At 40.8% G+C, this 72,089-nt stretch overlaps 1 protein-coding gene across 5 annotated transcripts; it reads right to left on the bottom strand.

Annotated features, from left to right (window-relative positions):
• Positions 1 to 9,570: 9,570 nt before the first annotated feature.
• KCNJ15 (potassium voltage-gated channel subfamily J member 15) lies at positions 9,571 to 45,901 on the bottom strand. Of its 5 annotated transcripts, none has more exons than XM_026858724.1 (3): positions 45,812 to 45,901; positions 45,269 to 45,721; positions 9,571 to 11,720 (listed from the first exon to the last, which is right to left on the bottom strand). In XM_026858724.1, the coding sequence occupies exon 3, from the start codon at positions 11,702 to 11,704 to the stop codon at positions 10,574 to 10,576; it is 1,131 nt and encodes a 376-aa protein (XP_026714525.1). In that variant the 5' UTR covers positions 11,705 to 11,720; positions 45,269 to 45,721; positions 45,812 to 45,901; the 3' UTR covers positions 9,571 to 10,573. The 5 variants fall into 5 exon arrangements, with proteins under 5 accessions (XP_026714525.1, XP_026714498.1, XP_026714515.1 ...); XM_026858697.1 differs by lacking the exons at positions 45,269 to 45,721; positions 45,812 to 45,901 and adding exons at positions 33,272 to 33,586; positions 35,438 to 35,531; XM_026858714.1 differs by lacking the exons at positions 45,269 to 45,721; positions 45,812 to 45,901 and adding an exon at positions 33,648 to 33,752.
• Positions 45,902 to 72,089: the final 26,188 nt, after the last annotated feature.

Below are 72,089 nucleotides of genomic sequence, written 5' to 3' on the forward strand. Positions count from 1 at the left end.
GATGATCATGTTTAGGAAAAGTAATTGGCCTACCTTTTTATTGTCTTTATCAAAGTTTTCCACCCCTCACTACCTTGTTCCTTCCTCCACCACAGATCCCTTAGATGTGCCAAATGCCAGATTAACTATTCATGGGGCTGCTGTCTGCCTGAAGGGGAAGAAATCTCCAAACTGAAGAAGGAGGCAGGTGCAATAACCATCTTTAATAGGGTTTTTCCTCCTCATCGGTCACTGGTGGTGCTTACAAGGACAAACGAACAAACAAGAATAATAAGGTGCAAAATACATTTGCTTCCCTGTAAGTGCCATTTTTCTGCACCACCACAAAATTCCTCCTTGCCCAGACTGATGTTAACATCAGGCCTGTAAGTGCTCTTGGGGTCCTGATTACATTCACTCCTTCCCTTTGCCAACAAGTAATGTATATATTTTTTCATATATATTTTATGTGTTCATAAAAATCTATGCCCCACTTGACATCTGTTACCTGGAGTGAGACTATTCATTCAACTGGCCAAAAAGGGATGGAAATCTGTGGAGCATTTAATTTTGCCACAATCCACATATGATGGTCATTTGTCAGGTTGATAATATGAACAAACCCAATAAAACAAGCAATCAGCCTATGGACTTAAATAAAACAAAAGAAAGGGGAAGAAATACTAGGCCCTCCTGCATAATGCTCTCCTATTTATTATTTTTGTCTGAGTGGTCTTGTGATCATAAACATTGCCATTATGGTTTACATTACTTTCCTGCATGTATCACTGAGCAAGAGGCTTATCACCAAGACCTTCTAGTAAAGAGAAGATAAAAACCAATGCTTTGAAGGTCTCCTCTGAATTCAAATGCCTGAACTGAAAACGGACAGTGTTGAGCCAACTCAGAATTACTGCTACATTTGCTAGAGCTAGTAATGTCCAGAGTTATTTCCACTCTGCTCATTTACAAGTCATGCGATTTCATTTCTCCTCTATCAGCACTCTGGTAAATGAAAACCAGAATTATAATCATACAATCAATTTTATTACATTGCCACTGTGTAAAAAAGAAGGTTTCAAATATTAAGCAGCATTTTAGATAAGGAGAGTGAATAAACTGTGACTGCTTCAGCAACAACAAAGAGGGAGCATTTAAATAAATGATTGTGGAAAAGAACTATTTCGTATAGTCAAAATGTAATTGGGTACATAACATGGCTGATCTTCTGATGGCTGTGAAAATTTAATTACCTTCCGAACCACTGAATGAATTATGCAGCCTCTGATCGCTGCAGAACAAAGTTTATAGGCCAGATTCACTGCTGGCACAAGCAGTTACATTGGCTTCCATGGAGTTGTCATCATTTGTTCCAGTGGTGAGCTTGGCTTGCCATCCCTGCAGCATGGATTGAGAGTCCTTTGAAGTCAATGGAAAGGCTCTTTGACTTCAAGGGACTTTGGATCATGCCTGGTGTACCATGTGTTTTGCCAGCAAGTGAATTAGTTATACTGCAGATCACCGTGTACATATATTTGGTGTTGTGACACGTACTGACCTGGGAGTGGGACTAGAAATGCATCCCTAGCAGCAAATACTCTATTTCTGTAACGCAAGCCTGCATTTGGAGCTGGTCTCTTCACATTTAGAATATTTCCACTTAGTGCCCAGCCCCTCAGTTTGTTTGCAGTATAATTCCTTCTAGTGTGTTATTCCATCACCCCCTCAAATCGCTCAGTAACTGCCTGAAAACTGAAGCTATTTTAGATGAAGCTTCATCGGAAAAGATGTGGTTCTAAGCTAACATATTCTTGCCCTGCACCAGTTGTCTGTTCTCTAAACCTAGCTGTGAACATAATTTTCCCAAGAAAGCTTTCTGGCAGAAGTTAGGTAGGAGAAGGATGACGGGGAGCAAGCTCATCCATTTAACCACCGGTTAATAGTGTTAAATTGCAGAGCTTGCTCTTGTCAAATACTGTCCAACTTGGGTAGAGAAAGTACATGTGAACAATGCAGTGACTCCAGTCATCACTTAACTAAAGAAATGCAGAGAAAGTACAATGAAACATGAAGCTTTTCATAAGCTCTGCTTCCCAATGACTTGGTGGGGTGCATCTCTGGACAAGTTCAGGATGCATCACCTGTGTTGTTCTCAGACAGACCTGTATCCTGTCCATCCTGGGCCTGTGGATGGAGCCACCGATCACATCAGTGGCAATCCACCTTTCCTGCTGACAGTCTGAGGGAGTAAATGGATTTTTACTTGTCCATCCCAGCACAACAATGTTTGTGGGAGAAGGAAGCCAAGGAGAGAGGGAGACTGAGCAGACATATAAAAAAATAACCAAAGGCTGTCCTATCAGGCAGGAATGGCAGCATGGGCTGACCAAGGGAATTCAGGAGGACAACAAAAATTGTGCCCGTAACAGTGGTGTTTATCTCAATGGACAAACATCAGTTTGAACTATCTCCTGGATGGTAGCAGGATGAGCTAGAAAATCTGACACATACCACTTCTCAAGTAGCATCAAATGTATTAAAAAAGTTTACATGCTTGATGTGACCTAATTGCAACCTCACTGAACTAAAACTCAGGTCTCCAGCTTTGACATTTGGTATTGACACCTCCAGCTTTGACCTGCTGGGTTACCCTTGCTGTTTTGCTATTCTGTGCCACAGCTTCCCAGTTACGAAGAGGAATGACAGTAAATCACAATGACTGCATTAATAAAGCACTAAAGAACCTCCTCCTCTAAAGAAGAGCAAAAGCAAAATAGCCAAAGTTACTATTACTTAGCAGCAGTATTCAGGTATGAGATGGATACTTGGCAAATGGGATGGTGATATCAGATTGCAGGTTTAAAATAGACACTTTTAGAATATGCAAGTCCGCAGATGAACTTGTGAAATACCAGTTCAGTCACTGACAATGGATTAGCAATGAATTCTAAGTTCAAATTCCAGCTAAAATGCCAAATTTATCGTTGTAAAATATAATGTTTAAACAAACCTGTATCTGACACCAACTGATCACCACAATACAGAATTAGAGCTGGCCACAATTCTTCGGGGCTAGCATGAAACTACTGGAAGTTTAAAGCTTTTTCATGTTTTGTCACAATCTTGTTAATGGGCTTATTATGGGGGTTGTAAAATTTCATTATAGCGCATTTATTTCTTGAACAAAATGAGGCTCATTTTTCCAGTGGAAATAGCCTGGTCTTGTTGATGCTTCTCTCTACGCCAGAGAAAAGGTTCAGCTGGCTTCTTGGAACAGCTTTATGGCCTCTTTGCAACGCTAGGCTGCTGCAGAAAGGGGAACCATGGAGCCAAGAATTTGGCCTCTGGATTTCAGTGACATTAACACCCAGAAAGAATTCCTGGGAAGGACCACTTCCACGAACAAAACTGGAGCCATTCCTCGCAGTCTGGGACTTGTCTGCACTTGCAAATAAATGCATCTGGAATAAGATAAGCCATAAATTTAAAGTAGGAGAGTGGTAAAATGTAGTAACACATGTGGCAATGTGCTTATTTCTTTTTTATTTCTGATGGAATCGGTCATGAAAGTCAGTGAAGTTGATGCAGGGAAAGACACCCGCATTCCAGTCTCACAGTGTCCACGTGTACTATGACTCCAGACTGAGTTACTTGGGAGTTGTTAAGTGATTGTGCTGGAATAATTCCATGTGCAGACAAGCTCTCATTTTTCTGTAGCACTCAGGAATGGCAGAAGTCTATCAGGGAATAAATTCATCTTGTTTATTTCCTCCCAGTACTAAAAATTTGCCCAGGTTTGTGAGGTTAGTAGAAATAAAATCCCCAGGATAAAGCAATCAGTGTTTTATTAATGGACATTTCACAGCTGAGTAAACTTTTTTCAACGCATCAGCTGGAAGACTCAAAACACAAGTTTTCAAAACGTTAAGTTTTGAGTGTCTGTTCTAGCTTTCAAGCACTTTGTTTGAAGGATAAAAGATCAGCTATCATATTCACCCTGATATAAGCCAAAAAAAAATGGGTTTAGGGCAATTTTCTAGGAAAAAAAACCCAACTTGCCTTATACTAGGTGCAATTTATCTGAAGAGGAAAGCAAGTCTCCATTCTGAAGTGCTACACATTTAGAGAAGGTATTTATCTGTTCCTCTTTTTCTTTCCTGTCTTTTGATAAACGTTTTCCTTATTTTTTTACCAGCCATAAATTGTCATAATAGGCACCCAAGTCTGCAGCTTTTAGACATGCTTCATGTACATACAGAACTTTTAGAGATGGCATTTTTTATTCACTGATATTTCAGGTCATTTGGTGTACAGAACAGAACCTCTCAAACTGAATTCATGGAAGAAAGCAGAGGAGAGAGGGAGGGAGGAAGAAACTTGGGTATCTCTTTGGAATTACTCCTAACCTCCATTCTGGCCTTCCCCAGACACTTGATAGTATGCACTGAGATTGAGGTGAATGATTCTGTCACATGAATATGAGTTGGACATGCTTTGGGAAATGAACATTGCCTAAACCTTTGTTTCTCACAGAAAAGCAGCTATACATCTGCAGCTTTACAATGAAAACTATCTTGACTTATAACAAGCATCTTTCATAGGCCACTATGGTATATACTGTTCTTTCCAAACTTTGTCTACCATCAGGGCAGCATTTATGATACTTTTTTTTTTTTTTTTTTCTTTTTTTTTTTTTTTTTTCTGAAAATAACAATCTAGTTTTTTCCAATAACTAGCAAGATTGGCCATTTAGCATGAATCACCTAATTCATTCCAGATCTTGGACTTTGATATTTATTTTGAGAAATTTCTTATTTTGGAGCACAGTGAAGGGTACATTTCACAGACCATTCTACTGATTTCATTGGGTAAAGAATTAATAACAATTCCCTAACTTGACAATTGTTTTTTAACTGTAGCTGTTAAGTGAAATCTTAGTCTGTTTATGATTCAATATGTATCTTTGTTGCAAAGGAAAGATAAATTAATTAGGATCCTAGTTAGCATTAGATAATTAGATGCTTAATATGAGCAGCGGAAGGGAAAAGATGTTGAAATAGGTCTGTGGGAGGTGAACAATTTGTACTGTAAAAGCTGTTAATGAGTGCTGGAGCCATCTGACCTCTGCTAAGTCTTTTTCTCAGACTCCTCAGCCCTTTTTAATGTATAGCAACTCAGACTCACTGCATTTTAGTTTGAGGCTGGTGTGTTCCCGAGAGAGAGTATATATACAGTGAGGGTGGCTGAAGACAGCTTTATGCTGCTGCCCCCATCAGACACTTCTGCTCTGCATGAAAGTCAGCAGAACAGAACACACATCTTGCACCTCCACAGTGCAGGATCTTAGCACCAGCTTACTTCCCTGAGGTGGTTTTGGTTTCATCAGAGCCTGCACATGACTGAATCTTAGCTGGAGTCTCAGTAGTGACAGGCAGTGCTCTATTCTGCTGCTGGTCCTGAGAATGCTGATCCTGGGCAAAGGAGAGGGGCAGGCATGTAGAGAAGTACAGTCTTTGACCACTCTGAAAGATTCATGGCCTGTCAGAGTCATAAATCACATGTTCTTAAACACTTTCCTCCTCTCAGTACCACTAATGTCAGTCATCATGTCATATTCTGTCTGGATAAACATTTATTGGGTATAATAAAGAAGGAATGAGTTTGACAGTCATGCAGTATGGTGGGCTGTACAGTGACCACTGCAGAATTTATTGTTAAGAGGAGATGCCAAAAGCATATGTGTGTTGCGCTACTTTTGGAATTACATTGTTTTGCTGCATGTAATATGTGCTAATGCAGGACAGGGCAGCTCTGAACAGTCTCTACTAAGGGAATATATGACATCCTGGAAATGTTCCAAAAGCTCTTTCAAGCCATTTAGGTACAAGATGTTCAACCAGTACCTATTGCATTAAAAGGGTTCCGGTAATCTAATATTTGCAGAGAGTATCGGCTGAAGGCTGAGCAGGCAAGTCAGGATAACATTCCTTTATTCATGTAATCCCAACACATGAGTGTGACCAGGACACGACTGCTTTGCAGCCAAACAGTAGCAATGAATAAGCAAGAGCTAGAGCATACACTATGCTTTTTTAAGCTTCTCTCCATCACTGATTTGATAGAGTGAGACTCATCAGAGAGTCTTACCTGTTCTCTTTCAAGATCAGACTGTCATCAGACTAACACTGAGCAAACACATTCAGAAGTCATCAGGAACATTTGTTCAAATACAGAACTTGCATTCACTTTTCCCAGTCCTTTGAGTCATCTCAGCAAATCTGAGAGGTGGTTGTTTGTTTTATTTTGGGGTTTTTGGGTTTGTTTGTTTTTTGTTTTTTTTTTTTTTTAACCTGGCATCCTATGGAAGTGGCAAATGTCCAGTCATACAGCCAAGTATGTGTGTGCATGTTTGGTTTGGGTTTTTTTTCTCTCCATTTTTCCATTCTGCATCCCCTCCCCAGTATCTTTTGGACCTAATGAATATTTGCTCTAGTACATCTCTTCAGAAAATTAGAGAACCACATTTTTCTGGAGACCACTATGTTCCCCTGTCAAATTCTTGGCTTTCCACAAATATTGTCATCAGTTTGGAAGATGAAGTGTGACATTTGTGAAGGATGGTGGATCTGACTGTGGCACAGTCAGCTTGCAATGTCTGGGGGTTCATTTCTTCCTAAGTCATTGCAAGGAAGAAACAGAAGTGAAATTATGCTTCTTCAATCACCTACTTCCAAAGAAAAAATAAATCAAAAAAAGAGGGAAAAAAAAAAAGAACAATAAAGTATTGAAGCATAAGCCAAAGCAAACAGTTCAGAAACACTCCATGGACTTAAATGAGTTCTCATTCAGCTGTGTACTGTACAAATCCAAATGATTACAAAAACTCTAAAAATGTTCTGGTCACTCATTAATAAAATAAATAGGAATATGTCATGTTTCTCAATAAACTTTTAAAAGTAAATTTTGATCTACCATGACTGTTTTCTTCTGAATGATCTAGTGACCTGAATGGAGGATTTACTTGAAGGACATACTCATGCACTTAGTGCACACAGGGATGTGAGGCTCCACTGCTTTCTTTTGTCCCTGAAATTTTAGATTCAGATTTCATTTAAATTTATTCATAAAGTTAGTACATTTTAGAGACCAGTATAACCATCAAACTCATTGGTTCCCAAAGTGGTATCTTCCATGTATGGGGCAGGGAGAGGAGTGAGAAGATGCTGCTGCTGGCTGTGTAGGGACCTGACCTGATAGAGCTGTGGATGCTCTGCCCTGACACCCTGGGGACCAGAAGACAAGAAGGCTCTCACACTCTCAGTCACCATGTGGGCAGGACAGTACTAACTCATGAGTAAGGCAGCTTTGGGATGGTCATGAAGTTTTGCTTTCTGCTCCATCCTGTCAGTATTCAGCTGAGGTGAATCACCACAGTTACATTGACACAACCAGAAGAACTTACCACAATCAGAGAGGTTGTGGTTTGCTGGTGATTCATATCAGATCCATATGTCATGACATTTTTCCACTACAGTTCAGTACTTTGCAGCTAAGCATGCTGCTCCAAGGCCACTTCTGGTCTTCTTAACTTGTAGATAGAGCAATGTAAGTTATGCTTGCACGAAAGCAAGAAGGAAAAGTACAGATCATTGCGGAGAAAGACTGCGTTCTGAAACTGGAATGAATAGCAGAGAATTATATACTATACTAATTTATGCATATAGTACTACTGTACAATCTCTCACTACCTGATGAAGGTTTGCTTTGACTTTGACAAAGATTTCTAGTGTTCTGTTTCTCTCTTCTCTTCTCTTCTCTTCTCTTCTCTTCTCTTCTCTTCTCTTCTCTTCTCTTCTCTTCTCTTCTCTCTCTTCTCTTCTCTTCTCTTCTCTTCTCTTCTCTTCTCTTCTCTTCTCTTCTCTTCTCTTCTCTTCTTTCTTGACTTGTATGACTGAAAGTTCAGAGAAAATAATTTCTGTGATGCTTTTTTTCTTCCCAAGATTTTGGCTTATGGTGTTTTTAATTTAGGATAACCTAATGACTGGAATGCTGTAGTGAAAATAGTGACTGAATCTTGGGATTAGTGTACATGGGGATTTAAGTCTCTACCTGCTTCCTTAGCTCCCAAAGTGAAGATCCTAAAAAATTACTGCTCAGCAGCTGTCAAAGCCTGGAGAAGCCTTGTCTCTAGGCTCCTAAAGGGTTGTGACAAAAGTCCCACATAAGTACATTGCTGCAGCTGGGTACTCACAGGATTTTCTAGATCTGACACTCAAGAAATACGTAGGCCCACTGGGACTTGGCATGTGTATACCCTACAGGGCTTAATGCACTAGGATTTATTGGATACAACAAGAAAGTGTAATAACAAACAAGTTTATTCAAATCAATGGAACGCTCACCTGAGAGATACAAATTGGCATGTCTCTATTTCCAGGGATGGGAAGAGGATGGTGAGAAGGGCATCAGTTCATCATCAGATATTTCTGGAGAAGAACCAGCTCACTTGCTTTTGGTGAAGCTGTTTTACAGTTAATACACAGCTGAGACTATGACTTTAGGAATGATCTGAGCACTTACACAGATAAGAAAGAATTGGAGTGTATGTTTGATTATGAAAACATGGAGGCTAAGGCTTGGCAGAAGAGCTAAGAGGCCTGCACTCTTTCACCTCAGCATCCCAAAGCAATCTACGAGGTGACTGCAAAAATTTATGAATCACATTTCCTTGCAATGAAACAAGTGTCCAGAGAAAGTGAAGGAAAATTGAAAATTAACAAACAATAATTTATACATTAACATCATCTATATGCGGTTGCAGATGAAAACTTGTGTGACAACACAGCATAATACACCAAGAAATTCTTTCCAAAAATGCTAGGTGATTACCATGGTTTGAGAAAACTTGGTCACATTGTAGTGGGTAGGGAACCTTCTTGGATTAAGTTAAATCGCTCTCTTCAGACAGGTACTTGGATCTCTGACTTCTCACACAGGAGAGCTAACCATCTACTTAAGTGAGCAGTTTTAAGACTCTCATGCTCCCCCTTACCACTACCACCTCCTGAAGTATGTGCTCCCTTCTTCTTGGTGCCATGGCCGTCTCTGTGCTCAACTTGCTTCATGCCTCTTTAGGCACCAAGCCAGATTCATTTATTGTATAGAATACTGTATGGCACACTGAAGGAATGCATTCCACTAGGCCACACAGTGCCAGGAAACTAAGCACATTAACAGTAAGCTTGATGATGCCAAAAGTCCTTTCATCACTGCAAGGCTTGGTGGCTCTCAGGCCAAGACCTGGCCCACAGACCCAAAACTCATACTTAATACAGTTCTTCCTTGCCAAAGCTTTAGAGAAGCAAAATCTCTAGAACTCAGAAAGCTACCAAAGTGATATGAGTCAGAAATAATTTCTAAGTCCCATAAAAAAAGCTGAACTACATATAATAGGCATGCTACATGTACACCACTGCTACCTGGTTTGCATCCTGTAATCTGACCACTTTAGTGACCTGTTGAGTCCCTGGGTTGGATGCAACTGCTTATGCCAAGCACTCAGCTCTTTCAACATCTCTGAGGTACCACACCCTCTCCCCGTGCCACAAAGAGATCAGGAGCTGCTCAAATGAAATTCCTTTATTAATGGAATGGTTTTAATAGAACAAAAATGAAATGGATGAAAGGAATGCTTGTCCTTAACGGTTGCCAGAAAAAGTAAATATTGTCTACAGACATTATACAGCTTTCTTTTAACCAAAATTAAATATGGTCCATAGCAAAGCAAGCAATCTGTAGAAATGTACTGTTATGCTGCTATTACAAACTATTTACATTCGATAAAAAAAAAAAAAGGTGTCTCAAAGCCAGCTTTAACTTAGTCAATTACTGTTATGATTCTTTGTATGTTGCCCTCATCTCCCCTTTTTACTATGATATATAAATCAGGCGTTAACAAGGTTAAAAAAGTGAGTGATCACAAAACAAGCTCTGAGTAGCAGACACAGAGAGCGAGCTCCCTTCCTCACCACCCAGCACGACTACTCTGTCACCCTCCTTCAAGATTTAAGAAAGAGTTTATCACCTTCCTGCAGGCTCTCCCACACCCAACCATTTGTCTCTCCAATCAACTTACTTTAAGTGCCAGGAATCTCTGTGAAGGAAATACCTGGTACAAGAATATACATTATAAATATATGCATTTAAAGGAGAATATGTTCTTCTAGCAGTACTGTGTTCTGTCTCTGCGAATACATGTTCACAGTAAAACCATGTCAATTAAATATTTGAAGGAATCAGCACAGTGTATCCAGTTTCACTTTCCAAACGGAAAGTGGTGTGTCTGCTTTTAGTGGTGGTATAAGGCAGAGACTTAATACAAATCCAACTTTGCTAAGTCAAGATCATGAACAAAGAAATCCTGCCTAATTACAAAATACTTGATTAACAGCTCAGCCAAAGGAACAGGTTTACTATACACCAAAGCTTTTTGCTGAAAACGACTTCACTGCTGGTTTCATAGAAGACATACATCACAGAGAGCATGTTTTTTGAGTTTGCAAAAAGGATTAATCAGGATAGTTTGTCCATTCAATCAAACATTGCTCTGCTGTAATAACATCGTTCTCAGTTCCCTCTCTCTTTGATCCTCCTGCCTGTATTTCTCCTCTAGTTTTTGTTTTTCAGAGTCCATACTATAAAAAGTGGAATCTGTGCTTCTCCTAATCTTCTCAAACTGACTGAAATCTGCAACGTACTTTCCATTTGGAGAGAGAGAAACCACAGGCACAAACTCATAGCCCCAGTGAATCTCCTCAGGGATGTAGGAAGTCCTGCTTTGGCAGACAGCGCTGGTAGACTCCACCGTGGCGTTCAGAAGCACCACAAGCTCAAAGTCCTTTTCCTTGAGATTCTGAGGTGTCAGATCTCTCAAAGGGCTGCTTTCATCCAAAATATGGTAGAAGGTTAAAGGCAAAATGAGAAATGGACTCTCTGAAGATGAGTCAACATTGAACTTGACACTGGCTTGATTCAGCAGGATCCGTTCCCCTTCTTTGGTTTCATATGTCTGAAGAAGCTTCCCAGACAGCTGACACTGTATCAGAAGGCTCTTCCTCATATTTGCTACTCTGATCACCAGGCAAAGTTCTCCATTGTGCTTGGTAATGACAGCACAGTGGCTGAATTTAATAGTCTCAGCCCGTTTTTTAGGTCTTGCAATTTTAGCCAGAAAGGTCCCTGTGATGAAGATTTCAATCAAGGTGGTGATGACCAGCTGGGCCACAAGTAAGAAAATGGCATGAGGACACTCCTCTGTAATGAAACGAAATCCATAGCCAATGGTCGTCTGCGACTCCAGGGAGAAGAGGAATGCCCCAGTCAGAGAGTCTACATTCTTGACACACGGCTCACGCTTTGGGGTGAATTTGTTTATTTCTAAATCACCATGAAGGAATGCAATGGCATAGTAGATAACTCCAAAGAGGAACCAGGTCATAACAAAAGTAGCAGCAAATAAGGTGAGTTTGTACCTCCACTTCATGTCTATAACTGTAGTCCACAAATCCTGAAGGTAGAGTAGGTAAATGCCATCAACTTTGTCTATGCGCACGTTGCTGTGACCGCTTTTGGACATCACACGGGGTTTGTGTGCCTTGAGCATGGCAGTGTCGATGCCTCCATTAACCAGCGGGATGCGGGACATATTAATCTTTGTGGTTTCCATTCTCACTGCTTCAGTCCTAAGGAGAGAATAAAAGAAGATTGTTACTTCATGAAATCAAAGCCTATAACTGATTCTGAAAGCACTTGAAAATGTTGATGGAGAGAAGGCACAAACATAATCTAAACACAACAGCAGTGAATAAAGACAGTTGGAATATAAAGTTATCATCATACAATTTGACATTACAAATAATTTGGTATACTTTTTCCCAGTTTAAAAAAAAAAAGAAAAAATTAAAAAATCATTCTTTGATTCTGGTGGCCACCAAATATGGAGAAGTAGGTATCTTTATGATAGCCTGCAAAAGAAATTTGACAAAACTGAAATTTTATATTAGTACTTTATTTCTGTAAAATGCATTAAATTTTTTTCTTACGTTTCTCTAGAGAAGAGGCTCTTTTTGATTACTGAGCAGGTTTTCTTTAATGCCCTGAAGAGAGACATCTGATCAAAATTAAAGTCGCGTCAATGCTTGGTTTAGAACGCAGATCCAGCACACCACCTCTGTCTCTTCCTGCGACAGAGGCAAAATGAGCCAGACCAGCTTTCACTGTGAACAATTAACTTCCACAAGTGATTTACTCAATCGGATCTGGCTCTTTGTTACAAACCTACAACTAACCTAGAGGGAAACAAAGCAGACCTGAACACATCAAAGTCGAGTTTTGGAAAGGAATATTTACACCTGAAAACACTTCGAAGCTGTTTGCACTGTACAGCACTATGATTTTAAGCTGGCTAAGGAAAAAAAAAAAAGGAAGCAATTCACAAAGTCAGCATTCTAGCCGTGGGCCCTGACCTGCGCGAACCCAGCAATCATTGGACCACCCGACTCCTGAAGTTTGTTTACTGTGCATCAGTCCGGATGGAGAGTAAGTGTGCGGACACTCAGGACTGAACAAAGCCCACAGAGTGAAGCAGAATGGTGCCTGTGCCAGTTTGATGAGGCTTGCAGGACCAGACAGTGATTACGTAGAGCAAGGACAGTGCATGTTATAGTCGTTTCCAACAACAAAACTTCCTGCTGATAAAAACAACAAAGAAAAAAAACAACCCATGCATCCTTTGTGCTTTGGCAGGTCATACAAAAAGCATTGTTTTGTTCCATTGTTTTCCTCAAAAAGAGCCTTAAGTAAGGGATTCGTTTTCGTGAACCACTGAAGAAAAAAAAAAAAAAAAAAAAAAAAGAACGTCTTCCTTATAGCTACTTAAAAGAATTTTGCAGGAAGTACATTTGTGGTACACACATGTGCCAGTCCAGGACATCAGCATAATTGCTCACTGAAGTACCTTTCCTGTTATGTCAATCAAGGAGAATTTTTGTTTATGGCCATACTCATCACACTGTTGCAGGTTTTCTGGGAAAGGGTAATTAAACTTAACTCACATTAACACCTGTAGGTCATTCCAATTTTGGTTAAATCACCAACATTTCTCTTCCATAGCTTAGGAGCCATTGCCATATATATATATATATATATATAAAAGAAAGGAATGCATCAATGATCTCAGTAGGAGATTCCTTATGTGACAGTCAAATCAACACAGTGCGCAGCATGTCCGGATAATAAACAGGAAAAAACCTTCAAGTGATCTGAAAAAGAACAACGGGAGGAAATGGGGGGGCGTAGGAGGGGTAAGGGTGGGAAGGAGTGTACATGCAACTGCTCTTTAGACAAACTCAAAATCAAGCACTGCTGTCAGTGCGTGGTAAATATATGCAACCTCTAATGTGAAACCTTTTAGGAAAATGCATACTGCTTAGTGAAAAGCCTCCATTCCCCACACCAAGCCTCACACTGGATAAGTCATGGATATAAAATATGTGCAAAAATCCGTCCCCAGATATGTACACATCTTCCTTCTCCATAGCCATTGCTTCCAGGCACAAGCATTACATTGTCAGAACAGATTTCACTGCTACAAATTGCTAGGCAAAGAGATAGCTGGCCTCTCCAATCCAGTTCCAGGGACATATCCCCATCCCATCCCCCTGCACAGCCTACCTGGATGCCTACTCCTGGGAGCAGCTCCTCCTTCTCCGGAGGCCACAAGGATGGAGACAGCCAAGTCTCCACCTTCCCTCCTCAGTGCTCCAGCTGGTGAGCTTAAGCTGGTGGGGCAGGGACGGGGCTTGTAGGCTTGGCAAAGAGCAGACTTGCCTGTCTTGTGCACAAATAGTGGGCCTATGTGTAATAAATCTGGCATGGTTGGGATACACTGGGCACGCTGTGCACAGCAGCTCTGCCCCACATACACTGTGGCTCTGATACTGCCTTCATATACCCAGCTTGGTATGCACACACCACACCATTCACCTGCAGCACCAGCTGGGTCCACAGGTTCAACCTGCACAAGGGCCTGGTAAGAGTTCTTGCCCTGCCTCTGCTCTGCCCTGAAATACATTGTTCCCTGTGCAGGAGCCCTGAATGGAGAAAATCCTGAGACTGCAGCCTGCCACATTTCCAGACCCAGTGGAGGACATGTAACATCAGACGTACTAAAATGCCATAGCAGAAGAGTTATCCCCACCAGATGGGAGACAGGGAGGCAGTTCCAAGGCACAATGTCTTCCCTGGGCTACACCAACAGATGGACAGCTGCAAAATTTGCCATTTCAGGCTTAATCTGAAAAGTAAAGCTGTGCTGCTGCCCTTGGCAATGTCTGGCACGCTCCAGACTGTGTTTCAACTCACAACCAAAGCCGTTTCTCACTGTGCCTTTCTACTGTCCCCATGTGTAGAGTTGATCTTGCACATGTGAGGTCAGCATGGCAGAGCTGTTAGTTTTGGAGTCTGCCATAGATGAAAGAGGCTGTATCAGAGCTCCCCTGTCATCTTTTGTGTCCTCCCTTGATTTTTATTTCTGTATGTGACAAAGTTACTCAGCTTTACAGTGATTTCCTGAAATGGATCCCAGCCAATTTCTGGTGCTTTTTTTGGTGGTAGGGTATTTTTTGTGTTGATTTGCTTCCTATTTTTTTCTCTTACATCACTTTTTCCTGTGATCCTGAATTCCTCTAGTGCTTTTTTCCTCCCCAGGGAAATTAATCTTGGTTTCCTTTCCCTGCAGAAATACTTCCCTTTTTCTCTGACACACTGATACGGGAAGAGAGGATCTGTCACGCCGTCTTGGAGCAGCACTGCCTCTGCTCCCCTCCCTTATCACTGGCAGCAGCCAGCAGCAGTCATCTGGGGAAAGAAACTCTGATGAAACCAACAGCGGAACAAAATCGGGCTTCAGACAAGGGTTTTCCCCTGTTATCCACTTCCCCACTGCTTCCTGAGTGAAGTGACCAGTACGATATCCCACAATAAATGATTCATGGATGTCCATATGTATAAACCCCATGTTATATATAATACCTGCATTACTATTTCCCATCTTATACCTGACACAGGCACCTCAGATACACTACACCCTGACAACCATTCCCAGGACCTCTGCCAAAATATTTTGGTTTGTTTGGTTTCTACTCCTTTCACTCTAAATCAGAAAGCATGTCTAACACAGTAAGTTAATATAAGCAAACAAGCCTGAATCAAAATAGTAGTATACATTTTTAAATTAAAAGAACATCTACTGTCCATTAGCTAACTGATAAAGTATTTTTTGTTACTGTAAAAAAACCCTATTGAATCTGTAGCTGCAAATAATAATGAACTGAAGTAGAGTTAAGGAAACAGATACTTCAAGGAGGAAGAAAATAAAACTGTCTCAGACTTGTCTAGGGCTCTGCTGTCCTGTGAATTATCTCCTTTCCTCACCAGCCCTTTGGAACAACCAAAGGAAACTCCCCATCAGCACACATGCTGGTAAGGAAGTTTAGTGCAGACAAAGTCAATAAAACGTAGAGCTACGTACCAAACCACCAACCATGAATACCTTGATATTAAGGTAATTCCAGCAGCCAGGGATATAACAAGCACATTAACACTGCTTCCAGAGACCACATTATCAAGAAGTCAAAGCCAGCTTGCATACACGCAAAAATGTTCCTGTTGCATGAAGCCAGATTTGCTTGTGCAAGATCTCTTTTGGCAGACACAACTGATTAAAAGTGTACAGGAGCATGACTTTTCGAATGGCCTCAGCTGTTTGGTTTTTCTCAAATCAGATAAGCTTTGCCACTTGAGCAAACCCTCACGCACGCTTCATTGCCACTCTGATACAGGGGCAAAACTTGAACTGTTTTTTCAACCAGCATAAACCATTAGCAGGCTTGGCATTAAAAAAAAGCAGGGGTGAGGAAAGAAAACATTGAAAAAACTACATAATCTTTAGATCTTTCCTAGGTCTTATGTGGTTCAGTAGGTTATAAAAGCCCCTCCTGAATTCTCAGTGCTCTGCCTAGCATGAACACCCTCCTCCCTTTGGGCTATGAACCAGGTTATGCTGCGCAATTGTCAACCAGCAAAATCCTCCTCTGTAGCTGAGTTATGGAATACGAAAGGAGAGAGCAGAGGTAGAGGGAGGGAAGCAACGGTTGCAAAAGGATGCTCCACCTCCACCACCAGCTGCAGCATGCAGTCATACAGCCAGATACTGCTGCTCTGGACTTCATAATTGTCCCTCAGTGCTAGGACTGATCAGTGTTGAGAGTGGTGATAGGCAGGCTGGCAGTCAGTCATATTGTGAAAGGTGCTGCCTTTAAAAACTAAATTAATGCCTTTTTATTTTCTTTCACAAAAGGACTGAGCCAAGAGAACCGTTAAATACACCCCTCAAGTCAAAATCGGTTCCCAAAGCTCTGCCTTTAGCTCTCCATCCTTCCGCAGAGCCACCTGTCAGCACAGGGCAGCCCTGTGGATGGTGGCTGTCCCCAGGCTTGGGCACCCAGGAACAGAAGAAAGCAGAGTCGCAGCCGAGCCTGCAGGCAGGGTAGTGTCAGGGGTTGCAGAGCTGACTGCATCAGAGGTGGGGGTGAGTGGCATGGTGGGGGAGCTTGAGGCATGTTTTTCAACATCCACGGCAGGGCCAGGGCAACAACCATTTACAGACCAATGTTCAGAAAGTGAATATCCAAATCCATCTTCATCTCTCCTAGGCTGCCTGCCTGACATCTGGCCATGGAAGGTGAGTTAAAGCTGGAGAAGTCTCATGGTACATTGTTTCTGAGGGAGATTTTTACAGGAATCTTGTTCTTTTCAAGGGCGGGATGTAAGGCTTTGCAACAACTATTGATTTATGTAGATGAGCCTTGGAAACTACAGTGATGTAAGCAAATAGGAAAACAACCAAGCAGGCAGAGAGAAAGCAAGAGATGACTCAAAGCTTATTGAGGTTAATGGAGAAGCTCTCAGTGATTTCAGGCAGGCAGTGATCAGGCCTCCAAGCGGAGAAAAAAGCACATACCACTAGTGTCTGAACAGCTAACACACTGCAAGTGAGCCATCAGTCCTTCCAAAAATCTGCCCTCCAGCCTCTGCCCTGGGCTTTGCAGATGAACAGAGCCTTCAGTCCAGGAACCTTCATGTACACCAAAGTCTTCTTTCAGAACTGATCAGTTTCTGAAACTCTCCTTTTTGTGTTTGGTAATTTGGTTTATATAATGCCGCTGGAAAAGAGAGAAAGGTTCCCCAGAAACCTGTTCTGCTTTTTTTTTATTTTTACAAATGGTTTTCTTCAGCAGTGCAACATTCAATACTTCTGAATGTCTCCCTTGCTGGCATATTGTGGCTTCAAAATCTTTTCCGTTTCAAACACTCCACTAGCACAGTTTAAGCATTTAAAAACTGCCTCTGCTGTGATGCTTTTCCCACCCTCTAACCTTTCCTCGTTCTTGCTGTGCAAACCTCATCTGGCTCTTTCTACACAGGCAAGTCTAAACAAACTCTAGAGAGCCTGTCCTTTCTGTTTCTGGGGAGCTGGGTGCCAGAATTATTCTGCAAGGCTGAAAGGGACATTATTGTTGCATTATGCTTATCAAACTCACACCCTGTACTTCCACTTTCATTTACATCTTTGACCTGATGTGGGAACATTAGTGATCCCTCACAGTAGGCCTCTGGCACAGGCAAACATCTCAATAACACTACAGAGAAGGAACGGAGCTCAGGGAGGACAGGAGTCTTGTCCTATCCCAATCAAGGTAAGGTGTCAATACTAAGGCCAGGACCAGACCTTCAGAGAGCTTAATACCTAATGTTGTCCTGTTCTGCAGGCACTGCCACTATTTCTTCATTCTTCACTTCTAGGATGCCTTTGGGGGCTTTTAGTAGCCACATTCTGTCCTCCCTTCTCCCTTAGGTATTTCTCTTTTCCATGAGGATATCTCTCATTATCCTATTTTCCCCCATTTTGCTTAGTATGCCGCTGCTCTCCTCTTTCCCACAGAGTACCTCATTTCTGGCCCTTCTTGCTTAGACATGAGCTAAACTAATCCATTTGGTATCTTATAGAGGTGCTTTGTGGCATGCCCAGATGGAGACTGTTGGGCATCCAGCAAAATGAGGTGCAGAAATGGAGACACCTGTACGTGTGGAGCACTTCCAGCACAAAACAGAAGCTGGGCAGGGATTTTCTGCAAAATAGTTTTTCACTTAGTCAACTAAAGCCTACCTAAGTCCTACTTAAGTACTTAATTCCCTTTTTGGGAACGGGCCCTTTGCCAGCCAGCGGCTCTGGCTGCTGAGAGAATGTGCTTTCACACAGCTCCCACCGCCTTCTCCATCCTGGCGTGAGGACAGGCCACCTTGCTGGAGCACAGCTCCCAGAGGAGCACTGGCTGCGCTGCTCTTTTCTCTGATTTCAGGGCTGGGGCTCAAGGTCACTGAGCTGTTTTCCCAGAGGCCTATTTTATTTCTCTTTATGCTTACTTATATACTGCCTGGTATAAATCACCTGGCTATAATCTGACCCCATGAGCTCATGTGCCAAGGGAGTTTCATGTTTCTGTACACAACCAGGGGACAACTGTGTTTCCTTCTAGTATTTTAGCCACATGATGGTGGGTTTTATAACAATATAGAAGATAATGAGTCTGAACCCATCTGCTGCTCGGGTTGTTAAGTCCAGCAAAGTTCACAGGGAAGGGAGCCCCTTCCCAGGTCACCATGGAGCACAAATGTACCGAAATGGGCTGCTGTCTGTTTGCTGGGACTGTCATTCCCTGCTCACTGTAGGTTGGCTGTGTTCTTGTTTTTCCTTCTTTCACAGCAGGTAAGGGACAGCACCTTGTTTTTAACCTCCACAGTATTCACCCATCACTTCGCAAGCTGGCAGATGCCTACTCTACCACTCAGTAATAGTAATAATAAAGTTAAACTGAGAGTAACTGACTTGCTAATCCACAGTTGGTTTGAAATTTGCTGATTTTGTTTCAGACCCGAAGAAGGGTTAGTGGGACAGAAAGTTTGTCTGCTTTCCTTTCTTGTTTGTTCGGGTTTTTTTTGTCTGAATTCATTTCTTGGTCTAATAAAAATCTGCTTTCATTTAAAAACAAATAAGCAAACAAAACCAAAACCAGACATTTACTCTAGATTTTTAACTTAAATTGTCAGCAGGTGGCTGAAAATGAACAGTAATGCGCCTAGTCATGGTTATGCAAGAGGCAGGGAGAAAAGTTAGCGCTTTGCTGATAGTTCATGAAAGCTGGCTAAAACATCTGCAGTCTGCCTTCCCCAGGGCCACTTCTTCTCCCTGTTTCTTAGCTACCACAGTTGGTACATGAAAGATATTTATCAGGCAGCAGTGGGATATTTCAAATCTTTTAGAGAGGTTTGTGCCTCTTTTTCCTTTCTTGGAGTACAGATACCCTGAGCCTCAAACCCAGCATTGGACACCAAGACCCAGCACCAGCCTTGTCTCACTCGGAGGAGCAGTGCCTTCAGCTCCTACCTGTATGCCAGATGTACAATATGAATACATCCAGTGGCTCAGCAGCTCTCTTTTTAATTATCATTTATGATGCCAGTTCATCGTGTGATATATGCACTGTATCCCAGTCAAGTTGGGCTTTGTTTCTTAATTAGTCATTGCACACCAGTGCTCTCATAGCTCAGTGTAGGTGTGGCCATGAGGTGAGGCTCCCTGAAGGGTGTCAGGCTTCTGCTGTGGCAGATTTTTTAATGTGCTCTCTCCATACAAAAGCTGCATTTCCTGCAAATCAAAGCACTCCTCTAGCCCATACCATGAGACATTATGCTGGTGGAGGAATGACCTTAGTACCCCACAAATATCCCACTGTATGTACACATTCACAAACACTGGCCAAATAAACACGTCTATAATTTTCCATCTCTATGCAGTCACTAAATCTCAAAACTGGAATACTAGTCTATGAAAAGAATTTTCCACTAAAAAAATATTTCGGTGCCTTTTACATATGTAAAAACCTCAGTAGTATTGAAAATAATCATAGGGCTGCAAAAAGCAAGGAAACTGGCAGAGGTAAAGAACATTTTATTTCAAGGTCTGTATACCGGTAACCTTTTGTTCATCTGGTACCTAATGTAGACAGAATCAAATCTAACTGGGGAAATAGCACACCTTGACCCAGCAGGAATGTGGATTCTGTTACAGTAGTAAAACTTCTCTGGGACAGTTTCTGGGTCTCTCTTACCTGTGTGGTATAGCTGCTTTATGCTGCTTCATCTAGGCAGAGTAACAGTAAATGCAAAGTAACGTGCTAATTAAGCCAAATCTGTGACTTCTCTGCATGGCTAGGACATATCCCTGAATCTGGCCTTCTGATTTTTGCAATACTACAAAGCACATTTCCAAGAAAGAAGGATAGGTTTGTCATGGTTTCATCTTAAAACTTGTTACAAGCTGATTTTCTCAGGAAGTTATTTGGTTATGAAGAATTGCCCTACCTGTGTGAACAAGTTCATACTGTGGAAAATATTTTCAAAAAGTGACTCTTATTTCATGCTAGCAAAATGCAGCCTCTGAGATGAAGTATCCACTTCCCTCACCCAAACCAAATGATTCTTAAATTGGATGTCTTTCTCTCTGAGGCAAAGCACAGGTGATACTACTTACTTATTTTCTGATAATGGATTACTTTATTGTGAATTACAAAGTGTGGCCAGTATTCTCTTTGAGGGACACAGCAGCTTCAAAAATGTTCATTCCTACTCCATTTTCTCTGCACTACAAAGATTTCAAATTGCACCATTTCCCTTGATTGTCCAAGTCTGATAAACAGAGAGCAAGACCTACTTGATCTCAAACAAATATTTGGTAGCTACTTAATAAAAACAAAACGTTAAAACTTTTAAATGCTGGAAAGAAAATGCAATAGTGTCCAATAAAATCAGGACATATATTTCACAGGCAAGCATATATATATGTATATATATGCACTTACATAGAAATCACAGGTTCAGTTTTACTATTTAAAATATTACTTCAGTGTATGTGTGTTTTTATAAATGATGAATTGCCTATTCTGCAAAGCTCAAGCAGTTGCAAATGTAGAGTATCAATGTGGGAGATTTTTGTGTGTCTAGAGTCAGTTGTGAATCTGCTTCTTTTTTTACGTACATTTCCCTTTGTGCCATTATTGCCCTTAATAAAGTCTCTAGATCTTGACACAAAATAATTTTCCCAAACGGCAAGTCTCGGACATATCTGCAATGACCAGGAACCACAACCTATGCCTATGGTCTCAGAGCAAATTCCTCTCCCAGTCAAGTCACCCCTTGATCTTTGCCAAAGCACTGCCCAAACAGTCACAACACAGTCCCCAGGAGGCCACTGCTGTCACCCTGGGGCTCATGCATACTGTCCCCATCCCCATCTCCATCCCTGGCCCCATCCCATCCTGGCTCTGCCTCTGCTCCCAGCCAAGCACTGCCTCCTCACTGGCCTCACAGAAGGCAGCCATAGCTCCCTGCGGGGACAGAAATGGTCACAGGGGTCCTATAAACCTTTAAAATGCTGCACTGGGATATAAACAGGGACCTTTCACCTGCCTCTTTGAAGTGATCAAATTAAAAATATCAGCGACACTCATATTGGTGTAGGGTTACTTATTCTCAATACTGCCCAAGAGTTTTATTTCAGGGTAGGTTTCTCTTTTTTTTTTTCCCCGACCAATCCATGGATGTGGTTAATTTAAGGTTTAAAAGGCTTTTTCTCACACATACACACACACCCATATATGTTTTCCACTGAAGTCTGTGCTTTTTCCTAGACCCACCCAAATTCCAGTACATAGCTTACTTGTGTGCCAAGCTTTCATACTCTCCCTGCAGTGAATGGAAAAATGCCATTTTTTCCACTTCTGCACATTTTGGGGGGAGGAGGAGGAAAGCATGTAGAGGAGAGGGAGGAAAGCCCTCCAGAGGAGTTTAGATATACCTGTTATTTCGGAGCAGAAACAGGAGAGAGTTCCAGCATCGTTCATGGGAATAATCTGTTTCTGTCCACAGGTGGAGGGGCATGGGGTTCAAACCCCACTGCTTGCTTGGGACTCAGCTGTATTTGAGGAGTGCTAAGAAGATTTAAAATTTAATAATCATAGAATAAAACTAGCATAATCTGCTGTCTGGTATGTGTTTCCTTTCTGTTTATATGAAGTACTTTAGTAACACTCTTGAATGCACAGATATTTTATGAGAGGGATGAAAAAAAAAAAAAATCAAAGCTTAATGGTGAGAAATGTTGGACAGTTTTAAATGGAAATTACAGTTTTCAGCTGTGTCATTCTATGCTCCCTTTAGTAGGGTATTTCAAGCCATAATCATCTTGGTAAAAGGTGCTGGACTGAGAGCAAAGGGCTTGTCTTGTCACCTGCAGCAGCCTGGCAGGGGTAAGGCTGCAGGACTGCCTTCCACCTTTCCACCCCTTCCCACACCTTCCCTCCTGCAAGGGCTGCCGTTGCAGCTCATGGGGTGGCAGGAGTTGCCATGCCATATGCCAGCCAGCAAAGCTCCGTTCCCTCCTGCTACTGCATCTCCAGTGGGAACTCCAGGGCTGTAACAACATGCAAGCTCCATGCAAAGCCTTTTCTATAGCACTCTCCTCCGTGGGGATTCTCTGGTGTCTGGTTAAGGCTCATCCCCCTTGATTTCCTCTTCTCAGTGAAGGCATTAATAAAGTCTCTCTGAGTTACAGAACCACCTAGTTTCACAAAGCTTGTTGGAACGTAATTCATGAAGCCTCTGTTCATCTGCCAAGTTAAGCTGAAGTTAGCCCATGGATTTAAATATGTGGGCTGTTTTGTATCCTTTCATTGTGAGGGGATGGAAATGAAAATATGCTATGTTAATTATTTCTCTTTTCCATCAGAAAAATGTTATCATTGTACAGAACCATATTGTCACTCTTATGTTGCAAAAATTGGAATAAAAATTATAGGCTTTTTTAAAGACAAAGATGTTTCCTGAGTTTCTTGTCTAGGAGGTTACACAGCCCAGGATTGTATGTCTTCCAGATAAACTTCCAAGGAATCAGAGGGAAAAGAATATTTGTTTTCCTCATTGCTTTCCCAAATTACTCAATACCTGCCAATTTCCATGACACAGACCCCTCAGTCTGCTCAGAGACTGTGGCTTCTGAAAGGGAGGAAATAGCATGAGTGTACTGGTGCACATCAATGTTTTTTGATTTTCTCGCCAAACCAAAAATATCAAAACAAACAAAAAATGAAAAAAAAAAGTTTCAACATTTCTGGCAAAATAAAAAAAAAAAAAAGTCATTCTGGACAGAAGACACTGTTCAAAGCAAAACTAAACCTTTCATTTTGCTTTGACATTTGTATAGATATGTGTTGTGTGTGTCTAATTTAAATCAAGTGAGGAACAAAACACTGCTTGAAATGATAGATCTCAACATCTTGCTTCCACAAAGTCAAAATGAAATGCTTTACCTTTCAAAATTGTTTTCAGACTTTTTCAGTCTAAGCTGCTCTATCTTGTTCATATGAATTCATTATATCTTTCATCTGACCTAAATCTGCATTTTCAGCGCATATGACTTTTGGCTGAAAAATCTCAGCCTACTGTAACTCTAAAGACCACATGAGTTTCCCATCTGGTTCAGTGACAAGTGAATCTTGTGCAATGAACTACTGTCCCTCTAGGAGAACACAGCAGAAGCAATGCCTGTCCCCATTATTGGGATCTGGGGATGTAACTGTGTGTTCACTAGTCATTTTTCTCTGTCCTATAGTTTCTTGGGAACCTCCATAAAAGCTTTGTGGTGCTATGCTAGAACAGGCTGAAAAAAAGCAGTGATAATGTGCCCAAACAAGAAAAAAAGCTCATGCTGTTTTTCAAAGTTGCTACATTTCCTTATACTCAAAGGAGATTATTTTGCTTGTTTATTTACACTTACCTTATCTTTATGACTGCTCCTTTATGATCCCATGTCATCTCAAAAGCTCCGCAATCTTTTACAGTTGGGAACTTGGGAAGGTCTAGCTTTGATCACTGAAGTAATTAGACTGAATAGAACATTGTTCATGTTCTGCTGAGAATAGTTTCCGACTACATTCAGAATACCACAAACTTATTTTTAAAATTCTACAATATTCAGCAACTTCTACCTTGTTTTTTGTAAGTTTTACAGATGCCATGAATTTCAGAAGTCACTTTGATGTTTTCCAAGCAGCCTGATTTATGAGAACAAAAAATACCACCATTCCCCAATTATTTTCTGTCGCCTTGTTATAAGGCTTGATACATCAACAGAAATATAGTCTGGCTGAGGAGTCCAGGCATAAAGAATTACTGGGGTATGAAGAAATCAGCTACATCTCCCACAATAGATCATTCTTTCAGTGGGGGGGGGGAAAAAAAAAATCAAACTTTTTGATCTCTAACCCTCTGTGCTTTTCCTGTAATTTTTAATTAAAGCTTCCATTTTCATTGAAAAATATACTTGATGGGAAATGTGTAAGTGGACCTAGTAGATGCTTGTATGTTATTTTACTGCTGTTTATATGTTAGTGCTATTGAACAGAACTCATATTTTGTAAAAATTGCTAAATGTTAAGTGGTTGCAAAAAGTAGCTAAGCAGGACTATGAATATATCAAACTGCAGCAGCATATTTCAAATGTGGTTAAGATAGTGCCATTGCTGAAAATCCCAGAAACTGTGACTCTACCAGTCAGATGACAGCTCAATGGCAATGCAGAAAACTCCTTCACTCACTCTTCTGATGACACATTGTCAAATCTAGTCTTTCCCAAAAGGACATGTCCTTTCTGAAACCACTTCCTCTGCTCCACTTGCTGTATGGTTCAGACTTCTTGTCTGTAGGCAGCCTGGTGCCACAGTATCGCCAAAATTAATCTTTTCTTCAAGTCCAGAATTTCAGTTTATTAATTAACCATTTCAAGATTTGCCTCTTGTTCACAGTCCTTCTCATCAGTCCCATGACCAAATCACTCAAACTTCTAGTGTAAAAAAATCTTACTTCCTTTCTTCCATTCTGACCATTATTTTCTCCTTCATTAATGCAAACATCTCTTTCATTACTTCATACCATAAGGCTCACAGCCCAATATTTCCACAGCTACTGCCCTGGCCCCCATAGCTCTGCTTTCTTTTGATCTTTATTGGCATTTCATTCCTCTTACTCATCAATGCCTACACATTGTGATTTTTAGCTCCCTTCATGTTTTAGACTTCTCTTACGCTGTTCCACAATAGTTTCCCATTTGACATACATGAAATTCCCCCTTCACCAGCTTCCAACCAAATCCTGAAAATACACCTGTTTTAAGACATATTACAACTTCAACAAACATCTGCTCATTGTTCATCTAGTAGGTTCCTTCTTTGTCTTGCATCGTGCCTCACTTGCTGTTAGATCTGAAATCATTTAGAGCAGATCTAAAGTTTTCCTCTTGTTTGTTCATCTGACTGCAAAGCATGTTGAGGAACTACAGCATGGTGAGAAATAACTTGCTCTGGTTATAGGCTATGTTCAGCATCAGCATTGACAACAAGTGATTCATTTTCTTGGAGACGCTCCTTTTCTAGGATACCTCTGCCTACTACACACCTGGGATATCTTGAATAATGCTTCTTTATCTAACAGTGAATTTCATCTGAAAGAAATTTTGAGCTATGCTTTTCTTAAAATTTGACTAGGAATATCAGACATCTGGAAAACTCACTGTGAGACAGTAGTTCTGATCTGGCTGCCAGGCGTCTACCAAACTGAGTACATGCTAAAGGTACATGCACTGCAAGGCCTATTGTTGGATTCTGTAGGTCAAATTTTCTCTTTTTTCACATTAGTTCTCTAAAAGGTTTCAATCTACTCTGAGGTAGTCTTCTCAGGCACCAGAGTCAATGGACAGAGCTGGACACCTCTACACAGTAAGTGCGACTCTTCTTCCTCTAATGCCTGGAGATACCCATCTCCTTGCAGTGCCTGATGAGCTGAGACCAGATCTTTAACTTTCAGATAGCTGAGATGCATCTTATCCTTGCTTCCATACAGCAAGGCCAGTGCTTATGAGAGGTGCCAAGGTTACTGCTTGTATGGACATCAACTGTTTCAGTGTACCCCTACTCTTCCTAGAAGCATGAGGCTTACATATATAAATAATGTAGTACATGTGTGTATTTTAAGTAGGAATATCCCAAATAAATACAGGTCACTCTGACTCGTGCTGATGAAGCCTTTCAGGTTAAATCCTGTAGAAGATGCTGTACAGTGTGAATCCAAAGTAAGATTACACAACATGACATACTCTTTCCATCACATATACAGTTTAATTATGGTAAAAGAATGCAAATTATGCACTGAAGCAGATGAACAATGTTATTTTGTAAAAGCAAGCTACCTAAGAATCTAAAGCAAGATATAGGATATGTCTGCTCTGTTTTACAGGTTCTTGCCTATCACATTCCCTACCAAACATCAGCTTGCTTGTCTATGCCATCAATATATACACTGCTACCACGTCCCTTACCAAGTATGGAGTTATGCTTGTCCTGCTAAAGGCTCCCTCATCAATGATGTTCTTACCTATTCACCTTCATCTGGACCTGCCTGTGAACAACCTGCATCCTACATCCTTGTCACCACTGCTTCTTTTGAAGGTTCCACTTTTCACGGTGCAGCTCAAATCTACCTCCGTTTTTTACCACACCTAACTTGCCATTCAGCAAGATGGAGCTAGTAATCAGCTGAAAAAGAGAAAATTACTAAACCAGAGCCATTCAGTGGCATGTATTGTCTTAAACTGAGCAAAGCCAAAGATCAGAAGTAATTTCTGTTAATAGCACCTGGAGTTTTAGGAATTGATCAAATTCTGAAACTTTGACCATTGTTTTCTTCTGAGGCTGGGGAATAAGGATCTGGTCCTTCTTCCATGTTTTTTTGTGGATTTCAGTGTTAATGTTTGAGTTCATATAATGCCTTATTAGCAACATGCTTAAATCAAAGTTTCCAGTGACAACACAAAGGTTATTGACTTCTGTGACAATGTCAGTCTTTCTGTGACAACTTGGGTGGTTAACAAGTTCCTTAAGATCATATAAAGCAATCAGAAACAAAAGCTTTCCTTATATTTTGTAATCATTATTTATAAGATCTAAAGAAGTAAGGTAGTACTGAAAGGCCTGGTATACCCCTCTTACATTTTTACTGCTTACAAACCAGAAACATATCTGCAAAGGCAGAATCCCACACCAAGGTGCAGTAGGAGGATATATCACTGGGGTTGCTCCACTGAAATGTTTTCCTTGATTTCTGCACTTAAACACTAAGAAATCATCTTAAAATAAGATTTTATGTTCCCTATCATCTGAGACCTTACAAAGGGGAGGGAGATTTACTACTGGTTAATATTATTCTGGGTCATAATGAAGTCACAGCTTTGGTCATTTTACACTGACAGGAAAAGAAATCAACACTAAATTTTAGACATTTTTTTGTTTTTTTTATATATATATATATATATATAAATATATATATATATGGTTCAGTACATCTTTTTGTTTGTTTTGTTGGTTTGGGGTTTTTTTTCTTCTTTAAACTTCATCAACAGAACAGAGTAGGAGTGAACTTCAAGGACAAGGCACTTCCTTAAGACTTGGGATGAAGCACAGATAATGTTGCTACCTGTACTGTGGAAAGGGACTGAGTTTTGTAGCCTGAAGTGTGTTGGCATAATTATCTCAAGAAGAGCAAGGATATGAGGAAAAATAAGATATATTACTAGGATTCCTGACAGTTGAAAAGACTTTAAGGCCTCTGCAAAGCTAACTGAAGTATGGCATAATTCTATGAATTTTGCTTGTTGAAATCTGTTCTCACAAGATGAACTTGGAGCTTATGGTGTGATGCCACCAGTTTAAGAACGCCTTCTGGCCTCCACATTTCCTATAGCAATATAAAAGGGCCACAGTGTGAATGAGAACCAGACCTGAAGCTTTTGTTTGTGCATTATACATAGATTAAAATTTGCATTGTTAGCTTTCCCACACCTGCCTGAGTTACGTTCACTCTCCTCTGGTCTTGTGGAAGTATTTGACATTGCAGGCCATTTCAACCTTGACTCTTTTTTGTGCCTTGACAAGAGCTTTCAGCACTTTTTACATAGCACATTTCACAAGTAACAGACATATTGAAGGCCAGCACCCATGAACTGACATTCCCTATGTTATAACTTATAAATGAAGTCCCTTATAACATCTGACTTTCTGCCTAATCTTAGAGAAAGAGAAGTTGTGAATCTAAAACCAGTAAGCTGGGAGCAGTCAAGAGACCAACTACCATATACCACGGAGGCCACCAAGTGTGCCACTTAATGAAACTCAGTATAGAAGTAAAATAAAATATTGCCTTTAAGGTTTTTATTTTTTTTCATCCTAAGCTTTTGCATTGTTGCAAGAATGTTTTGGCGTTTGCCTAAGAAAAGGAATCAGAATTGCAAGTGCTCTGTATCATTCAAACACCTCCTCCCATATGCTGATACACCTTTGTTGTGTGAATGAAGCCCAGCCTTGCTCAAATGCTGTGAAAGTTAGAAAGCACATATTTACTTGTCTTTCCTCGGTCCTTTTATCCATTGCTGCAGTACCCAGAGCTGTGGTTTGACTGTTTAGTGTCGAGAGAAGGGACTGTTGATAGGTTTGGTGTTGAAGCATATGAGGAAGGAAACTTTCAGGAAACGTTATTTCAGGATAAGGCAGCAGGAAACTGAAGCCTGTTTGCTTGGGTGAGAGGCTGGAGGGGGTTCAGAAGAGGACAGCTGGCATGGGAGTTCCCAGGAGTAAGGGTAGGCAGCTTTGAATGGGATCACATTGAACAGAAAACAAGGGGACACTTTAGGGGGACCTTTACAGACAAGGTCAGAAAAAAAAATCAGAAACATTTTTTTTGGTTGACATTTTTTCTTGGAAAATGTTGACTGAAATAAAAATCATTTAAGCAGGAAGAATGCTGATCAGAATGTTGTGAACATATATAATATGTTTTTGTCAGGCTGTGTAATTAGAGTGAGGAAAAAGGGGAAATTTTGATCATATATATTTCTCCCTTTTGTCTTCATCACCTCATGCTAATGATACACATTTTAAGTCATCTAAGTAGGTGTATTGTTACATATACTGCTTGATTGCAGATTACAGTCATTTATTCAACAGATAAACATTTTTATCATGTAGCCTCAATGCAAAAGTGCTAATTGTAGATAAGTAAAAGTTCATAATGTAAAACCAGGGAGGTATCCTGCAAGCTATGATCTAACCAAGAGTGAATCACCTCAGTTAAAGCAATGGAGATTAAATTAATCTAATCAGGCCATACTATTGTTCCAGTCAAGACTTATTTTACTTTATCACTTTTGATTTACAAAGAGAAGGTGGCTTACCTAGGCTCTCTAAGCATGGACAAATGTAGCTGACAATCTCCATGAGAAAAACAAACCAGAAAGGATTCAAGCATGATTTTAAAAGGCACCAAGCTGCAGTTCCCAAGCTTTAGACCTCCCCTCCACCTTAAAAGCCAGCTAAAATGCAGTATGCCCTGAAGGTCAAATTGTAGGGGCTACTTTGAACCATGTGGAAGAAAGACATTTCTTAATCAAGAAGCCCTCCTGGGAGGCAACAGAAAGGCAGCTGGCTCTCATACCTCGGCAGACACAGTGCAGGGAGGGAAGGGGCTTTGCAAGTAATGAAATGCCTAGAACAAAATGATCAAAAGCTCACCACTGACACCAGCAAAATGAGTCAGATCTCCTCAGCAAGGAGGCCAAGGGGATTCTCAAGACTTAGTGACTAAAAGATTTCAAGGCTTCCCAGTATCCCCAAGGGTGCCCTGCAGACATAGGGAATCTACGCAGCACCAGGGTACTTCCCTGAGATACATGCTGAGTCCAAACTATGTCCCTGCAGTTCAGTTTCAACCTTTCACCAAAGGCAGCCCAAGGTTTCCAAAGGGCTCTGCTGGAAGATCAAATTTGCCAAACACCTTTCTACCCAGCAGGTAAAAATGACTGCAAATGTGTTATCCCAAAACATATGCCTACCCTCTTTATGTCCAAGCATTTATTTTGTCCAGTAAAGGATGCTAATATTTACAGCATTCATGTCATTGCTTGCTCCCTTTCTGTCTGACCATGACCTCTAACTTACCGTGAACCTCAGAATGTGCTAGTCATACAAAGACAACTTCATACACTTAGGAGGAGGGAAAGATACTATGGTTCTTACTTGCCGTTTTTATTTCTTCCTCTAGCCCAATGAGTAATATATCCACTGTTTTTGGCTGTTCTCCATGGGTGTTTCACACTATTCAGCTAGATAGGTATAGAATGAGCAGGCGTTTCTAATTCATGCACAGCCAATACAAGGGAGCTACTTTTTCCAGCTGTACCCTGTTTACTCCAAGAGCGTGCACATGCTGAACACCAGGCTATTTACCATATTAATGATACAAACACATTGAGTGCTAAAATGATCCTCAAGCCTATAGTAACTCATTCAAGTAAGTCATGAATGTTCTCTCATCTCAGTTAAGGACAGCTCAGGAAGAAGGTATCTTTCAAGTGTTTAACATTTAGTGAATTCATTTGGACTGAAAAGGTTGATTTTTAACTTACACTCCAGCCAATATTTTTTTCTAATTTTCATTTGCGCAGTATAGCCAATAAAGACCTTTCCCTCCATTAAAAAAAAAAAAAAAATCCATAAACTGCTTTGTTTTTCCTGGAAATAAAGTGAATCAAAATTTATTTCAAAATGTTCTGAGGTTCAGCATGCATAACAGTTAAGTTACTGTTTTTCTTGGCCCCTCTCAAGAGTACCACATGGTACTTCACAGCTTTGGTCTCTACCTGTTCCCAAAGAACACAGCCTGTCCATGTGAACTCTGTGTCTAGAGAGAAACAGTACAGGAGGAGGGAATAATATTCCAGACTGCTTTAGTGAAATCTGGACAAACAAAAATTTCATCTCCAATCAGGGCTGTGGGTTGATGGCTTGTTTGTTTCATTGCAGGAGCCAGGATAAAAAAGAACTATTTGTTTTCATTTGAAATTCTATAAAAAGTAACAGGACTGAAGTATTGTATGTATGTTGGAAGACTGAAGCCCAAGTCATCTGCTGCTGTTTTTGTCTCTAGGCCATGCCTCATTTACTGGGATGAAATTCTTGGGGAAGTTTTTGGTCTCGTCTATACTCCGCTTTACAAAAGCGATGCCAGTTTGTACTGTACAACCAGCACTATGTTACATTCCAGACTTGTTTCCTCCCTCCTATAAACTAAGTATTAGAGAGTGCAGAGAGCACAGTGACATTTTACAACCAAGGAAATGAAGAAGACATTTCTGTAATAGCAAATTACCCCTTTCCCTCTCAATTTTAAAAGAAGAAAGCACAGATAATAATATCACAGGAGAACACAGATAATAGGCTTGGTAGATAGGTATGCAGGCACTGTGGTCAGAAAGACCCTAGAGATACAATACAGCCAAAGGCAAGCGAGGAAACAAGGTTAGTTAAAAAGTAATGTAGATACCCCTGGTTCACAAAGGAAAGCCAGCTTTGTTCCTTTTTATGACCAGCACGTCATGGAGAAAAAAAGAACTTATCTGTAAATCTCTTTACAGCATGGTCTCTATGTGAAAATAAAAAGGGAGACAAAAACGAGCTACAATGAAGTAGAGGGGAATTTGCACCACAGGCTCAGACTGTGATTACTGAGGATGAGCCAAACCTGTTGTAAACAAGTATAATACGAAGATACATGCAAAAGTTGGAACAAAATACATGATGTTCTCCAACTCAGACATGTTTACGTTCTTTATACCTACCACAGAAAACTTACATAATCTTTTCTTATACAGATAGGTAACAGGGACTGGATAAAGTTCTAGGCAAGCTTTCCCACTATGTCAATGAAAACTGATTTCTGCATTGAAAAGAAGAAAAAAAACTGACTGAAAGATATGCTTCTAAGACCCTGAAAAGCACTATGTATTTCTACAAGAAAAAGAGTCTGGCAAGCAAACATTTACAAAGACACATTCAGTATCTGACCCCCTCCCCAACATACAAAAATATCAGCAAACATACATTACAAATCTCACATTCAGGAGCTCGCATCGGTGGAAAGACCAAACCATGACAGCTTTTGCTTTATCATTGCTAAACTGCCTGTATCTCAAAGTTCACATGAAGGCATAATCTTAGAAACATTTTTCTTTTACAGACAGTTTCTAAATCCTTAGATTACTAAAATAAGAGAAAAATAGGAAAAGAACCTACGCATTAGCTTTCATTCCGCAGTTTCCAAAGCACTGTTAAGCATGTATGCATTTTTGACAAATACCTCTTACCTGTAAAAGAGCAATGTTCAGATTCCTTACTAGATGTTATCGTCATGTCAAGTCAAGCAATCTTTTTTATAAGAGGTTGGATGTCTTTTCAATAAAGCATGTGTGAATGGTTTAAAAAAACCCACAAAACACAACCCTCTGAGAGTCTCCCTTCCCTCACTGTCAGTCAAAAACAAGTTGGAATAAGTCTGAGTTGGAATTACCTGAATAAAGAAACTGAAGAGAGGGAGGGAGGAGAGGGAGGGAGGGGGAAAGAGAAAGAGAGAAAAAAAAAAAATAGTCCGAGAGGAGACTCAGTGATGTCAGCAGTATGTCTTAAGGAAATCTACAGCTGAGCCCGGCAAACTTTATAACTACATAGCACTCAACACCCAGTTATGTGGTAAGCAAATACCTGCTTAAGAGGAAACTGATGTACTTTTAAAGAACGTCAGTTAATCTTTGAAGAAACTTTAGCCAGGCTGATCAAAGTCCCTTAAAGGCCTTATTGCCTAAATAAACAAGATTACCAGTGGTTGTATAATGCTAAGAAAAGAGTAAGAAGAATTAAAAAAAAATCAACATTATTGATTTACCCCTTCCCTGTTGGCAAAAGGGAGGCTGAAACTCATCTGAAATAAATTCATACTATGGTTGTAACACACTGAGCTGCAGCAGCCACGGACACAGCTGAAATCCCTGACCACCAAAGTTTCCAATCTGTTTAGCCAATCTGATGACTTACTCTGGGTTTGCTTCAGTGCCTTTCTGCTCTTGTTTCCTAGATGCAGAAAGCACAGATAGCGTTATTTAGAACTGGCAAAAGTCAGGTACCTTGAACACAGCGAGGAAGAGGTGTGGATGTTTGCCTTCTGTAAAGCCAGTACGCTGCCATTAGTACCCCTCAGGTATTTGATGGGATTCCCAGAACCGAATGCAAACAGCAGCAGTGAAAGGGAAATCACTGCAGCTCTAGAAAGGCTTATGTAATAGCCCTTGGATATCATTCTTCTGTGCCCATATTCCCAGGGATAATGCTTCCAGGAATTACATATCTCCGCAAGCTAGTCTAATACACCTGTAGCTCAGCACCACCCGCAGGGACATCCCATGGTCCAACCGATGCCAGGTGAACTTCATTCCGTTTTTCTTGGAGGAAAGAGGAGATCAACACACGGGGTGAGTGGTTTACTAACAAAATTCTGCCCACCTCAAATTCACAGAGAACATATTAGCAACAGAAAAATCTCTCCTTTCCTCAGCAGCGTTGGTAAACAGACATTTAAATGCTGTTAACAGACGTTAATAATGTCGTGATAGGCAACCACAGGAAAGTGGAGGCTGGAATTCCGCCGTCAAGTGGTCAAGTATGTAGGCATTCAGGCAGTGCCAGTAGGCAGCAGCTGTTTTACATTTAAAAGGACAACAGTTAGATGTGATTTTTTTCACTTTGCCAGAGACTAAAGAATTTCACACAGCTTGGATTGTTCCCCAAATCCATGAACCTGTTGCACTGCTATCTCTTTCTCTATATTTACTATGAGGGAAATCGCAACACTTCCTATCGATTTTCATTTTATACGTATGAAAAAAAAATGCTTGTGAATGTCTTTTTCTGCTTGCAGATAAGCTCTTTTGTTTGCAGAGCCCTCTGCAATGTCATGGGATGTAGCACCTGTACTAGAAATTCTTTTTCACTATCCACTTAAATCATGTTTAGCTATAACTGAATTATACATTATTAAAAATCCCCAATTACACCTTTCCTCTTTTTTCTTCTGGCAAAGTTTGGGAAACTGCCCAAATCATAACTGAATATGAATATTCTAATGTGCTAGTCCCACACATCCCCCAAATCATCATCTGTAGCAACAGTGCCCATGAATTCAGCTTTAGTGTGAGTGGTTATTAGAAGAGCATAATACGAGGGTATGCTCTGAATGATGCATTTCACACATGGTGCAAACACACTACAGTTTAGTCTTTAATTCTTGTGCTGTTTTACTAATACCCTGTGGATCCCTATCCCATTCTAGAAGACAGAGCAGCAGAGCAGAGGGTAGTCTATAACTTGCATGGGCATTTCCCAGCTTTGCACGCTTGACTTCAAAATGTAAATACCCTTCTTTGAACACAGGTTTTCATTCTTTGCTTAGGAGAGAGCCCGCAGGTGATCAGGGCTCTTAGGAGGAAATAGTGACTATAAAACCTCTCTCCCAGGAAGCTATGGAGAAGCTCCAGAAGCTGACTGACTATGCTGCTCGTGGCCATGCAAAGTGCGTCTTTCAATTTCTCATTACCCATCTTCTCTCTGCTTTAACTGTGCTGTCCCTTCCTTATATTTGCACCATCTCTGGTGCTTGTCCGACACTCAATGAGTCCTGTCAGCTTGCTAAATCAGACAGAAAATCCGTATATCTGTTAGTTTCTGCAGGGTTACTTCTCTTCCAGTCTAGCGATCTGAGGCACCTCATCTAGAGGTCACCTGAGTTTGGGAGCTCCTGCAAGAGGAGTGAGAGAAGCATGTGGCCAGCAGAGGAAGAGCAGGACATGGGTTGCCACAAGTCAGCTGCCTGCCAATAATGGTCTCCGCTCAGCTCTTATTCCTCCTTTATTACAAGCAAACTATCTTAAACAAGCATAGTTTCCTGGTGAGTGACCGACCACACACTCCTGGACTGTTACTACACTGCTGCTGAGGTGGGCTAAAAGGAGAAACTAATTTGTTAGTTCATGCAATCCAAAACACATAAGTTCATATGTTGTTTCTTCAGATTTACCTCAGTACTGAAAATCATAAACCTGTCTCCTTACAGCAACAACAGGTAAAAGTTCAAAAGTTTGGGCTAGATAAGTTGAAATACTTATCCAAACTTTTTCAATCAATAAAGCTGAGCAGGAAATCCCTTGATGTTAGGAGGCTTGCTCAGGGTATTTTCTGTTCTTATGTTGGCTCTGGATAGACTTAAGTTAGGAAAAGAGACAATAAAACTAGAATACCTGGCAGAAAAGTTAGTCCTACACATCAGATCTGCACCTCCAACTTATCCTTGATCCAAAAGTCAGTTTTTCTTTTACTGAAAAAGTGCTTTGGGCTTCTCATGTGGATAGTGACACTCAGCTCATGAGGATGTGCACAATGAGAAAGGGGAAAAGTCACAGTGACACTCCAAGCCTTGTCGCTTTTTCTCTGTTCCTGTGAACCTCAAATTAATGAGTTAAAAATCAGATACGGGACATGAAATTGGAATTGTTATATAAAACCAGACACAAGACTAGAAATGGACCTTGTACAAAATAAGTTCCAGACATCCTGAGCAGACATGTCACCTGAGAACTGCTAAAAACCTATTTGTACTATTATGCACCTAAATATCTCTGTACATCTGAGCCTTGTCTACCCTTGCTCAGATCCTTGGAAGTGCTGAGGAGCACAGCTCTCAAAGAAATCACACCGGTGCCTAAACACTGTTGCATACATAGTGTCTCAGGACTCAGGCCCCCTCTGTAACATTGGGAGAACAGTACAGCCAAACCTTAGAAACATGTCATGAAAAATACAATAAAGATGGAAAGAAAAGCATAAAAATGTATCTCTTGTAAGAGTGCATTTATCTGCAGTGCATTCTCCAAGTCAAAACAATGTGGTAAAGCGTTCAGTTCTGTTGGCTGGAGGCCAGAACTGTTCTGCCATGATTCATGGCACTCTGCATTCTGCAGCCATTTCAGTCCTGCAGCCCAAACACTGCTTTTACGTTTCAGTACTATACTGCTAGAACTTAATGTTTTCTGCATGTACCAGCTGACTTTCCAGCTTAATCTATACAAGCTATTTTTTCTCCTTTTGTTGTAGGCTTTTGAAAAATTGCATCAATAATAACAAAGACTTCAGTCAGTAGAAGTGTTAGTGAAAAGCTGGTAGGAATGCTGCTTAAGTTGTCCGTGGACTCATTGCTTCAAAATGTGTCTTGATTTGAAAGCAAGTACTATAAAACTAATGCAACAGAAACCATCCAGTTCATATTATCAATAACAAAATATAACACACAATGCAGAACTAAGCCCAAATACCATTTCATCAAGCATTATTTGAAATATACCTTGTCATTCAGTATGAGACACCTCCAGGATTAAAACTACATTTCTTAAAAATGGTAAAAACCCCCACATTGCTGTGCACATGAAAGAATGTGATTCTAAAAGTAAGAAACTAACCTGAAATTTATTTTCCTATTCATAAGCTTACCGGAAGACCCCTTGCAGCTAAATTGTCACTGACCTTCTGGTATGGAAGTAGAAATATATTATTTCCAAACCAGAACACTTGAATATGAGACATGTGAAGTATTTATTCCAAAACTGGTTCTTGTTAAACACAGAGAAACTCTCCTGTGACTTTGCACTTTCTTTTTTTACTGTGTTTTCTTTAATTGTTTTAAAATAGTATCCTATTTTTTGTATTTTTCCCCTGTGAACTATTTATCTAAACAGTAAATCAAACCATTCACCTGCTTCTTATTGATGAAATTCTTAATAAAAGAAGAATTGAAAGGGCTAAAATTCATTACACATATTCCCATGAAATTAGGTAAAACGCTGGACCTGAAGGTGCTGTAGGAAATGCAATTCTCCAAGCATGTGAATGCTAATGGACACATGAATCTTCACCCCCTAAAGAAATCAGAAACCATGTTCTCACTGCATATGCGTGCTTTTAGGATGGTTGATACACAGTTTTCCATCTTCTTTCTTTTCTTGCCTCTTTGTTGACATTGCAACAGCGGCCGACCAAGGAATTCACAGCATATTACCTAGCCTGCTATGGTTTAAAGCAGTGGTTTGCATACAAGCCCTCTACCATATGTTCCTTGCATTATGAGAGGCTGTGGCTGACACTTTAGTTCCTAAGGGAGATTTGTGCACATGAAAAGCATATAATTGGAACTGGATTTTATTCCACTTGATGAGCTTCACACGGAAGGATCTGGCTGAGGAGGGCCCAGCTCTGTTCTCCATGAAGCAAGAAGTGACCTTTGTGGAAACCCTGTTACCGCAGCAGTTAATGCTTTCAAAAGCTTCAACTTCACCCCAGGTAATCTGGATTCGAGAAGACTAGAGTTGCTGAGATGTGTCTTATCAGTTCACATTAGAGAAGGTGGTTGTTCTTCCTCCAAACGGCTAGGGATTTCAGAACCTCAGCAAGGCTGCTGTTCTGCTAGGGGGGGAAGGATTTTAATGACAACATCAGCTTCCAAATTTAAACTTCTGCCAGAAGTGTTGTTTCTTGATGACAGAGGTACTGATATGTTACCGCCCAAGATGTCAAAAGGACTACCAGATAGCAGAAAGCTCTGGAGAAAAAGCAGCCCCTTGAGAAAAGCCACTCATTCCCAGGTGTGTTTGGCTGCCTTCTTCCTGGATGCAGAGACAAGCATCCTCCGGTTTTGGTTCTAGCCCAGAACTGAGGCAGATTCATAAGCAGGAAGTCAAATCCAAGCTGACTTTCCACACCAGAATGAAAATGACAATGGGCTTCATATCTAAGAGGTATTTCAATTTCCCCTCCCCTGTCAATCTGGTCAAAATGTCCAAACCAGCCAAAATTTTCACCTCAGATTCCTGGAACTGGGCTACATGGCTTTGCTTTCTGAAACTGTGTGGTGGGTGCATGCTTAGTTTGCCACATCATGAGCCATCAGGATGTATAAATGTCTCCATGGAGATGGTCTGCTCACACTGCTAGTAGCACCCCAGCAGGCAACGATGCTTCCTGTTTATGCTCATTCTCATGGGAGTAAGAGTAGACAGGTCTCCAGGTCATTCAGGTCATAGGTCTAACATAACATTGGTTTTGTTGCAACAGGATCGAATCCCCAGTCATGGAAAACTATGGTCTGCAGGACCCAATCCTGAAAATTGCTCTCAGCTACAGCAGGATATCTGGCCTAAGAAATGGCCCTGGGTTATGGTCCAGAAGAGCTGCTCCAGGGGATGCTGGGAGAAGCTGGATGGGGTGAGATGAGCTGCCTCCCAGAAGAGCTGCTGGGAGGATGCTGGGCTGAAAGCAGTCAGTTGTAAGAACCACTGACCACAAAAAAGGAAGGCAGATTTTTCTGATCTAGCATTTTCCTCCACTTGACCCATGATGGTCAGTCCCCCTGGTGTTCTTGTGGCTTCTCCTCAAGTGTGAATTTCCCTAGTTAGAGCTGCCCTGACGACCAGAAATCCTTCTGGGAAATGCTGGAAAGCCCCACTTCTAAGCCATTTGATCCCTCTTTCTATTGATGTGTTTTCTGTGGCACAAAGAACATTCCTCAGTCAAAGAGAAACTTGCATATTCAATACCTCCTAGCTATATCCTGTCACATATCTTCAATAGCACACTTCAGAGGACAGCAAGGGGAAGGGAAATTTTTCCCTGTCAGCTTTGTTTATTGGGGTCATTGAATTTGGAGAGTCCACTCTGAATTTTCCACCATGGGGCCACAATCTCTACTTCTCAAACATTTCTTTGCAGTCTCCAGGTAGGTTAGTTTTTGCCTTACCTTTAAAACTCAGTGTTATTTTACCAGAACTCTGCGTTGGAGTAATTTGAAAAATAATGCATTGGGAAATTATTTTCATGAGCCGCAACAAAAGCTGTGTGAAAATTCCCATTCTGGACTTTCTTTACTCATTTTCTTTAAGCTGTACAAGTCTGTGACTATCTGGGACAATAAAGTTGCATTACTATTACCAGTTTCAGATGCCCAGACTAGTTGACCTCTCAGGAAGCACTACTAAAAAGCCAGCACAAGTTAAATGAGTACATTTGTGCATTTTAAATGTGTCTTCCTGGAAAATAACTTCTGGCTTGAACAAAAGGAACTGAAGTGTATACTTTTGCCAAACTTTTATCAAAGAGGATTGTGAAGTGAGGCTAAATGCAGCTATTGAGGTTGACAGAGCATATGACACTACTGAAAGTGCACAAAAAGATGATAATAAAGGGGACGGTACAGAGTTTCTGTACAGGGTGTATGTACAAAGACTATCCCCAGGCTTACTATCACCAAGACAGATCAAGGCATCCCTACTACAAAAAGATTAGAAAAGTGGTCTTCCAAAACCAGAGTGCAAACATTTGTCCAGAAAATGTGAAAAAGACTAAACTTTTAGATCAAATTTTGTAGAAAGCAGAGTTGTCATCATTTACCTACTGAACTCAACTTTGAGAGGAAGTAAAATATAATCCATGATATTACAGGCAAGAAAATTATTGTTTCGTGACAAGAAGATGGCACCGGGGTGTTCGCCGCACCCATTGTCACTGTGATTGCACCACAGTTTCCATCGCAACCTTCTATTTCATATGCCATAAGCATTGCAAAACGCTGACCTTTGGGGCTGCATTTTTCCATGCTTGCTCCCTGCCCCAAAGGTGAATTCTTTCAGAAACTCGGAGCAAAATCTTTTCAGGGACCATGGCTATTACGTCCGTTGCCAGGACGGTTTGCCTGGGGCAGATTATATAGCAACTGCTTTGTTCCTCTGAGCTATAATAAATCCTACCATCCATCATGTAAAGCAGAAAATTAAAAGCATGAAAAGCAAATCTGAGCTCTCCTGATTTTAATGTTTGCAAGGACTGTTTAGGCTTGCAAATGGCAGCAAGTAAAGAGAAGAGAGATTTAACTGGGAGATACTGAACTGAGCAAGATTCTCCTTTAATGACAATTGCCAACACTACCATATTCCTATCTTGGGTTACAGAGACAACTACTGACAAGTGTTGTTAAATATAGCCTTCAAGACACAGCCACACGATAAGCCACGTGACAGGAGACTGGGTCTGTTTTTTCCCTTTGAGTGTCTCTTAAATGGGATACTTGCTTTTCTCAAGCAGTTCATTAAGAAGTAAAAGGGTGAGCATTCCCACCCATTGACTTAGCTAGTTTCCTAAAAGGGTGGGTGGGTCAGTACCAAGGGCATTAGATGCTCTGCATTTTCCAAAAGCAGGACACTTGAAGAAGCCTTAAAACATGGATATAGATGCTGAACTACAGGTAACCGTACCTGAAAAAGCTCTCTCAGGGCTTTAAAGACCACAGACTATGCATTAGAGTAGAGATGATGAGCAGCACTCAAAGCCAAAAACAATCCTAAAACAAAAACCCATGCCTACTATTAAGACGTAGCATCCAGGTGGCCTTATATACCCCCACACATTCTCCTGATTTTATCATTTAGGTAAAATATGTCTGAGCGATACTGTACAGACAGGAAAAGCCAGTCTTCTTACAGGCGGTAATAAAGACTAGAGCTGTCCAAAGGTCTCTGGGAGTGCAAATGTATTTGTTTCAGTAGATCTAGTCTGTGAGGATGCACAGCCTCCAGATTACAGCTTCATTTGGTGCCAAGTTGCAGGCAAAGAAAACTTGATTACAATATGATCTTTAATACAGCTGAACAGTTGATTAATATTCAGCTCTCAGTTCGTCTCTCATGGTTTGGTCCTACAGGGATTTCAGTCACAGATTTTAAAGAACAAGCTGCATGAATATCTGAGACAGGCTTTCTAGAAACGGATAAGATGGCTTCAGTAAAAAATCACAACAGGTATACAGGAGTCCAAAGACAAGTTACACTGAAACCTTAATTTATTCACGAAAACCTTTGCAGGAAAATATGAACGATCTGTTGAAATGCATTCTCTCTCTGCATCTACCAGGCTTTCAGCAGACACTGAGAACAGAGCAGCATTGATGCTTAGGGACTTGTTCCTGGGGACGTGTTCCTCCACTGAGTCCAGTCTGGCTCACACCCCTGCGTAGGGCACCCAAACCCATTCAATCTATTTCTTGTTGAATTGACCTTGGCTGCATTTGCATGACTATCTCTGGCATTCTGTTATCTGTTTGATTTCTGCAGTATTCCCACCATCATAATCTTTTCAGGTTCAGTCGCTCCCATGCCTAGATTTCACCTCCTACCCTCCTTCCAGTTTCCTCATTTGTCTCCAAATGATTACACTTTACGTCTGTTATTGTTCCAACTTCAGCCTTTGAGTGCCTGGTTATCTACTTTAGTTGACTACACTGTTCAGTCCACAAAAACATACTGTTCATGCAGTCTTGATACATTTGTATTTGACATTAAATATAACACTTTAATGCAATACTTTTAATCTCAAACACAAGAGAATGCCCAGCAAAGATTAAATTTACAAGGTACACAAAATAACTGCTTGTTTTATAATTTCCTTTTCCTAGTTGCAACTAATTCATCGACATGACAATTGTTAAATAATTCCTCCAGTTTTGTATGCTGTCTAGGGATATGTCAGATATATGATTGTACCTTGACATCATACCGTCAGTGGCTTTGTTCTTTAATACATCTAGCATTTGTAGTATCTGATTAAAAGGAGTGAATTCATACTGGTTTGTCATTCACTAAACTTTTATATGAAACAATTGCTTAATCCCCATAAATCCTTACAGCACTGTTATGTAGCTATTCAATCATAGCTTTTATCAGTGCATTTATGTGGATCTCCGTGTGTTTCTTCTACTTCCCACAACATATCTGAGGTGAATGCTATGATGAATCCAGCAGAAGCAGTCACAGTGGAGTGCCTCCACTCTCCATACTTTTCCACGTACTGCTGGAGTACTGATATCTTGACCACTGCAACATACCCTGGTTTGAAGTCACACTGTCTCTTCCCCCTACTCGGCAGCTAACTGCAGCCTGTTGACAATTGATTTCATCAGGACAATGAACTTATACCTCTGGATTGCTTGGAATGAAAGGAACTCCTTTCCTCAGGGTTCACTCAGCTATTTATTCAGCTACCTTGAACCTCTACTTGCTCCAATATACCTTTGCAGATTATTTTTTCTGCTTTGGCAGAATTTGCTCCTCCAGACCCTAAGAGGCCAGCTATGCTATTCATCTCTTCTTGGAGGACATCTGCTTTTAACTCTTTCTCAGAGCAGAGTTTTCTGATGAAGGAACTGTTTCCATTCAAGCGTGTTTACTGTGTTTGCATTGCAGGATGCACCGCAAGGTTCTAAAGCTGGCTAAGGCAGCTTTTTTCCTCTATATTTACTTCACCTTTGTGGTATGTGGTTCACCGCTCTTTTTCCCCCCTAATTGTTGGTATTATTGGCCCAACTGTATTTCCACAGAAATTAAGCTATAGCACATTGCTCCCGTGCCTTGTTTTCTTGATCTTCCCTCTGATCTTCCCCTGCTTGTCCAGCCTCAGAGTGATTTGCTCAATTTTCTGCAAGATACTTTTACTTCTTTTGTTTCCTTCAGGCTTGGCTTGTTTACATTTCCCCCATATTGCCTTGTTTTATTGCTCATCTAGACTGTTTTTAACTATGTGTACTTTCCAATAACTTCCTTCACTTTGTTTTTTATCACTTCCTTGAATATATCACAGCTGATCTGTAGCGAGATTTTTTCTTCCTTGCAAATCAGTGGCCTGAAAAGTCACCAAAAACCACCTCAGAGGACTGCCTCCAAGAGCTCTCATTTAACACAGCCCTGTACTTGGACACAGAAGGTTTGAGGTGCTTTCCACAGGTGAACAGAAGCAGGAAAGCACTCCACCTTGACTGAATCCATAATGTTTCCACTGAATAACATGGATAAGATGCTACAGAGCCAGGTGCGGTGGGGACACAAACTCCAAGCAGGCAGCTCACAGAGCTACACAGGTGAGTCTGTCTCAGGGGACAGCCCTGAGTTCCCACCTGGATGATGGAAACTGTCTTGCTTTGAACAGCAAGAGGGCAACATCTGGTCCTGGCCACACAGCAGGCCGTGACGTGGCTCTCCTTCCTTCTGCACAAAATAGGCTGGCCAAAAAGGCACCCACTCTGTCCAGAAGAATGCAGTAAGCCACGCTGATTTTTCTGGAGCTTGGCCATCAGGCCTAGGCCATGGAAAGGGCTCTGGATTTCCAATAAGTTGAACCTCCAGGAATCTGGAACTATCAAAATGGAGTGAGGCAATTTAATTCCAGCATTGGCAAGACAGTATTTGGACGCAACACATTACAAGATGTCCTGCCAGTTCTGGTTTTGGACACACACTCCAAAGCAGGTGAATCCTTCCTTATTTGTAGTTTCACAGCGAGTAAAACTTTTCACGGAGCTCTAGCAAAGATGAAACTAGCTGGCTGCTAGAACAAGAGATCTGAGAGAAGTGGTCCACCTTGAAAGAGCTACTGTGCCTGTTGCCAGCAGTTTCTGAAATGAAAGCCAATTAAATTAAAATAATTGTAGCCTACCTCTCAATATGCATTGAGACAGATACCTGTGTGTAAACAAAACCTGTATTTGCATACACAGACTTGTACTAGATGGCATATGTGTTTTGTGTGCATGTGGGCACACAGGAGCAGAGGTACTTTCTAGGAATGAGCTTTTCAGACTTTCCTTGTCAGACCAGACCACCTTCACCTCTGTGATCTCAGATGCCCTGGTGTTGGAGAAGGAAGAGGTCCTTTGCTTCTCCTGGGTTTCTGAAACCACTTCACTTCAGACTCTCTTTTTTATGTCTCTGCTTCTGACATATTTGCCAATCAAAGTACATCTCTATCTCCCTCACTCTCTTACCGTCATGTTAAGAGTAGGCCAAGTATTGTGGACTTTGGCAATTGAGTCCTAAAAAAAAATTAATCTCAGGAGCTTTGTTATAGAATAAAGAACGTTGGGCTGGATGGTGTTGCCAAACGTTGAAAAGCTTCCGTAAAAATGTACATTTTCCTATAGTGCTACAAAGCCCATATTTACCGAATAGACTGTCAGGAGTCCAAAGGAGCTTCTACAAAATTTCTGGTAAATAGTATTTGTTTTAAGAATTGATAGGCATGCCAAAAACAACGTACTGCATTTATCAGCTTGGAACTATTACAATCTTTACAGTAAATAATATCCTGGTTTCTGAAAAAGCCTAAAATGTGTGTGTAATCCAATTGTGTCACCTCTCATTTCCTTCAAAGAGGGGGGAAAAAGGCAAAACTAAGTCTTAAATTCTGTTTTGAATTAACTGCCACTTTAAGTGACCTCTTTGTGCAAAGCTATTACTGCAAATACTATCTCTGAGATCATTCAGTCATCTCTGATCCTTGCAACGCATAACTACAAGGTAGTTAATACTATCGGCACTATCAACTTGCATTTGTGCAGGGCTTCTCATCCAAAATGTTCTAGCTCCTTGCTGGGTATCTTCTCACTGGGGACCAGGCTGCGCTCTCCAGGGACAGGCTCATACTGTGTGTGCTGTATTAATTATTGCAAAGCACAGGGCATATGGGAGCAGGGGGGGAGCTGGTATCATACACTTTAACTGCCCTTCAGTGTGCCACTGTTAAAGCAAATACCCCTCCCTAAGGTGAAAACCAGCAACAAGTACTCTACAGTGCTGCACAGCCATTGAGAGAAGGACTTGAAGAATATTCCAGGTATTATTCTCAATTCCACTCAGTTCTTTTTACATACCTCTGACAGTATGGAGAGACCTAAGTGTAAGAAAGGTTCAGACTCTCTAACAGAAACTGCAAGGCTAGAAGGGGTACTTAAACAGAGAGACTTGCTTAATCAAGCTTTGATAGAGCCCTAATTCTAGTTAGGACAATCTGCTGTGGTAAAAGCTTAAACATTTCAATTAGGATGATTAAAAACCCAATTAATTTTCATTAGAATAAAGGCAATTTAAACTCATTACACTATTCTTTGTTGTCAGTCATGCCAGCCCCTCACTCTCTGCATTCAGCCATGCACCCACAAATACCTTTCCACACTATGTCATTTATTCCTGGTCCCTCCTCCTCACCTTCCTCAGCAGACAACGGCTCCTCTTCTCAATGGTATCTTCTGAGTGTGTTAGCAGTTACTTGCTGAGGATTGAGAAGCTCATCTCACCTCTCTTCTGCCCTGCTGATTACTGAGGCTCTGTTGTTTCTTCTAGTCAAACCTGTTTCTGAATGCTCCTGCAGCTTTCTCTCTCTCAGCTGCTGGAGAAGGTTGAGGTGGTGAGCTGGAGAGCTGGAGAGCAAAGAAGAAAGAAGAGAATTTATACTTTGGTATTTTGGAAGCTGGAATCCAGGGAGAAGCTTAAGAACGTGACTTGAGGCCAAAATGCTTGGCTCTCCAGTTACAGAGTGGAGAGAGGCAGGTTTATTCCTATCACAACACTGTGGCCCATGTCTTCTCAGGAGCTGCCAGCATCAGTGATGTGTGGTGGGTTCAGAGGAACCTCTCCTTCTTGCATCTCCTTTCCGCAGCACTGTGGGAGGAAAGGGATAACAGAAGAATTAGCAGCAGTGCAAGAAACTTGTCTGAGCTAGAGTGGTCTACTGTGGAGCATAATACATACCACATTATGAGAACATGTGCCTGGGAGTTATTATCGGGACATCTGGCGGTTACAATTCCTCCTGTCACTGTCCTCCTCAACTGTCCTCCCTTCCCCTCATTCCAGCAGACTTGTGGCCCTCAAACTGTTAATTTGGTCTTTGACTACTATTTCATTTATCCCAGCTGCTGAGTTAGGGAAAAAAATAAAGCGGCATCTCACTGAAAACAGATGCTACCTCTGCACTAAGCAGATAAATTAAATACATAAAGCATGGGTTGTTTACAATGTTGATTCTTTGTAAATTTTTAGTATTTTTATCCTTGATATTAAAATTCCAAGTACATTGTATCACTTTAGTTTTGATCTATCTGGATTAGTGAAATAGCCCATTAGCATTTCTTATGAGTACTGTAAATTAAATGGACTAACAATTTACCACAGAAATGATAGTAAGGAAAAAAAAAAAAAAAAACCAAAAACGGAGACCTGCTTTTATTCCCATAGAACATATGCAGCTTTTCTAGCCTGCATTTTTCTACTGTCATTTACATTTCTATGTTATTTTTCCCTATATCCAACATGCGTAACTTTAATGCACTAGAGTAAACCATGCACTCCCAACATAGACCTGCATACACAGATGCACAGAGAAATACAGTTCCACGCAGAGATGCTGGACTAAAGCCATTCCAGCACGCTGTTCTTCTTGGAGATTGCTGGCTCCACAACAAACAGTGATGTATTTTGTTATCTAGTTAGCAGAACTGAGACAAACACATTTGTTTAGTACAGTGCAATAGTCAAAGCTGACCCTACAGCCTCTGAGAGAAAAAGTGCTCTTTTTGTTGGAAACACCTGATCAGTGTTTACAGTTCTATGGAAATACAACAATGTGCATAGTACAATAATCCTGAAAAGTCAAATGAGAAATGCCTGTGATTTTCAGGTGTCAAAGATAACAGACAATCTTTGCAACTTGTTAGATCTATGGAAACAGAGAAACTCTTCTCTTAGGAAAGACAGGCAGGGAGTTTGCGGTCTGCCAGGGCCATCAGAATTTGGAATTTGTTAAAGTTTCAAGGTTTTGTGTCTCAAGTTACATTAAACAGAATATGTATATGAAAGCATATCAGTGTCTACATTGATGTATGCTGATTTTCATCTCAGTAATATAAAAAAATAAATTACAACAAAAAATGGTTTGGCAGCAAAGCCGTCTTCAGACATGGTTAGGGCAATATGAGTGGAAGAAAGAGCTACGGTCAAAGTCAAAGCACGGCAACTGCAGAATTTCATGCACTACATGTTTATATAGGTTTTCATCTCCTTTTGCCTCCTTTGGCACTTATGATGTATGCCCCAGGCAGATCCAGGAAAGTTGCCACAGACATCCTGGAAATCACTACATCTGGGGTCCAGACTAGAGTAGTGGTGGGGTATAGGGAGGGGGTAGTGGCAGATTCTCACACGACAAGGCAGCCCCAATGACTGATGCTTGCGGTCCTTTCATTACACCTTCTGCACAGGAGTTAGATGGCTCAGTCACTGTTTCGCCTGATTTCTGTGAAAACTGTCTGAATGCACAGAGATGTGAAAAGTCTGTCACGCTTACTTCTCACAATACGAGATGGGGCAAGATTTACCTTTGCGCTCTTCTCCTTGGAAAACTTGTAAAAGGAAGCAGATAATTTGGCTAGTTTTAATTTGTAGATAGGCACCTGCCTTTCTGTGTATAGGCCAAACTCTGAGATTATGCTTGTTACTGATGTTAGAGAGTTCAGAGAAGCCCCTATAAGACCACTCTTGTATGCTTTCTGGTAAACCAAGGGTAAAGTAACAGGAAATAGCAGGAAGCCCTGATCTTTTTGATTCCTTCTGGGCAAATCACCTAAAATCTGGAAGTCTGGTGTCATCCATAATCCTTTACTGGAGTCACACCTACTCAGAAATTGCTGTAGCCCAGTTGCAGATCAGGGCTTCCTACTCTGTCCTGTTGCTTTACCTCTGGTTTGCTGGGCTGCATGCAACAATGTGCTTATGGGGGCATCCAAAACTTAACCCTTAGGAACACAGGCACTCAGAAGCAGCCTTTTGCAGACCTCTTTGGGGCAGTCACATACTCTTTTTGTCAGAACTAGGACAGGTTTTGCAGTGGTTGGAGATGGGGTTTGTGATTTATACAAACTGATCAGAATTACAAGCCTATTTGAAATTATGGATCACCAAACCAGTCTTTTCATCCCAGTCACTTCAAAAATAACTTCTCTTGTTAATGTACTGGGAAGGTAAATGGATTGCCAGGAAAATGATTTCCTGAAACTTATTTTTTGATGATCTGATTCGTGAGTGGTTAGTGAGGGTCAGTTGATCACTGTGATTTTACATATGAAGAAATTAATTCTTTCCTATTCATATCTGAACAACTGTCATTGATTTTTCCATAGATCACTCAGATATAAAATCAATTATTCAGTCCACTCATTTATCAAATAAAAGTTTTTATATGCTTGTATTCTCCTTGTCACTGGGCAATTGTTTTCTGCTAAAACTGCGTTTAGTGAAACTACAACTATAGTCACTCTAACAAACCCATTAACTGCAGTAGCTCTTATAGAGTCCCTTCTTTCTGCTTCTTGTGAAAGCCAAAACTCAGTGCTAGTGTGACACCCTAGCAGGCAAACAGGAATCCAAAAGAGGCTTCAGCAGACAACTGAAACCTTCTTGTATTTTTACTGAGAAAACTACACTGTGTTTTCCAAAAATCAAAAACTGTGCTCATTTTTTGGAAGACATCGTGACAATGGTAAAACCTATATCTGAAAGCACATGACAAATCACTTCTGATAGCAGAAGGGCCAAGATTCAGCACATATTTGTCAAACAACCTTCAATCAGCAAGTACAAAAGCTGTCTGCAGTGCAGCAGGAACCACTGCGGTATTAAATCTGCAGTTCAAGAACAGCAACTTCCACAATGTTTAACACATCAGTAAGATTCCTATTATGTATGAACTGTATTCTGGCTATTTTTTAACCATTCCTGGCGAGCAAAACCCTGAAAATGTACACTGACTCACTTGTTACGTAATCCTAGGATGAATTCCTACCCTTAAGTAATTGACCTCACAGTTCTTACATCCTTCTTCAGCAATTAGAGGTCCAGAGGTTAACTGAGGATCTAACAAGCTTCTTATAAATATGTGAGGACAAATCCTGCTCAGTGGGTCATTCACTGACATGCCTGCATGAAGCAAGCCATCAGGATCTGCCCATTATCATAGTGAACAGAAGAATGGCCATTAAATTCAGTGGTGAGCGAGCACCACTGTGGGAGAAGGTGCTGAATCAGGCCTTTATCTCAGAATAAGTTAGCACCAGTCAAGGGAGTTGGGGAATGAAATTGCCAGTTTAAACTGTAGTGTAGTTTTTATTTAATTTGACAGCTTTCAAAGTATACATCCTGTAACATTTTGCAAAAAAAGCAAGAACTGACTGTCATACCAGGGTCCTGTAAATGTCTCTCAGTACCAGAAATAATTAGAAAGTGTAAAAGTATACTTTGCACTAAGAAAAAATAAATTAGGGTACAGTGATCAGATTTTCTCTGTGTCAACATGAAGATCAAGGTCAGAAAACTGAGCCAAATATCCTCAGCTATCTTTTAACACAAGGGCCTTTTTTCCTTGTAGTACTGCCATAGCAAAACAGATGCTAGAAATTCTCACTCCAAAACTCTTTGCTTTTCATCCAGTTTTAAAGCTGTGGTGACGTTCCAAGTTAAACTCACAAAGGAGAAAGAAATATGCTGGTGTTTTCATTGTAATATGAATTTTCCATTGAAGATGTGGTTGAATTAGCAGTTCATTTTTTCACTATTACTTTAATTTGCTCCTTGTGGTCAGTCTTTTTTTTCCTTTCTATAAAAGTCATGCCTCAGTCCTACGCCTTTTGAGACACCTCAACATAAAATGTTTTAAAGGGAAGGGAACTGTCTAATTATATGTCTGTAAAGTGGCTAGAGAACTTCATTTGTGTGGAGTAAAACAAATAAGAGAAAATGTGGAGGAATGTGCTGCTGAATGAATGTGGACATACCCATCTTGTTCCCATACATGGGCAGTAATATTAAGGTGTTGGGAGGGATTCCGAGTCTAGACATCCATTATAGGTTTGTATTTTCAGCCCCTCTTTTAACTTGTGCCTGAAGTAACGGATGTGTTCACACACTGGGACATTTAAAACAAGGCAGAGGGAAACATTTTTTTTCCCCCCACTTTTTTACTCCTTAGCATATGGAAAGCAAAGATTTTTTTTTTTCTTTTTTTTTAATAAACTTCTCACACTTTATTTACCTCCCAGGTGCTATGCTTTAGGGGTTGTCCAGTTCTGATCAACAATGGGCTTTCAGAGCCTAGGATGCAGACGTTTTAAGTTGTGACATTAAGTTAAGACATTTTAAATTGCGGACCATTTTTCAGGAGGTAACACATAAGGAATTCAAGGCTGGTGGGTCACCTTTAGCTGGACATCAATGCAGAGTTGTAATCTCAATGCCAGTACTAGCCGCTATGAGTGTGTGAGAAGAACAAATGCAACTCATGATAGTTTTCTTTTATGGAAGGTCATAGAGACTATGAGTGGTTAAGCCAAAGGCATACTGGAGAGGAAATTGGCAGTAGAAAACACAGAGGAGGCAGCTGCCTGAGACCCCCATCTTGAAGCTAAATAGGGAAGCAGTGAATTTGGCTCACTGAAAAGATGGAAAGGCCAGTCAGGCTGTGGGCTGTGAAAAGTGAGAACGAAGGGCTCTGGGGAACAAAGATGACTTTTCCCTCCGTTCGCAATAATGGTTGTCTACCCCCAAAGAGGCAGTGCTGAACAGGAGCTGCACTTCAGCTCCTTCCAACCTGTCATCTTGCAGGATATGGCTACTACATACTTATTGTATGCCAAGGCAGTATGAAGAAACCTCAGGTGCCCTTTACAGACCCTGATGAAATAAGCATTCAGCTACATTTAATGAAGCTAAGGTTATTTAGAAGCAGCAGCAGCAGTTGTTGGAAACTCAGTGAAAGCACAGGCCAGCAAATCTTAAAAGAGCCCAATTCCTTTTCCCCAAGGGATGCTTTCCCAGGCTGTGGTAATGACACTAGACCGTAACTAATGAAACAAGACTTTTTAGTAATGGCTGGATAAAGTTGCCTGGGGGTTCTGTTTCCTTGCCTAAGGCAGCACCAGAGGGAGCCCAGATAAAGTTGTCTGGGTGGTTTGACTGGGCGTTTTCACAGGATCGGGTTCTTTTCAGTTCCACTTAGAGTCTACATTTCACAGATGTTTAAAGTTTCCTGCAATCTGCAATACTGCTTCAGGAGTTTTCTTCCCCAAGTAATAGCTGTGGATGCTCAGAAAGCTTTCCTTAACTTGATTGCACTGGAGTTTTAAAGTATTCTAAACTGAGTTTGTGTTTGAAAGTTATTTCCCCTTTCTCAGTGTGCAAATGGCAAAGAGAAGCATGAAGAAAGAGCCCTGTAAGGGACTGACTGCCCTTATGCCACGCCTGAGTACAGAAGTTAACAGACTCCTGATAATTTATTGTATAGGTACACAAACACTTTTTCAGCCACTCCTGATAAGACATTTAATCTGGGAAGAAACAGGACAGTGCTCTAACAACATAACAAAACCCCCCACAGTGCAATAATTCATGAAGTGAAAAGAATCATTGCCAGGTTAAAAATAAACTTTGCAAGACAGACATCTGCTACCTCTTCTGTCATCCATTCTAAGGGATGAAAGTTTCTGTATTTATAGCTGCATATATAGGTATATATGGCCCTAACAATATACAGTCTATTTTGCCTTCCGAAAGTTAACCCATCTTCCATACTAATACATTTTCATACTATCCAAATTGATCACATCTTAATCTAAATTCTGTCAAATAAATTTTCTGTAACAAAATATGCCTTGATATAAAAAATATCAAATGATCTTGACCCTGAATGCCACTCAGAAATACTGTACTCAGAAGACACTGGTTTTGCAGTCGCCTTTTAGCCTCTGTCGATTCCTTCTTGATAGTTAATAAGCAGATTTTTGAGAGCTTTTTCTGAAGGGTATCCTTAACTTCTGGGACTGGAGAAGTGTGTGAAGGCTAACTACTCTTCTGGCAGTTCTTCTTCAGCTGTATTTTCTACTCAGGAGTCCTCCTCTGGCCCTTGTAGTCTGTAGGTTCAAGCCCCAGCCCAGTCTCTCCTTTATTTCTTCCCCAAAGAAGTTGAATTTGAACCAGATTCTGTTCTATTTTAGTGTAACTCTCTGGATATTAATGATCATTTACAACTATTACGGGTTTAACCAGAAGCAAACTGTGCCCTCATGACTGGTGATTTTTATATTATTTGACTGCAGTAAGCACAACTGCACTCAGGGAGCAATGACTCATCTCACTCCAGCCAAAGGAGTTTCCTGTAGAAAGAAAGGCTCAAGGCTGAGCAGTATATTTTCAACCAATTAAAATCCTGATTCATCATTAAATTTGAGCAGGTACTTCATGTGCACTTAATGTACCTCCTTGTTCAACAAGGCACAGAAGATTGTGACCCTCTCCACTGAGACTAATTCCATAGAAATTTAGGCCTAAATGCTTTACTAAATATGTGGACTTCAATACATCCTTATAAGTTTATCTATATCTGTGCTTCCCAACCTGTAGAAAAAAAAAAAAATTTGAATATGGCAGAGATACACATGGGAATTTAAGAAAAGGCTGTGGGTAGGTAGCTGTGGTACTTAGATCCTGGTGGTAGGAAAGGGAAATAAAAGATACAGCTAGAAGGTGACTGATGACATCTGAAAACAGACTTTGTAGTACAGATGTGAGATCTGCAACCTTGCCTGTGTGCTGAATCTACAGAGCTTGAGGCTTCTCAGTGCAACCCCTGCGTGCTCTCAGTGATCCTTGTAAGCCAACAGCTAGTAGGGTTTAACAAGAGAGGCTACTGAAGCCCTTCATCCCCTGGTTTCAGCATGCTGCTCCAATAAGCTTAAAAATCCCTTTATTTTCTCTCTATTGAAAGAAATCACCACCTCGACATGTCAGTGAATAACATACCCACCCTACCTCTCCCTATTGCTGCATCAGAGAAAGAAGATGCCTGTGTACCTACTGCCTTTGGGGAATTGTTTTCCTTCCCATCTTTGAGATTGGATGGTGCTGAGCACTTCTAAGAGGCCCTGAGCAAAACTGACTCTCCCTGAAGCGTAACCACGTAGTCCTGAATTACAGTATTGCCACTGTTAGTCACAGATCATAAGCTCGGTACTGAGTATGCAAAGCCCCAGGACTGGGACTTCTCAGTCTTGTTCAGCCTGAACTGCAACTTGACCTGCCTGCAGTTTTCATTTACTTGGTATGACATCCATTTCTCTAACTGACTGGATGTCGATGGATATTTGGTTTACTTTTGTTTATTTTTGTGTGGTACAACCATAGATTTAGATGGAATAACTGCTTGTTACTGCTATCTATACAGAAGGAGGTATTTGTGACTCCAAAATGATGATGTCCTGTAAAGAAATACAGCCCTGATATGACAGCAGAGGCCTTGAGAAGTGGAGACACAGGATCCAACATAAGGAGTACAGGCACAAGATGACAAGAGATGGTGTGCGGGCTTGGCACTGGCTATAAAACAACTCACCAACAGTCAGTCAAAGACATGCCAGACCTACATCTGGACAAGTACAATTTTAGGAGTAACAAAAAAACAGTATCTAACATAAGTAAAAGTCCCTATATATGGTAAATTCAAATGTAACAGGGTGCTGCAGATCAACAAAAACAGAGCAAAGGTGTAACAGCATGTTAGTAAACATGAAAATCACTCCAAGTGGATCCTTGAGTGAGGAGGAAGAAACCATCAGCATGAACATCACTTTCGTCCCAGAGAAGGACTCTGCATGCCAACAGCTGTCTAACCCCATGGCTACAGCAATGAAACTACCAACTTTAGTACCTAGAGGAGTGGTGGAGGGGTGAGCATAACACCAGGAAAATGGGCAGAAACTAAGAATTGTATGGATATCAATTTGAATTCAAGCATTAGTATTTATTCTTTTGTAACTATTAGATCTGGTCTAGTCATGGTTAGATTCCTAAGATTTCAATAAATGCATAGCTTTATTTCTACATAAGGTGTGCTTTGCCTTTGCCATAAATAAGATTTTAAGAGTAGCTTTGTCAGCTTAGCAGGTCCCAGCACAGACCTCAAGTCAAGAGGAAAGAGAGCTATGAATTTAGACATGGATTTCAAGTGTCATGGAAACCAAATGGACATATATATATATATATATATATATATACACATGTTCAGATCAGGCTTGGGAGTAAGTGCTTTCCCTAGCAGAGGTCTAAATGCAGCATTAGGTTTGAGACCCGACAGTGTGTACTATAAACAGAAGATGGGGCAGCGTTCAGCTCCAGCACTGCTCAGGTCTTCTGTGCACTGAGCCCATGCACAGGGACTCATTTTCATCAAACTTTCCTTCCCACAGCCCATCCTATTCTCTTCTTTCTCACTATAGTTCAGCATTCACACAGCTGAAATTGCACCAGAGCAGGCTGCGCAAATAGAAAGGCACAACAAGAGCAGATCAATAGCACTAACCAGTCCATGCCAGATCTGCCAGATCTGATCTGTTCCCAGATATGCTGTCAGTGAGTTTTACTTCAAACTAGCCCTAGTCTGGGTCTGTGGAGGGTGTGCTGTCAGTGACTGCATGCCCAGAGCACACCTCCCAGGCAGGCACCATGCAGAACCACTTTGATTTGTTCATGCTGGCCCCTACAAAAGCAGGGTAAGTGGGCGTGCTGGAAAGATCACCCTCAGCAGCATGGTCCTGAGCTGATCTAAAACACCCATACAGGTGGCAGCACCCTCTAATAATCTATTTCCACCATGACCATTTTCCTAAGAGAGTTACCCTTTTGAACTACTCCTGGGGTGACCTCTGGGCTTTCTACCTCTTGTTAGCCTTTGAGGTTGCAGTCTCATCTGTTCAGTTGCCTGCCTTCTCTAGCCACTGACTCCTCAGCTATGTACACAAGCTTCCAGGGTTGTTATTTTGCTGTTCTAATCATTCCACTTGAAATGGCTGAATTTTGGTGATTCCTTCTTTGTTTAGAAATGGAGAGTCAGTGGTTGATTTATAACAGTAAATTACATGAAAGGGTGAGCAGCATTCCACTTGCTTTCAGGAGACGATATGCAGCATTTTGGCAAGCAGTAAACACAAAATTCTTGCATTTTGCCAAATTTTAAAATACATCAAACCACCTCTGAATTAGGTGATTGGAAAGCTGCATGTGTTTTAAAACTTTTCATCAAGTTAATACTCTGCTTTAATCTTAAAAACTGCCTGAGGGGGAGGTTTTGTTTAAATTCCAGGCCGGTTAAAATTCAGATCCTGTGTTTGAGGAGAAATCAGCATCAAACTTTTGGTATAGACTGCTTACTAGTAAGTCTTACAAGCAATGGGCGATTTAAAACACAAACCAAAAGAAACTTACTAAGCAAGTGTGCTGAGCTTCATAATGCGTCATTTCAGACAGAAAAGCCTAGTCTACAGAAAGGCAGAAAGCCAAAACTAAGTACTTTGTTAATGTTAATAAAAAAAAGTCAGCCTACTGGTGATTTGAGATTAACTAACGGAGCACCGAGGCATACGAACTCAGCAAAAAAGATGTGGTTACAAAACAGCTATCTGTTGGCACAGTTATTTTCATTTTCACAAGGCTACTGGATAGGAGGAATAATTATTTGCTGCATAAACTGCTGTCTAAGCTTCAATTTACCCTCACAGCTCCCACAGTCAGCATGGGAACAGGCAATTAATGGCTGGGCAACTATGGACAACCAAACCTGCCGGAGTTCCCGGTTAGTGCCACATCCCTCACATAGCGAGGCGCAGAGGGATGTGGGACTGACCTCGGGAACTCCCAATTCCCTGACTTGTGCTAAGTATCCCTCTCTAAGGAGGGTGCAGAAGGGGCTAGCTGGATTACCTTTTACCTTACTGGAAGGTGGGGGGCCCAGGCAGCAAACTCAGTCTGAAATGAATCCTATTGCCTTGTATTTCTGTTTGTTTCTCTGTGTTCTATTCATTGAAGAAACGGAGATCTTTCAGGGTTTATAGTTCAATGGTAGCTGTATTAACAGCTGCTGACACCCCTTTGCTGACATTTAGCACTTATTTTGATAACTTCTTTCAGAGGCCACAGACAAAGTTAGCTTTAAATTTTTCGTCGTGGCTTCTTATTACTCAGGACAACTTCACTCCTTTCCTCAAAGGCAGAGCCAAGCAGGTCCAGGTAGATAGGAATTGTGACTTTGCCTCAGATTATAGATAGTTTTTCATCAGGTAATTTCAAACTGGCCTTCTTCAAGCTAACCCAAGTCAGTTTTGTGATTCTCCATGAGGAGTAGAGCAAATACAATTCTTCTTGTCCTGAAGCTGTGCGAGTCCTACCATGCTCATGTCAGAGCTACTTGAATGGTTTCATGGAGGTATTTTGCACATGTGTAATTTATCCATAGGTTGATTGAAGGCATGATTAAGGAGAACTCTAAACTGACATTTAATTCTGATTAAACTTTAATATAACAAGTCAATCAACAAACATTAGAGGAAAAAAATAAGACGACAGGAGGGGGAACTATGCTCCTCTCAGTTAATCAAGCTGTAAACACCAGAGCGAACACACAGCAATTGGTCTAAACTAGAATGTGCCAGGGAACGTTATATATCAGCCTGAGATGTTTATAAAGCCAGCTACATTTACATGGAAGAAACTATACGATTTGCTGGAACATGGCCATTAATTAAGCTTTATTTCGTAATTATGTCTTTACATTAAATTATTGGCATTTAGTTTTATGTTAGCTCCAAGATAATGAAATGAAGAGTCTTTTATACATCAGAATACTGGACAAAACAACAAAAAAGCAAGAAGTACAACGTAATCTCAGAGTTAGAAGGATTTTTTCATTACTTGTGGTTAATTATCTCTAGAACTGCTAGCTCTATGCCACTTGGACAAAAAAGTGGAAATTTGTTTCCTCTTCCATGAAACAAATCCTGCATTTATGCCTCCTGAATAAAGAAACAGGTTTTGCAACCCTCACTATAAACAATTCTTTATTCTCATCTCAGAATCTGTAATCGGTTCAGTAACAACATGTAGTGTTGCTAACAAATACACTGATCCCATACTGAAAGTTTCAGTATTAATCATAGAGCAGGGCAGTATACACTTTGATTTTGGAAGGGGAGTCTGACACTGGTATCCTAGCTTGAAAATGGCACTGTGCTTTTTAGAAGGTACTCCTACTGTTGTGCTGTAAGATGATGCTCAAGTCACCAAGAAGGAAATCATATTTCAGAGCAGTAACTTTGCTACTAAAAGACATGAGAAGAAACCAATCTGTCTGCTTTCTTCTTTCTTTTTTATTCTTTCCAGGAATTGTGGTTTTCACTGACTCCTCTTCCATCAAACAGTATTTTTAATCATTTGCCATAGAAAATGTTACAAGTCATAACAAAGATTGGGGTCTAAGTGTCTTTGACGCCATGTATCAGGAGAGCTGGTTGGTAATTCTCTACTGACCATATTTCTGTGGGGTAAGTTTAATTTTCCTGATGTTTTCTGATTTCTTAGCAGACCATCCCAAATGAAACGTTTCATTGTGGTTGACCTTGAGCTATTGGTTACAAAATAAGCACCCTCCTGGCAGACAGGTTTTGGCTGGAGCCCAATATGAGAGGGTGTAGTAGGAAGGCCTGTTGGATCAAGCAGATCCACAGGTGAGATGAGCATGGAAACAGCTCACCTGTGAATGCCAGCAGGGCTTAGCCATGGGATAAGCACTCAGACCTGTCAAGACTGCGCAGGAGCTTTAAGCACCAAGGGAACCTTTTTGTAAGAAATGTCAGCATTTCTAAGAGGAGGCTTCAATGGACAGAGTCTTTGGCGGAAACCTGGGCTGTGATACTTGTCCTGCTGTATGCCTCCAACAAAAAGCAGTTTTCCAGATATGTAATTTGGTCTCTTTCCACTAAATCATCTCTTGTTCACCTGTTCTCCCACTGTTACACAAATGAAAGAGCTACACTTGTGGTTGTACATAAAAAGCACGGGGGACAGAAGCCTTTGCCACTTCTTATAGAAGGAAAAGCCCCATCTTTACTTTTTTCAAGCTTTCCCAGTTATGTCTCGACCTGAGGACTAGAGAGGTGGGTGTTCAGTCTTGACCCCATACAAAAGATGATGCAAGACTTGACAAAATAACACCTTTTCCCTGATGATTCAGATTAATTCTTGCCACAGTTTGCAAAAGATGTTTTGCATTCAACCATGTTAATAATTGTTGCAACTTTCAAAATATTTGCTTCTTGACATGTCTTCACAGATCTCTTTGTCCAGGACGGCTCTATCAAAGCAATGTTTCTCATGAGTGCAAGAGCCACCCAATGGACCCTGTTGCAACAAGCAGAATTTCCCTACTGAATTTTGACTTCCAGACCCTTCCCAGCCCAGTCATAGCATCAGTTTCCTTTTGATGTGAGAACAAACATTGTAATGGCAGAAAGCAACACCTTTGCAGGGCTTCAGGAAGTCTTGGGATTCATTAGTGTCTTTCACCATCTGTAAGTTACCATCACCACTGCTTTCAGCCTTGGTGTGTGGCCCGTGTTTTCCTCCATTTTGGGCACAATGGCTACAGTATTGAGCTCTCAGTAGCATACTGACTATAATTACATTTTATGCTAAAAGCTTTTTCAGTCAGAGCCTATCTTTTCATTCTGCCTCTGTGCTAGTTCTGCATTGATATAAATATCAGAAGAGTCACTCAATAATTTTTTTTTAACTTTTCTGAATAATGGAGTCCAGAAACACTAAAAACATATACCTGTTCCATCTCCTTGTCAATGTAAAAAGGATAATAGCACACAATAATATCCAACTTAATTTAATAATACTCTTTATTAGCATCTAATAAAAACACATTAAAATAATCCACATTAGTAACATCTTAATAACATCCAAAGACATGGCTTTTCATTGTAAAGCCTTTTCTGTCAGAAGCTATGGGCAGACAATCAGGCGTCCCTACCACCGTGTCTTCCTTCAGGCAACCTAAACTTTGCTTCAGCCCCCTTTTCCCCTTGCAGCCTCTCCCAGTCACTTTGCTGCCCCTGCCTTTTTGTAGGCTTCAGTCTTTGCCAGAGGCTCCTTCCCGTCTCTGGCACTGCCCATAGCTCTGCAAGAAAAGGTCCTTACACTTTTCCTCACCAACTCTGGTTACACTGTCCCTTTTGTCTGTGTATTGATATTCTCTGGAGTAGTCCTGCTGAGTACAAGTGAAGTTATGTGAAGTTTTCCCCTCTTTTTTTTTTTTTTAATCTGTATAGGCATTTAAAGGCTTCCCCACACCAGGCTTGCTACATCTATGCCATCTTCTGGATGTTCAGTGAATTATATGTATCCCAGAGCATGTCTGGTGGTTGGATGTTCTGACTAATGTCTAAATCTCTTTAACAAATGTTACCATTTCCTGAAATCAGTAAAGGGCAGATGAATGATAATCAAGAGACGGACAAGGTTTTAGGGCCAGGGTCACAGTTTTAGATGTGTTTCCTTTGTTTACTGTCTGTATACCAGGAAAAGTGATTCCTCTGTTGCTCAGTGAACTGTCACTTCTATGCTAAGAATAGTTACTGAACCTAGAAATAAATCCCTCTATAATAAAGAAGCTACTTTCACTCAGTTAAGCATTTATCAAATGTGGTTTTTGGGTTTTTTTAGTGCACTGACCACCTGTTTAGAATTTTCTCACTCTTTTTTTCTGCAAAATGTTTAATTTACAATTTAATTTCCAGTATTTTCTCACATTTTATGTCTGTTTTTCATGCCACTGTTTCATCAAGAGGTATAGCTAGCCTTCTTTCAACTGTTTTAGAAACAATTGTATCTGAATAATGTACAATTTATGATCTCCCTGGATGATAAAGGATCATCTTCATTTTGGTCATTCTTCTGCTTTTATATATAAATTGAAATTAAAATAATATTGTGGGGGTTTTGTGATGAAAATGAGCTAGAATTCTTCAATACTCCTTCCTGTATGGAGCCCAGAATTAGTGGGGACTTCAGTTAAATAAACGAATTTGTTCTTGCATATTTAAATGTTAGCTGCATGCTTAAATGACTTGGTAAATCAAAGCCTCACTAGCAAAGACTCAGATAATTTCAGCTTTAGACAGAGAGACGATGAATAATACTCATTACTTCAGGTTTCCACTTTATCTCCTCCATTGTCTAAAGAAGTGTAAACAATTCATTGGAAAACCAGAGAAACGGTAAACTGTTTCATTATTTTAAAAGCCGCTTTTAACCAGGCAATTCTAGACTGATCAGTGAGGCTGTGATGCTGTATAATACTTTCTTGATTTTGAAGTCAAACACTAAACAATTTGTTTTTAGAAACAAATATCACAGTTGCTACCAAGTGAGACTTCTTATGAAAGTTGGCTACCTTGGATATTAAAAATTAAACATACAAATAAATCAAGCTTTCATTGCCAGAAAGCACTTACAGTAACTTACTGTTGAATGGTACTTTCATAGACTGATGATTCCTACAGTCAGTTGAAAAAAAAAGTAATTTTTCACTCAATCATAGATTCAGATTATGGCCAGGAATGAAAGTATTGAAATTCCTCGATGAGAGTTATGCTTTTCCCCAGATGATTGGAAGCAGAAAGCATTGAGCTGTTACATGTCTATCACTTTTTTATATATGTAGAATTTCAGCTATGTATCAGAGACCGTAAATTTCTGAACTGACAGGGACTTACATAGCCAGAACAAACTTTGAAGTCTTTTTGACTTTATGAATCGTTCTAAGTAGAAAATACCAGCCTCACACACCGACACAGGGATTGTGTGATCTCATTTGACTTCTTAAGGAATTTCTGATGCAGAGATGGTAAAACCCAGACACAGCTCTGGGACCACTGAAATAACAGGGACCACTGGGATGGTACTGGCAAGTTATATGTGCACAGCCTGGGTTATTAACTTGATTCTTCTGCTGCTTCTGTGTTCATGGTGGTTTCTTCCTAAACACAGGTGTTTCAGTTTCACTTTCTTATCAAACAAATTCCAGAAACGAGGAAGATTCATATTCTAGCTTACATTCACCTGTAAAGACTCAGAATCTTATATCTTACCTATTCTACCCCACAGATGAAGGTAAAAATGTGCACATAAATATATTTCTGGCCCAAGTCCTGGATCTCACAGAATCACAGAATTGTCTAGGTTGGAAAAGACCTTGAAGATCATCCAGTCCAACCGTTAATAGTTGGACAGTTCCCAACTACACCAGCTCCCTCAGCGCTATGTTGACCCGACTCAAACACCTCCAGGCATGGGGACTCCACCACCTCCCTGGGCAGCCCATTCCAACACCTAACAACCCCTTCTGGAAAGAAACGCTTCCTGATATCTAGCCTAAACCTTCCCTGGTGCAACTTGAGGCCATTACCTCTTGTTCTATTGCTTATCACTCAAGTGCAAGGGTGGACAACTACAAGCCCCAGTACTCCCAGAATGATCCTGCTGTTGTCAAACTTGCTGTTATCTCAAGCAAAATCCCAAACCTTCCCTCCAAGGAGCAGTTCAACAGCAGGCTGACCTCTTACACATTGTGCTTATTCCTTTTAATTAGGAGCTTGGCCAGGGTGAGATAAATAGAGTGTAAAAAATTCAGATACTCTGGATGCCCATCCAACATGCACAGCTCCAACCATGCTAAATCCCTTCTAGACCAACTCCTGATTACATCTCATGGTATTAGGACTAGAACAATGTATTTTGTGTGAGGTACATTGTCTGCAAACAAGGGAGCTTGCTAGACTGAGGCATATGACCAAGTTAGTACACTTAGCAGCACAGGGGAGAGCAGTCTGCAGATAACAGGAAAATCATAGAATCACAGAATCATTTAGGTTGGAGAAGACCTTTAAGATCATCAAGTCCAACTGTTAACCTAGCACTGCAAAGTCCACCACTAAACCATGTCCCTAAGCGCCACATCTACACGTCTTTTAAACACCTCCAGGGACGGTGACTCAACCTGGGCAGCCTGTTCTGATTCCTGACAACCCTTTTGGTGAAGAAATTTTTCATAAGATCCAATATAAATCTCCCCTGGTGCAGCTTGAGGCTGTTTCCTCTCCTCCTATCACTTGTTACCTGGGAAAAGAGGCCAACACCCACTTTACAACAACCTCCTTTCAGGTAGTTGTAGGGAGGGATAAGGTCTCACCTGAGTATCCTTTTCTTCAGACTATACAACCCCAGTTCCCTCTGCCACTCCTCGTAAGACTCTGGACACTTCACCAGCTTTGTTGCTTTTTGGACATGCTCCAGCACCTCAATGTCTTTCTTGTAGTGATGGGCCTAAAACTGAACACAGTATTTGAGGTGCAGCCTCACCAGTGCCAAGTTATACAGAGACAATGACTTCCCTAGTCCTGCTGGTCACACTATTTCTGATACAAGCCAAACCCAAAGATATGTGAGAATGAAGGAGAGAGCAATTTCCCCTCACAGTTCATACCAGGGTGGGATCCATCTTACCTAAAGTATCCACTTAACTGCATAAACTGGTTATCTTTGCTCTCTCCAGAAGCAATGCGGACAGAGATCCCCAAGGGGTAATCCAGTTCCACCTAATTTAGACATCTGCTTCAGTAGGAATTTACCAGACTAGTCTAGAAGTTTAACTGGTGGTTGGCAAAAGTTAGGTGGAATGGAACCAATCTTGTACAAATTTCACCTTGAGATTTAAATGTTTTCCAAAGATTAAACTGAGAAAATAAAAGAATAAATGTTGTTGCTGATCAAGAAAGTTATTACACTTACAAAGCAGTCTGGAGAACTCAAAGGTAGGCAAAGAGAGAGAACCCCCATCTACTCCCCTGTGAGAGAGAAGTGGGGAAAGGGACAGACATAGTGAAAGACTGATAAAACCAAGCTGACTATATCTTTTAAAAGAGTGCTAATACCCCTGCTCGGAATTATATGATGTCATTACCTAAACTGAAACAGTCCTAGTTAGCAATCCATTGTTATAGTTTGTGTTGTCCTAAGTGTAAGAATAATCCATTTCACTCCAAAATGAGTCATAAACTTCTGGAAGAAGGACTGTAAACAAGAACATTCAATATTTAGACCTTAGCATTGTTTTGTAAAGAACCTTCGCTAATCTAATGATCTGGTCCAGTATATTTATGCTGCTGCTCCCAAATCCACTTTGTATTGCTAACAGATTATTTCTAAGTAATGGGGCTGTCTCTTGTTTGCTGTTTATTCATTATTTCTCAAGTTAAACCCACAGACTTTTGGATGAAAGCTCTGATAGATTTGCTCTAGGTTTGCAAAAGTTATAATATACCCTTTTAATTTCAGTCTACATGAAAAAGCCAACTCAAGCATGTTCTGCAGTAGAGATCCATGTTTTTAAGACTCATGCAGTAAGTATCAGTCTGGTCACAGCTGACTAAACACAGAGAATCAAGTGTTTTGCCCAAGTTTTCATGCCAAGGTCTTGATCCTGTGAGGAGGTAGGCATGCCTTCACATGCACTGCAGTCAAATAAAGCATGAGCTTGCTTACAGCTCAACCTAATTTAATCTTTCCCTTAGTTTAAAATGTCCAGAGCACTAGTGGACTATGGGAGAGAGAAAAAGTGAAATATATATGAGTGAGAAGTAGAAATTCCTCTCATAGAAAGGTCTGTATTTGTATCCGGTTAACCAAAGAGATCAATGTCACATTAAGCAGCTACTGTCCTCTAAGAAACCCAAATGCATGGAGGGGTTTCTTGCACTAACAGGAAGGGAAGATAATGGCGTTGTACAGGAAGACAGCCACTGACTCAGGTTCCCTGTTGCTCTGTTCCTCATTTCTACCGAGGCACACAGTTTGGTAGGGTCAAGTGCCTGCTTTGTATCAAAATGGGCTGGATTAAGCAAATGTACAAGACAGAGAAGCTGACCCTGTGTTAACTTAAAGCCACCCTGATTAACAAAGAAGTCTTCATCTTCATGTGTGGATCCAAATGGCAAGCGCAGTTCTACACAGAACTTTTGTTCAAAAATTGCCAATACTTGGTAGCAAATGTAGGATTTTATGTTAACAATCATATTGCCCATATTTCAAGAAGGTGAACAGACATATATGCAAAACACTTGCTACATCTATGCTGATAAATTCAAATTCTTTGGCACTGGGGCTAATAGGCAAGGAACTGTTCCATTTGTACTAATGAACCCTCAATCTCTCTGTCACCTCAGCCACATACAAACTATTTATTGGGAACTACCTCTAGGACGTGCTAACTCCCAAACCGGGACTAAGAGATATTTGGGAAAGTCCTATTAGGGACTGCTCTAAAAGTCACATTGAACAGGAGACAAATTCAAGGCAGCTGAGAATATTTTCTGGCACTGTTTAATTTACTGGTATACATATAGCCTCTATAGAAAGACATGGTTGGTAATCTAAATAAAATACACCCCACAAATTTAACATTACAGAAAAATTTTCAAGAAGAGATAAATACATAGCAGAAGGACACTCAAAGTGGATTAGAAGGGATTGTTTTCTGCCTCTTCTTTAGTTTAACACCCAGTCTAATTTCCTCTCAATGATTTTTTCGTCACATGAAAGATGAGAAGCTGGCTAGATGCCTGTTGTAACTGGAAATGAATTTTAACTGCTGCAGCACAGTGAAAACTCTTTGACTCTTCAGCATAGATAAAAAGAGATACACTCAATTCACCTTAGCAGCTTCCAGCGTATTTCCGAAGTTTGTAAACCTGGCTAGCTGACCATCCATGCAGTAATAGCTACGTTGTGTTTAAAATGGCTGGCCCTCCTCCCTACCCAGAGGGGATGGAGTCATTAACCACCTGGGTCTGCTGTGCTTCCGGATGTATGGATCCCAGCTTAAATTGCCTTAGGTTTACTGGGATTTGGAACAAACCTTGCGACAACAAAACCCGGAGTGTACTGCTCCTTTTATCAGGGGCAGACTTCTATACATATTTTATGATGAAAGACAGCATACAAATATACACGACAGAGCTTAAGACCTTCAACTACTGGGTAAGATCCAGATAAATTCCAATTTAGCAGCTACCAGGCTCAGGCTACTAAGGACTTCTGGTTAGATGAGGCTCTTAAAGCACTGCTATTCCATTTTTCATATAGTAAACGGGGCTGGAAAGGACACGCTGTATGCAGAACAGGAAAATGAAAGCAGCACCTAGACCTCCCAGTGTCCCCGTCCTTAGCTCTGTTGGCTCAGCAGAGATCAGAACAAGTCAGATGAATGAAGTATTCCTGTTATTTTTATTCTAAAAGATAGATACTGATTCATCTTTCTTTAGTGAGTGTAGAAGTCTGTGTAATCTTGTGGTAGAGTTGAAAGATTAATATTTTAGTAAAAGAGCTTTTCTTCTTACCTTTTTAGTAAAATCATCTGGAGGCTGAGGAACCCACTATTTGCATAAACGCTCCCTCCTTCTGGTAGCTGGGGGATAAGATTATTTCTTGCATCTAGTCTTAAGAATTTATTATGGAAAAAAACCACATAGACACATAGAAATACACACAATGCACATTTTTTAAGGCACAGATACACCCTGCATTGATCAGAAAGTGTATGGAAGTACCAACAGGAATATTTGCAAGTCTCAGAACACTTACTTCTCACTGACTGGGGTCAGGATACGGCCCTAAAGTGGCCCTACACAACACCAGCCCATGCCGATGCAGTTCAGTGACTTTGTACACAGCTGTATGAAGTAAAGGTGTGAAAAGTTGTCATACCCCAAATAAGTGACTACCACTGTTTCTTTCCATCTTGAATTATGCACTCAGCAAGGACAGTAAGGGCTAAGAAGAAGGAGAAATTAAAAAGTCAGCAGATGTCATGAGTCACACGTCTACATCCAGGCAACAGTGCGCAGTTTTAAAAATTACTTTTATTTCTTAGTTGAAGGAAACAGAACGTGGTTTTGAAGCCAGTGGCATTTAGCAACACTGCTCTGATAGAGCTGTTAACAAATCTGAAGCAAGCAAAGCAAAACTTGACATTGTTTTCAATACAGTCTTGCATTCCTTTTTTTTCCTCAGTTCTCTCCTCATTACACATTGCTTTCCTAGGCGATAAACCAATTTACCATGTGGGGTTTTGGTTTGGTTTTTTTTTTTTTTTTTTTTTTTTTTTATTCACAGCTTATTTATGTACATGAAGCAGACTGAGGATGAAAATATTATGCGTACCACCCAGCTGCTGTTTTGCTTGCTACTCCAAGGCTGGCAGGATCTGAATTGCTGTTGTAACAGCTGACAAGGCTCTTGTCAGAGAGGAAAGGTTACTTATACCAAAGCAAAATCCATAAAGTAAGACAATCTACCCAGAGTGCTTAGATAGCACTGTTCACCTCTAGGAGAAAGCTTGAAAGGCAATTTATGAGAGCAAGCTGTGAGACTGATAAAATGAATTTGGTAGTTTTAAAAGTTTATATAAGCCACAGTGACTGGAAAACAAGCCTTAGCTAATCAGCAGTGAGTGTAGAAATGGATGGGGCACCAGTTGGTGAAGAGCATTAGTCTATGTCAGCATTATCATGGAATGCAGTGCAATAGGAGCAAATCAGCTGTTGCTGAAAACCTCCAGGTTCATGAAAATTTCAGCATCCATGTGCAGCTTCTGGTTCAAAGTAGCTTGTTTTGACAGAGAATTTGACAGTGTTAAATTATTATTATTATTATTATTATTATTATTATTATTATTATTATTACTACTACTACTACTTTGCTCTGAGGGTCTTTTGCTAAGGATTCAAATGAATGGCTCATGGCAGCTCTTCCACCTAGTTATTGACCCAGCTGGACATACTGGCCAGAATCATACACATGACTTAGGCTGCAGAGTGTTTTGGCTTTGCAGTCATTTTACAAACTGAGGTTTTTTTTTTTCCCCCTCTTTTTTCTTTTTTTATCAGCATAGGCTTGACTGCTATATTTTGAGTAATAATAATAATAATAATAATCATGAAAATTCCTCCCTTATACTCTTAAAATTTCCAGTGAAAAGAAAAGCCAACATCCATTTCTTTTGCCTTGTTATTTTTTCCCCCTCTGTACATGAAGTGCTAATGATCAGTTCTTAAATAAATGACCTGAAAAACATCTTGGCAAGCTTATGGCCGGTTCAAGCATTGATCTGCTTTCAGCAGAGAAGGAAGAAGAGAGACCAAAAGAAATAGACACAGAAGGAATAATGAAGAGCTGTACTATTGCAAAAGCAAACAAAGCAGCCTGTGAGAAGCAGTCCCTGCTGTCCAGGCAAAGAGTGAGGTATAAATAATACCTCTCACACAGAAGCAGTCTGCTGCAGAGTGAACTGCAGCAGGCAAGGAGGAAAAACAAGCTCTTAACTGAGAACTGGAAGAAAAATGTCTATGTCTATCTGCTCTTGGAAAACAACCTGCTACTGACAAGGATGTCAGCATCTGAAATCCCTCCTTTCCCCCCACTTTGAATATCTCTTAACCATCTTCTTTTCAACTGGTGTTGACAGTGACTTGGTTACTTGAGTCAATAGGACAGAAAAAATTTGCACCACTATTGCAGTAGACTCGCCTAGCAGAAAAGTACTTAGTACCCTTTATACTTTTCAGTCTCCCTCATACTAACAGTTAAGCATTTTTTCTGTGCCAACTGTGGGGAAGCCAGTTGCTGACAACCCATGTCAGCCACACGTCATTCTGTGGTGTAACTGGTTTCTGGAGTTTTGCTTCTACCATTGGTAACATAGACTCAGCTATGGGAAATGACAGAGCAAACAGACCTTTGGCTGCAATGACCATCTTATGCAACAGGGCATCTTATTCATGCTCAGCAGATGTTTGGAGCATCATATGAAACACCAACACCCTTTACTGCAACCATGGGAGCAGCAGTTCATTTGCTTTAAGAGCTATCTATGCCTTTACCATGATTTAGAGTATGAGCAACAATGGATGACTTCTACAAAATTTCTTTAGCACAGATGACACTCCAAGGAGTTGGGGAGCTTTTTCATCATCAAAATATCTTCAACTGCAGAGATAATTAGAGACTTGATCAACCTGAGGATGTAAGTGCCAAGTTCTACAAGAAACTTCACCATCCCCAAGACACAAAATTCCTTTATTTTTTCTAGTTTCTGACTCCCATAGGTGGGATCTATAACCCTGGTTTTAGTATCAATGTCCCTCCCTACAGAATGTATAGAGGTAGAGTTCTGCTGCAGTGGACAGTTTCCGCTTTAATGGCCTCACAGAAGTCACACGGGATCCCCAGTCCTACCACAATCTGCCTCTTGTGTAGAACAGCAGAGCCAGGCCAATTCCCCTGCACCCAGGTCTTTCTGCAGCTCAAGTCAGCACATTCAGGCTCTTGGCGGACAAAATGATCAGGCTTTGCTGATAATAAGAGCTGCTCTAACACTGCTTTGGGACCAGGCACTTGAGTAGCTATTTATAGATGAGAGAAGAGCAGCAACAGGGAAAAAGAAGGAAAAAATGGAACTGGCTGAATATGTGAGCGACATTTTTCATTTTTAAATTATACATCTGCAAAGTGATCTCAGGAGCTAACAACTCATATTCTGTTCTCCAAACATCTGATTTCATAAAGAATTATTAAGGACATTATAGTCCCTTCATTCACAGTTGTGGATTAAGAAAAAAGACTAAATATATACGTAATGCTCTGGATCTTCATAGCCCTCAGTGATTACTGGTGCAGTGACCCTTGCTATAGTCTTGTGATGTAGGAAGTGAACACTGGTCCTGTTTAATGCTTAAGAATCATATGGAAATGGCTCTGTCCTCAAGACCAGCTCTCACACTTTGGATGTTCAGGCACTGGCAAGGTCCCTATGAGAAATTCAGAAGCAAAGCCTGTGTTGCTCTAAACTGAAGTGGATGAAGCAGCCTCCCAGAGTCTGGTCTGGAGAGGAGAATGGTGAGGGAAGAGCTAAACTCCAGGGCACTTTCTCCCAGTTCTAGAGCTATCCAGTGGCTCCTGCTATCTCACCTCACCCCTCCCACATCACTGCTACCCATTGGTGTACTGCAGTGTATTCCCTCCTGCACCCTGACCAGTGCAGCACAATAAGGAGCTAGATCCCCAACACTTATTTTATTATATTATATGGGGATTCATTTGATCTTGCAGGCATCATGTCATCAGCTGTTAACATGCTTTGCCAAAAAAAAAAAAAAAAAAAAAATTGAAATCAGCCCCCCATCCCCTTCTGCTTTAGGTTCAGAAGGTGACTCCTTCACAGCCAGCTTGAGCATCTCATACTTCAATCCATTTCATGATAGAGACACTCAATGCCTATCACCCTTTCTGAGAAAATGGGCTCCTCTGAGAAGAACACCCCTTCATTTGCTCCTGTTGAACCTGTTTTGCTTGTCATCAGCCCAGAGAGACAAAGCAGCAGAGGGAGGGAAAGAACGACTGTCTGTGTCCGAGATTGGACTTCCCCAAGACTTTCCACAGCAGGATTCCTCTCTCGGCCCCAGGTTTCAAGCACCCTGAGTATGACTGGTTTTCAGTACAACTGTCAGCAGACAGTTCAGGAATGAAGGAAAGCACAGATTACTTTTTTTTTTTTTTTTTTTTTTTTTTTTTTTTTTTTTTTCTATTGAAAGCTTTGGCACTTGGGGACCTAGTCGGGTGTCACTGTATGTCCCCATCCCAGGGATGCGTGCGGCACTGGGGCTCAGCTGTCGGCATGTCCCGACAAAGGTAGAGAGGGGACAGTGAGGTGCCAGTGAGGTGCCAGGACCGTCTCCTCCTGCAGAGATCCAGGGGCTGTTTCCACTAGATGGCATCTCCGTTCCGCAAACATCCCCCGCTCCTGTGGCGTTATCTAACCCTCCTGGATTTAGACGGCTCGTAGAACATCGTTCTAGCATTTAGCAATTAAAGACAGGCAATTATTTCATCAGCCTACTCCAGGATACCACAAATACGTGCCACAGACTAGCGGCGTTGGAGCATCTTCCTGTCAAACATCCCTTCCAAAACACCGTTACTGCTGTAAATGATCTCCTGTTTGTTCTCTCAGTACTTCAGCGCATTTATTTCCAGGTGTGTTTCCTGATTAGTACAATCTTTTCAACACTGATACATTTTTGAGATTTGTCATACTTGTAGGCTAATCCATCAGATCAAAGGTAGAAAAACAACATATTTACTAACACTGAGAAATTCCATCTGTGAATTGCATCATAATACGCAAGATGTATAGATTGGGCTGACTAGTGTCATGAACAAAATATCAGCTATAACAGACCTCTTCAAGTCTCCTGTGCTATGGCCTTATCAGAACCTGTGCTGTCTGAACCTTGTAATAAATGCCAAACTGATGTGTCTGGAGCAATAAGGGTGGCGCATGGAAACTGGGTCTGCAACAACTACTTTGTCTGCTGCACCAGAAGGGCTAAGGAGCCTTCCTTTAGTTAACTGGGTTTGTCAAAGCACCCGCAGCTCTGCAGCAGCTGATAGACAGCACTATCCTGGAGCCAAAGGAGTATGTTTTGGTGAACATTCTTAGGGACACCTGTGTACTTGCCTCTCTCCTCTACCACATTATTTAAATACTGTGGGTATCAGTGAAGTACAGCTAAACTAACAGAAGAGAAGCCAGTCCAAAGAAACTTGAAATAGTATTATTAAAATTACCTGTCATGGTAGAATAACACCTGTAGAAACAAATACCCAGTGCTGCCACACAAAACTACTCTTCAATAGCAGTCCTTCTCAGGAGAGTTGAGGGGCTCTGATGTTAAAGTGAGATAGATATACACGTATCCCATCCTATTCAATGGATTATGGCGCAGGTCCTAAATTACCCTGATTCCCTCTCTGGACATTTCCTAAGTGGAGAACAAAATTTCTGAAATTTTTTGAGGCAAATGCACCAGAAGAAACACCAGGCATCAGCCCAATAGCTGGTGAAAGACAGATTTGTACCTAGGGAATTCATCTGTTTCTGCAGCACTTTTCCTGAATCACTGCAGCTGCTGTAACTGGGAAAATGTGTCAGAAATTAGATTAGTTTGGTTTCCAATGGAAGATACCACTGAGGTGGATATGGTGATAACAAGTCAGTATGTCATACCCATTGAGATTCACATTATTTTTACAGTATTTGAGTGTTAGGCTCTGACAGACCAATTGCTGCGAATAAACTGAACACAAGGAATAATGCAGATGCCATAAGAATGTTAATGAAACAAGAGTTTAAACTGTAACTTTCCTCACGACTATTGCATGGTTAGAAGGGCAAGGAAGCAATATATATGCAAAAATACAACACTGTGGTCATGGTTGGGTGGGCACAGGTTATAAATTATTGACCTGAAATACTAGATAAATGAAATTTGATATTATGGCATTTCCATCAATTTAAAGATTGTGTACTCTGGTACACAATCTTTAAAGGAACGTGGTACCCCCAGCCTCCCTGTTCTTGCAGATTGTAATGAGAGTGACAACAAAAATAGTGTGATAAGAAACAAATGCTATCCAAACCTCAGATGCCAGGTGACAGCCTAATGAAGCACCACAGGTGAGTTGCTGAAACATCAGGCTGGGAGCCTCAGGTAAGTTTAAGTTTCTCATGTGCCTCCGGCAGATCCTGTCCCCTCAGGCATCTCTTGTGGTTTCCACAACATCCAGGGCCCTAAGAGTGACTCTAACCTGATGGGCACCTCTCACACAAGTGAGGATGTCCTCCTTGCAATTTTCTTAGAGATGAGGGAGGCACCCATGTTTCCAAGTGCAGATAGAACAGCTCACAACAACAAGTCATTTTCCAGTTGCAATCTCAAGGCCACAACAGGTATGGAGCATGTCACTATTCCTTCCCACAGGCTCACATCTTTGTGAGGGGAGGAAGATTATTCTGCCAGTTTAGCACTAAAATTTTTCATCACTTCTACTGCCTCCAGCAGGAATCCGGTGGATTAGGTATGAAGATAAAAATACATCAAGTTTACAACCTTCAGGGACTATGTGAGTTTGAAATCCTGGCAAATCTTCTCTCTGGTAGTATATTGCTAACATAATTGCTCAAAGAACATTTGCTTTA

This window comes from Athene cunicularia, assembly GCF_003259725.1.
Source record: "Athene cunicularia isolate RWA chromosome 1 unlocalized genomic scaffold, athCun1 chr1_part1, whole genome shotgun sequence".
NCBI lineage: Eukaryota > Metazoa > Chordata > Aves > Strigiformes > Strigidae > Athene > Athene cunicularia.

Excerpts from the sequence above, each read along its gene's own strand:
- KCNJ15 (XM_026858697.1), bottom strand. The coding sequence starts at position 33,444 with ATGATATCCAAGGGCTATTACATAAGCCTTTCTAGAGCTGCAGTGATT. Across the intron at positions 11,721-33,271 it reads TCTTCCTCGCTGTGTTCAAG|GACTGAAGCAGTGAGAATGG; the intron begins GTACCTGACTTT and ends TTCTCTCCTTAG.